Source organism: Coregonus lavaretus (assembly GCF_964263955.1).
Source record: "Coregonus lavaretus genome assembly, chromosome: 25".
NCBI classification, from domain to species: Eukaryota; Metazoa; Chordata; class Actinopteri; order Salmoniformes; family Salmonidae; genus Coregonus; species Coregonus lavaretus.
Genome location: NC_140012.1, coordinates 8599270 through 8671358, shown reverse-complemented (window position 1 = coordinate 8671358; position 72089 = coordinate 8599270). Strand labels below are relative to the sequence as shown.

At 44.9% G+C, this 72089-nt stretch overlaps 1 protein-coding gene across 1 annotated transcript; it reads left to right on the top strand.

Moving 5' to 3' along the window:
- Nucleotides 1-28058: 28058 nt before the first annotated feature.
- Nucleotides 28059-57607, top strand: LOC311100818 (very long chain fatty acid elongase 6-like). Its single transcript, XM_084141788.1, has 4 exons — nucleotides 28059-28438; nucleotides 32900-33031; nucleotides 35983-36134; nucleotides 53749-57607. Exons 1-4 carry the CDS (start codon nucleotides 28347-28349, stop codon nucleotides 54174-54176), a joined length of 804 nt encoding a protein of 267 aa, XP_083997914.1. The 5' UTR covers nucleotides 28059-28346; the 3' UTR covers nucleotides 54177-57607.
- Nucleotides 57608-72089: the final 14482 nt, after the last annotated feature.

Sequence of the window (72089 nt, the reverse complement as noted above, 5' to 3'; positions counted from 1 at the left end):
TATAATTTAACCTATAACAAACGACCTGCACAGGAACGTGACGTCCTGGTGATTAATCACATGCGAATGTGTAAAACGTGACACTTACCGGGACACTAGGTAGGCTAAACGTTGCAGAAGGACTGCACGGTTTCGGTGAGTTGGTCTGACCGCATATTACTATATAGCATAGCCCACGGAATGAGAGATGCATTGTCTATTACACTGGCGTACTGCAGGCAACACGCTGTTATTGGCACTGCAGTCCGCAGCTTCGAGTTCCATCAGCTATGGGGGTCGTCAAGTTGAAATAGACATTACGTGATCTAGATACGCAAAGGCGACCTTAGCCTATGTAGTGTTGAAATGGACAGCTCCTTACGTTGTTTTTTATGGGAAGGAAAGATGCCGGTGGAGCATCTACTGCAACATAACAGTAGGATAATATATCCTTCCAGACATCACAACACACACGAGCATGCTCACACCATCTCACACCCTCCCAACCGGTTCGAGCATGCTCATTCACTGCAGCCCAGACTCATTAGTTTGCAGGTGTGACAAGTTATTCAATTGTTGTGGGGAGGGATCAGTGAGCAGTAGTCTAGACTACAGTATGATGTCATTCGATGGCAATGCTGTTGGCAAAGACTTGTCTGGTGCTGAGAGACTGGGGATATTCTGAGGATATTCTGGGAGTCACAGGCGTTGTCCAGACCACTTATAAGGGGAGTACAGATAGATTTATGACATGATTTTGCTTATCGGTGTTACTCATATGTCTATACATTTACACAGCATAGCCTACGCCTGGATGAAAACCTGAGATAAGCAAAATACAGTATGTCTATGGATTTTGTGCCTAGGAAAAGTCAGGAGATGATAATGAACTCCCTATGGAAAGTTCCTTGTGCAAGTGTATTCACTAACTGTATTCACTAAAAAATATGTATTCACTAACTGTAAGTCGCTCTGGATAAGAGCGTCTGCTAAATGACTAAAATGTAATGTAAATGTAAGTGGAACCCCCTCAAACCTATAGCAGTACAGGGAAGAGCAGTCAATGGTTTAAGTGAGGTGCAAAAGTATTCATCCCCCTTGGCGTTTTTCCTATTTTGTTGCATTACAACCTGTCATTTAAATTGATTTTTATTTGGATTTCATGTAATGGACATACACAAAATAGTCAAAATTGGTGAAGTGAAATGAAAAAAATAACTTGTTTCAAAAAAAATGAATAACGGAAAAGTGGTACGTGCATATTTATTCACCCCCTTTGCTATGAAGCCCATAAATAAGATCTGGTGCAACCAATTACCTTCAGAAGTCACATAATTAGTTAAATAAAGTCCACCTGTGTGCAATCTAAGTGTCACATGATCTGTCACATGATCTCAGTATATATACACTTGTTCTGAAAGGCCACAGAGTCAGCAACACCACTAAGCAAGCGGCACCACCAAGCAAGCGGCACCATGAAGACCAAGGAGCGCTCTCTCTTGGTGTTCGCCAAAAGGCATGTGGGAGACTCCCCAGACATATGGAAGAAGGTACTCTGGTCAGATGAGACTAAAATGTAGCTTTTTGGCCATCAAGGAAAACGCAATGTCTGGTGAGAACACCATTCCCACAGTGAAGCATGGTGGTGGCAGCATCATGCTGTGTGGATGTTTGTCATCGGCAGGGACTGGGAAACTGGTCAGAATTGAAGGAATGATGGATGGGGCTAAATACAGATAAATTCTTGAGGGAAACCTGTTTCAGTCTTCCAGACCTCAATCCAATTGAGAATCTGTGGTATGACTTAAAGATTGCTGTACACCAGCGGAACCCATCCAACTTGAAGGAGCTGGAGCAGTTTTGCCTTGAAGAATGGGCAAAAATCCCAGTGGCTAGATGTGCCAAGCTTATAGGGACATACCCCAAGAGACTTGCAGCTGTAATTGCTGCAAAAGGTGGCTCTACAAAGTATTGACTTTGGAGGGGTGAATAGTTATGCACGCTCAAGTTTTCTGTTTTTTTGTCTTATTTCTTGTTTGTTTCACAATAACAAATATTTTGCTTCTTCAAAGTGGTAGGTATGTTGTGTAAATCAAATGATACAACCCCCCCCCCAAAATCCATTTTAATTCCAGGTTGAAAGGCATCAAAATAGGAAAAATGCCAAGGGGGGTGAATACTTTTGCAAGCCACTGTACATAACGGGTTTCATTGGAAAACTCAACAGAAAGGCAAGATACTGTAACAATTCCCAGGCTCCTGACACACGCACATACACACACACACAAATTTTAAATACTTTATTTGAACCCACAAATCACATTACAGTCAAGAAGGGTTAACACCTTCTTCTCCATACAGCTATCCTGCCCATGACCGCTGACACTGAGCAGTTCCTTACTAGCTGCTTTGCCTTTGTCCTATGCAGGCCTGCAATCTGAAGGCCACGTACATGATGGCCGCGATTCACAAAAATCAGCACCACATGTTTACACTGATAACCAAGCCTGTTCAGGCGTGACAGAAGGGGCTGGTTTTTTAGCAACTTGGCAGCAAAGGTCTGTTCCATGTAGGAGTCAAAAGAGCAACCCACTTCCAAAATGAGCACCTCCCTTCAGCTTTCCCAGCACAACAACAATATCTGGCATATTTGGTATTCAAGAAAAAACATCTTCATCAGTATCAAACCAGCCTCCTCTGACTAGAGAATGTTTGTGAATATCCACTGATGGTAGTACTGCCTGTCTCACCTCTCTCTCTCACACACACACACACACACACACACAAACACACACACAAACCTTGATACAGGTCTTTTTGAAATTATGGACATGACAGGCAACTAGAAAGCAGATAACCACTGCACAGAATGCTGCTCCACTGGTTTCCCTGTTGTAATGAGTGACCCATCTTTGAAAGGTGTTGCACTGAACAATGGACTCTTTTATACTGCATACTATACAGTAAAAATAACTGTACGTTATTTCAGGGGAGTTTGAAGATAAGGCATTGGTAAAACATGTGTATTTATTGTAATACATTTCACAGAAAAATGTACAGTAGTATAACCACTAAGTTGAAACTGTGTGTTAGTTCTGGGCTAGAGGGAAAATGTGCACCTCCTGGGTTGTCTGAGAAACACTGCACTGGGGGATTATCATGTCCAGGTAAACTGATCTGTAGCTCCCACTCTCTCTGTCAATGTATGGCACTGGTCTCTATCTTTTCAACTACAGTAGGCTACTGCTCTCTATATTTTCTCCTGCTCTCTCCCGCCACCTATTGGCTTCGAGGGAGGATGTAAGTAGACCAAAGGGCAGGTAGGTTGTTAGAGAGCAGAGATGAGACTCACTCCTGCAGCCCTGGCCTCATGCCGGGAAAAGGCAAATCTATGATGCCTTGTTCTTACTTTCACAGCCTGTTCTTGACTTTTTGCTCAAACAAACAATATTATTTATTTGCCATTGTGGTGAATTATTATTAATGAACTGTAGAGTTTAATGGACTATGAGGTAGAACTGGGTTAATCAAGAGCATAAAGTTAGAATTCTTTGTTACTGGGACAGGAATTGTATTGGGTCATTTAATTTCACTGTGTGGGTGAGTAGAGAGGGAATCTGCCCTAGGGTCAGATTGCTTGCACTTACTTAAATCCATGGCTGTCTTATCTGATGAGAGACTGAAACTAGCTTGTGGCCTTTTGTCTCTCTCTTCAAACACAGTGAAGGGAGCGGCACCAGGGTTGAATAGAGTTTGGGCTAGACCTTTGTCTCCTTGGTATCTTCTTGATTGATTACAGCATGAGGGGGTGAGGTTTGTGTATGATTCAAGAATTTAGGGCCTTGTCATGTTTAAACTAAACATGAGTGTGTGTGCAAGACAGGGGAGCGAGTGATTGGTTGGAGGAATAGTTCAGCCGTCCTCAGGGACAAAGGAAGTGGGTGTGGAGTGATAAAGAGCAGGAAACTGAAGAGGGAGGGATTTAGAGCTAGTGTCGTATAAATATTTGACTCAAAAGTAGTCAACTCAAAAATATCTCTTGAGACTGGAGCTTGTGAATCCAGAAATTAGACTTTATTAACGGCTGTCTCTCTTTGGCTCAGAGATCTCTTTTATACACACACAAATGCACAGTCATGTATACATAGCTTACAAAGCTACTCCCCTTAAGATCACTGATTAACATCTTTAACTGCCACGCCACTCTTATCTTTCAAAGTCCAATAACACATGTTGTTTACTCCAAACGGCCATGGGCGCTTTTCCTCTTTTCTCAGACACTTTAAAAAATAATATACATACATTCATTAAAGCATGTTTACACACTGTATTGGCTATATTCCTTATTTAGGCATCTGGATTATAAAATGTCAATCATGTTTACTATATTTTATCTTTGACATTTCCCAACATTTTCCTTAATGATACATAAAATATTACCATACTAGAAGAGTTTGGGATGATAGTATATCGTGAGGAAGGGAGAACAGGGTGCCACTCTGCAGACTGGTATCGGCTTTGTTGAAATTTTTATAAAGTAATTTCTTGATGCAACAAAAACTCTGTAAGACCTTATTTCTAATAAAGTATAGTGGTTATTTTCCACAACATATTTGGCACCCCAGATGGGACTGGTTATAGAGATCTTTGATTGCTTTACCGTCTGAGAAAGTTTGAGCGACTCACACAGACTCAGTGGCCGCTGTTTAAAAGGTAAGCTATGTTCTTACTTAAACTGTGTGTTTCGATCAAGCTGAATCTGAGGGTGGGGTACGGAAGGGTTCTCTCCAGAAATGTAAGGACCAGATTTAGCAGAAGAAGCAGAGTTTTTGTTGAAATGAGGAATAAGCATGCATGCAATTGATTGTTGACGAGTTAAATCCTACGGATACCGCTTTGGGGAGCTAAAATTAGCACCCCAGAGGACAGCTCGGGGGTAGGTGGCTAGCCAAACGTCCACTACGGATACCGCTCTAACGTGTTGATCATTGTTAGAGGCTGCTCGGGGGTAGGTTGGACATACATTACTAAAACGGCCTACGGTTACCGCTCTAACGCGTTTGTTATTGTTAGAGGCTGCTCAGGGATAGGTGACGCATCAGCCTGGGTGAGGTGATGCACAAATTAGACAGCGAATCGGGTAAAAATTAAGTCATCCTGAGAAGGTGACACCATAAATTGGATGTCCCGCTTTTCATCCCTAGTAGGTGAATGGTTGTGAACGCCGCCAGGGCTTCAAAGTATAGAGAAATAATAAGATAGAGTAGGTCTGCTCATCTTGTGTGGGGGAATGGTTCGTTTGAGCGGCTGTGGTTCATTCAATTGTGATTAAGTTGTCATTTGGTCAGCTTCGTTCAATCATCTGACACTATTGTTCGTCCTGCTTGTCATTCTGTCTGACTCATTTAAGCACGTGTGGCAGCTTATCTGTGTGGGTGATCGGACAACAAAAAGAAATCCTGTAAATAATAGCCTTGTCTTTGTGGAGAAAGTGTAAGGAAAGGGACTATATTTTAGGTCGTTTGAAGCTTCTAAGGCTGGTGGAGAAAGGGAAAGCCCAATCTTGCATTAGGGAGAGAAGAATTAATAGTAAGTGGATATTCATTTACTAACGTAAAGGAGAGAGAGAGAAATCCTGTTGAAGGAACAGGTCACGTGTACGGGGGTGATCATATGACGTCGACACAATGAATTTCAGTCAAGCTTTTAGGGGGTAATTAAAGTTGGGAAATTTAGAAGGGATATAGGATTATGGTAAAATTGACCATAGTAAAGGAATATTCCTGTAGGTTATGCAAATAGTGATGAAGCGTGTTTGAGAACAACGTTGTGTGAATGTGATATGATGAAGAGATAAAGAGTTGTGTATGATAATGTAATATAGGTGTGGATAATAAGCTTTTTATATAATAATATCTTGGGGGGTGTACAACGCGGCCTGGCATAGAATAGTGTAAGATCAGTGACCAGTCTATAGGATTCTGAGAGGATGCTATGACTGAGGGACGGGGGTCTAGGTTGTTAAGTTGATGTTCCGCTGGGACTAAATTAGGGGAAATTAACATGTGGCAATAAAGAATCATTAGAAATACGAATGCGGTGGATGATATGAATAATATTGACATATGATGTATGTTATGTGTGGGTAATTGATTAAAAGAGAGTGGATAAAAGTGGAATAATATATAAGTGCTGGCTTGCGCGCCCAAACACGGAGACAGTACATAGAGCGTGTGGTAGAAAAGGTGAATGTGGGTTTGACTCGTTGACTGCTAAGTTAAATGTTGAGCGTGTGAGATCTGTGTCCTTCAAAGCTATTTTGTGATAAATGTGGTATGTGCAAGATACTAGAAATACAGACCATTTAGAATTGGAATAACGGAGGATTTACTTGTCATTCCGATAAAGCATAGATTCTGCATTACTGACTAAAATCTAGATTTTCTGATTATAGTCCAATTATGGTTATGGGTTGCTTAGATCGATTGAACAGTCAGTGTTCATTTTGTGTTATAAGACTGGACGATTTAGCAGCTTGCTGATTTCAAATTGAACGACTCCCGTATTCAACCGGAATGGGGGGGGGGGGGGAGAAAGATAGTTATTTTATGTGGTGCCGAATTACATTTTTTAATTTTGATCATTTGGCAGACGCTCTTATCCAGAGTGACTTACAGGAGCGGTTAGGGTTGGGTGCCTTGCTCGGGGGCACATCGGCAGATTTTTCGCCTAGTCGGTTCGGGGATTGGAACCGGCGACCTTTCCGTTGCTGGCACAGCGCTCTTGACCACTAGACTACCTGCCGCCCGAATGAGTTGATAATTTGAAAACTACTGAGAATATAATTGGAATTTGGAATAGTGACTTGAATATGGATGTGAATTAAATGTATGCTTGTCAACGATAGCAAGTATTTGTTTTATTAATTAGAGCGGAATCAGAAAGGACAGTTACAGAAATTGAATAGCGGACTGGCAATTGCGATAGAGCTGAGGCCGTGATTTGAATTGATAACAAAGGAAAGCAATTTAATAAGGAAGTTAGAATTAAAAGGTGAATTGTATGGGTAGACAGAGGAAAGTAATGTATTTTAATAATATGAATGCAAAAATACTATTAGGTATTGGTGGGTTGGGAATAGACTTTACTAATGCCATGTTTTAGTTCGCGTGTAAAAGAGAGACACTAGCGAGTACAAATCTAGCTGTAAGGGAGATAGGATAATTTAGAATAGGGAGTAGGGAGTAGCAGTCCAGATATAAACAAGGAAAGGGGAGAGTTGAAAGCCAAGGTTTGGGAATAAATGCTGAGACAAAGATTAGAAAGAGAACCACGGAAAAATAGATACAAAAGTTCAGATACGGGGAAAATAGAGTACGTTAGTACAACGGGAGGGTTTTTGAAAAATAGAGTAACGAGGATATTGATCTGGGAAAGTAGGGTGTGGTCTAGCGACCTAGAACGAATAGGGTACTGGGAAAATAGCTAGGGACAGGAAAAGTCTCCAGAGCTATTTTATAGGTTTGGGATAAGATAAGGGAACAAAAAAATAAGAAGAATATTAGAAGAGAGAGAAAGAGAGAAAATGGAGAGAGGGAGTGAACCAAAAAAGACTGGTTCAACTACACCACCACCATACACAGAAGGGGGGCAGTATTATCAGGTTACAGGGTTAGTCTCAATAACAGGGAATGTAGAGATAGAAGAAGAACAAAGGAAGCAGCAGGTTTCCACACCAAGGAGAGGAGAACAATCACATTTAGGTATAAACTGTTATTTTGGACTAGGGGACAGGACTAACTTTTTGTAGGTTCTGGATTGATTACACAACAATTTATATTTTTACTAAAATCAAGGCAGCAAGTTGAAATGATTAGAATACTGGAAAGTGGTTATGGGTTGGTTATGTTATAGGTGTATATTCCACTTAATGAAACATTAAAATGTCTGATGTGTCTTGATTGGGAGTCTTTCTTCACGGATTGATGGAAATCCCCTACAGTATGAATGATGAGGGAGATGTAGGAGACCACGTCTCAAACAACATTTTAATAGATACTTGGGATCAAATATCACTGATTCCTTACACTGAGGAATTGACTGTATTTGTGAGAGGGAAAAGTATTACATTCAGTGGGGTTAAAGAATCCTTCCGAGGGTCAAAGATAATGAATTCTGAAAGGTGAAATGTAAATTGACAGTATGTATGGGTGACAGCGCGAATGAGGGTTACAAATGGTCAAATGGTGTATCATGCTGCATTTAAACAATTGCTAGAGGGGTTGAATTTGAGTGTTATGGATTGTAGTAAAGTGTTATGGGTGTCGAATGACGATGACGCTAATGGGCGAAACCATCATCACATTAGTAAACGATTTTATAGGAGGGGGGCCACAGGGCATGTGGGAAAGTGCAACCAACGAGGCAAGAGATAGCATATTTGAGTTTTCAACGTCACGAAGCATGTTGGGGGTGATTGAGTGGTAGCAGTGCGGCTAGGGAAAAGCCTAGGGGTTTAAATCTTATGGGATTTTATTTCGTTTTATGTGCGCTGGATTGTGGAATTCACCGGAGAAGGGAGCAGTCACAAGTGATGTTCTTGAGGGTTGTCTGAAAGGAGGGATCAAGAGATGTGGCAAGAGAGTGAGAATTTCAAATTTAGATTGTGTGGACTGATTAAGAGGTATCAAAATGGAAACTAACTAAATGTGTACTTTTTCTTCCAGGAAAAAGGGGGGAGTGATTCTCTTTTCTTTGAAATATTTTCTGAGACTATAAATAAGGCCTGGCCATTTTTTGTTTGTTTATTGTTTTACTATATGGTGTTCAAATATCCACAAACAAACCACTTAGTATGAAATGTTAGCTGTATAAGATTTTTATTTGTATTTTACACGGGATGGAAGTGAAATATCTTAAAGGGGCAAACACATGTAATTTGGGGCTTTTATTTACTGAGGAATAAGTAAATACGTGTGATTTATTTTGAAAAGAGCTGTACTAAAGACATACTGTACACTTGGGATACAACATTTATGAAATGTTTTGACGGTTGTTAATGAGTAGTATACTATTTGATGGAACAATTCATTGAATGATTTCAATGACCTCTGCAATCTGTCCTGGCTTTATAGTGTGGCCTGATCACCCGCACTGTAAATCCAGAGGCGTGCTGAATTGGGGGTTGATTATAATAAGGAATTGTAAAGAAGTATATAATTTGGCATTAATCCTATATATCATCCCAAACAGGACAAAGATGAAGTGAGAGAGTTAGTCTTGAAGGAGAGATATCCTTGAATAATGTAATCGAAAGGCAATTGGGTTAAGATATCATCAAGGGTTGTCATTTTTAAGTTCAGTTATAATTTTTGGTTTAACAAGCAATATTGTTGTTGTTTTGTTTTTTGAACACATGCATCACGATGTGATGCATGTGTCCAAAGGGGGGAAGGTGTTAACGATTTTGTTTTTTTGGGCTTACAGGAGTTTTACAGGTGTTTTAATGATTTTTGGGCTTACAGGAGTTTTAATGGTTTTTAATGGTTTTAATATTTTTAATGTTTTTGTGGTAAGATATGCACATTGTATTAAGGATATGAGCAGTAGTAATAATGTGTTATGGGTTAGGTTAAATCTTTTTTATTTTTGTGATAGGAGGCAGGGTGTAGAGGGGGTCTCTCTATGAAATGAGTGGACAACAACGAGCTGGAAGAAGGTGCGCTTCATAATCTCAAGGCTTCTCCTGACGGATGAGAGGACATAAGTAGCATACTGTGTCTCACCTAACCTAACAATGTTCTTAAGATTTTTTTTCCCATGGGTGAAGGGAACTCTGCCCAACGTAGTAGGAGAATCTGAGTATTTTATGCGCCCTGGAGACTATGTGATGGTAAAAGACTACGGAAGAAAGAGTTGGAAAGACCCTATGTGGAGGGGCCTGTACCAGGTGTTGTTGGCTACCTCAATGATGGTAAAAGTGGCGGAGACAGATACTTAGATCCATGTTTCCCACTATAGGAGTGTTCCAACCCCAGCCATTGGGTAGCATTGTTGTCTTTTGTGTGTGTCTGTGCTTGTGTGTCCTTGCAGCAGTAACTCCGAGCTTCCTTATGGGTAGGCTGATAGAAGGACACTCTTCGCAGACCGATGTCGATAGATTGAGAGGGACTCTGGCTGATCCGGAGACCCTAGTGACAGAAGAAGGTTAACAGCTAAAGTGACCATACATCATCGTCCAGGTTACACCAACGGCGGTACGGATAGAGGGGAGCGCGATCGGGTGAGGGAACTGAGGACTGAGAGCTGAGGATACTAGGGAGAATCAGATGGGGGAGGATGGCAATTACTGATGAGCTACGTGTTCTTGCTGATTCCCTCGGCGACGGGGCAGACCATCGAGACCTTCGAGACTTTCAAGATTTTCAAGACCTTCTAGATCTTCGAGATATTCAAGACATTCAAGACGCACCAGATATCCCCATCATTGATTTCTTTGCACTTGACTAGTTCCCTGAGAATAAGGGGAATGGGGTACTGATAATAGTAAAGAGCAGAAGAACAAGACATAGAAGGGATATAGACAGGATTAGAATGTATATTCCTGCACAGGCAGGAAACATAACTAAAATACAGAAAGGGATCACTATTAAAATACAAGGGTTAAATGGTTATTGGTGTGGGAGGAACCAGCACAAGGAGTATGGGGTAGCGGTGACCTTAAGATAATAAAAGAAAAAGACAGATGGATCATAGAGAACAGTTCAAGACTTAGATAAACAATTTGATGTAGTACTTAGTGTTAGAGTTCCAGGGGGAAGTGTTGTTCGAGTAGTTATTCCTTGGGAAAGTGCACTAAACCCTGTACATGTTAGAGCCATACCAAATACAGAAGAAAGGGAATGGAAGGAGCCGTTAAACAATGATTGGTATAGATGAGTATAATATATTACATTACAATTTAAAAAAAAGTAAATAGTCTAATATGCACCACATCTCCGTTTAAAGAATTAACAGTAGTTCAAAATCTTCACAGTTACCAGGACTGTGTGCTAGGATTCAATCACAACTTTTGTAATATTTAGGAAATTCTAACTATAAACAATTTTATGATCAACCAGGATGATGAGAGAAGTGTAAGCAATTGTTAGAATAGGAACAAGGAAAAGGGAAACACCAGAGTAATATCAAATAGACTATGAGGAAATATAGGAATGCTACAATAAAACAATTGTGTTATATAATTTGGGAGAATTCAAGGGAGAATGTGAAACTAGGTGGCATTTAAACAGATAGCCTTTGGAAGACAGGGACCCCTCAAAGAAAAATCTATCAGGCAGCAGGATCAAGTATTAGAAATGGGTATTAAGAATGAGTGGTGAAACATAATAATTTGTCATATAGTCAATGCTTATAGGGATGTTTTGGATTAGAAATGAACTGTTGTGATTTGTCCTTTCCTGAGGTTACTACGGATGGTGTCGTAATGCATAGCAGAGATCATTCGGTCCAGAACGGTGTAAACCTCAATAAAAACCAAAAACCCTCTACCCGGCTGAAGAGGAGCAACAAAGGCGTTGAAGACGTTCCTGTCCGACACCACCTCTGCCAGGAGACCTGAACCCAGCATCAAATCAAAGCAATCAATTGCCTTCTCTTTTGTGCCTTTTCTCTCAAGAATGTGACAGGAGTCCATGTGGAGTGAGCAGGAAGAGAGATCTATGCCAATACAACATTCTTCATAGTTTGGGTATACTGGTTGGCAAAATGGACAAAACAGAATGATGGTGGAGGTGGGGAGGCTCAGGTGTGACATTGGAATTGGGGCATTGCCATGGGCAATCCAAGATTAACTATGAAGCTATCTGAAGGACATACGGAGGATGCCAGAAGATTGAGTGCTGGTAGAGGAAGGGAGTGTTAGTTGAGGTAGTATGTTGAATTGAGGAGGTAGTATACACTGCTAAATTTATAGGAATTTAGACTAGGAATGCATTGGGATACTGATCTGTTGTAATTCTCGTTATGAGGAAGGTCATGTTAGAATTGTGATAATATAACTATACAGTATGCCAGTGTCAATATGTGCCAAGGTGAGAGTTTTAACTTTGAATGATGGAACCAAGGTGACTAACTAAGAATTGTCATTCTAAGTTTGTTTTGGGTAATTAATTTGAGTATGATTATGAATTGTAAGCTGACTGCTTGATCTGAATGAAGTTATGTGAGTTAAAGATATTGATATTATTCTTAAACATGTCCTAGGTAGTATGGCTAAAACAACGCTACGTTAGTTTTAATGTGTTAGGAAACTAACACTTATATAGGAATTGGTTTAGGTAGAAATATTAATATTGTTCATTATGAGTATAACTTTGAATGCAAGGATGGTGATTGATAGCATAAACATAATATACTTTTGTAAGGTTATGGGATTAGTAATCCCTTGAGGAGGGATATGTGGTGAATTATTATTAATGAACTGTAGAGTTTAATGGACTATGAGGTAGAACTGGGTTAATCAAGAGCATAAAGTTAGAATTCTTTGTTACTGGGCCAGGAATTGTATTGGGTCATTTAATTTCACTGTGTGGGTGAGTAGAGAGGGAATCTGCCCTAGGGTCAGATTGCTTGCACTTACTTATATCCATGGCTGTTTTATCTGATGAGAGACTGAAACTAGCTTGTGGCCTTTTGTCTCTCTCTTCAAACACAGTGAAGGGAGCGGCACCAGGGTTGAATAGAGTTTGGGCTAGACCTTTGTCTCCTTGGTATCTTCTTGATTGATTACAGCATGAGGGGGTGAGGTTTGTGTATGATTCAAGAATTTAGGGCCTTGTCATGTTTAAACTAAACATGAGTGTGTGTGCAAGACAGGGGAGCGAATGATTGGTTGGAGTAATAGTTCAGCCGTCCTCAGGGACAAAGGAAGTTGGTGTGGAGTGATAAAGAGCGGGAAACTGAAGAGGGAGGGATTTAGAGCTAGAAGAGTTTGGGATGATGGTATATAATGTGACGTGAGGAAGGGAGAACGGGGTGCCACTCTGCAGACTGGTATCGGCTTTGTTGAAATTTTAATAAAGTCATTTCTTGATGCAACAAAAACTCTGTAAGACCTTATTTGTAATAAAATATAGTGGTTATTTTCCACAACACCATGAGAACTCCTCCGTGGAATGTGACATCATTCTCATACCAATAAGTTCTTAGCCAGGCTTCCAAAGTCATGGGCTGGTGAATGAGACTGAGTTTAAATTCCAACAGCATTATCTGATAAACTGTTGGCCACATCTGCTGGCTACATCATTCTAGGCAAACCTGTATTATTTCAAATGTGTAGAAATGCTTGAATGCTTGTATTAAATGGTTTATTTGTCTGTGATTAGGTTTTAACAGAATTTTACATGCAACAGAATTTCAAATGGTGCATCGGTGCAAATTGTTAACAAATGGCATGGCAACAGACTCCACATTTGAATGTTTATTTCTGTTATATTATGCAGTGATCAAATTAATGTGTATTTCTGTTATATTATGCAATGATAAAATGACAGGCCTGGGCATATTGATTTTGTAATAATTGATCAGTAATCCCTATGCTGATTCTAGCTGCCTACTAATATTTAAAAAATGACTCGCCACCCTTTTACTCAGATTTGGCTAAGTTAAATCAGGGAGTAAGTACAGCTTGGGATATGTGGGACATAGTTTGACCACACAAAGCCTGCAGGTGTACAAGTGTGTAACAAGTGAGTAATAGGACAAATATAACCACCCACCAATGTATTAATATTATGTCAGGTTCTGCTGATAAGACACCATTGGAATGCATTGGTCTCTGTGGGCAATTAGTAGGCATTAGTGTATTTTCTATAGGACTACCTTTGACCATAGTTGGAAAGTGTATGCTACAGTTGTCAAAAGTTAATTCATTGTTTAATAATAGTGCATAACTGATCATATAACTATTCCCTGTCTGACTGGCCACAGCATCCCTAGAGGGGACTCAAAATGTTTGGCATAGGCTACTCTCAGGTGTTTTTGTGTGTTGAATTAGTCAAATTGAATGAAAAATGCTAAATCCGTCATTGAGCACCATCCAGTTGAAAGCAACATGAGTGCACAACTAGACCGATTCAAGCTCCGCCTTCTCTCCCTCCATCACTTTGGCTTTCAGTCCATAAGAGCAAGGGGACGTTGTCTGATGACTCAAACTGAATTATTCAGCTGCTTTATCATTCGCTACGTACTTCAGTCTGGACTGCCATCATTGAAGTTGACCGTGGTGACGTCTAAATGAGGGGTGTTGTACAAAACAAAGTCATCAGCAATTGGATAATCTCTAACCAATCAAAGTATCAAAGCCAATGACGAATTTTCTAAATGAGTGTTCTGGCTCTGGCCCAACCAGTGGTGTTGTGATGCCTGGAGAAGTGGGTACTCTAATTTTGCCCAAGATTTCCCAAATGCCCTGCCCGGCGAAGGAAAGGTGTGAAAGATTATATGAGAAACAGTGACATACACTCTGAATGACCTAAAATTATAAATCCTATATTGGTCTTTCACAGTCAGGCCAACCCAAGATGTACTGTGCAAGTAGGCCAATAGTAGGCCTACTATTGAAACAGATCAGTTAGGCTGTCAACTGAGTCAGAAATTCATCTTCGCTCTCAAAGTCACACTTTTTTAATAGAAAAACTACTAAATTGGATGTTTTAAGTCCATAAGAATGCTTAAAACTGTTACAGGAGGGGTTCGCCGTTCCGGAGCGACCCACTAGGTGTCATCCCCCGACAACCTTAGGCACCTCCTCACTCACAGTCGGGACTAATCATCTTCCTATTGGTGTCACCTGTGTCTATGTGATTCAACTGTGTATTTATACCCTCACTTCCCTGTGTTCCCTTGCTAAATCTTCTCTGCTAATTTCACTATGCCAAGCAGTACTAATCACTGTCGGATTGCGGGACGTATGGACAGGTACGTGAGAAGTGTTCTCCCTGTTTATTTATTACATAGTTAGCATTTCGTATTTTGGGCTGTCTGCCTGTTTTTTGGAGTCTTATTTGCTCCGCCTTTCTTTTCTGTGTAAAGTCCATTATTTTGTATCCTGGCTTCGGGACCATCAGTAAAGTTCCTTGTTTCACCATCTCTGCCTACTGCCTACTGTCTAACCTGCACCGCACCTGGGTCACACCAACCCTTACAGAAAACTGAGCCACTATGGACCCAGCGGAGGCAGCACAGTATCACAGCGCATTGGCAACGCAGGGATCCATCCTGAACCAGCACGACCGCAGCCTGCAGCAGATCACCGAGAATCTCCGCCAGCTGAGATGGACACCCGACCAGCACCGGCAGCCGGCGGAGCGGAAGCCGCGTCAGCGGCATCTCCAGTCTCGCCTGCGACATCGCGGGAACCCCGCCTACCACCTGCGGAGATGTACGACGGACGTTCAGAGGGCTGCAGGGAATTCCTCACCCAGTGTTCCCTGATATTCAGCCTCCAACCCTCCTCCTTCCCAACGGAGCAGGGCTATCACTCTGTTGATGGGTCGGGCCCTTTCCTGAGCTACCGCGGAGTGGGAGAGCCAAACTCTGGCGGGCTCCGATTCCTACCTATTCACCCGGGAACTACACAAGGTGTTCGACACCTCTCGGGTGGTGTTGGGGCACGAGGCTGGGATGCGGCTCATGGCCTGTCGGCAGGGTGACCGTTCGGTGGCGGACTGCTCCGTGGAGTTCCGGACCCGGGCTCGAGAGGCAGAATGGGAGGAGGCCGCCCTGGTCGTCCTTTACGCTCAGGGGCTATCGGAGGGGATGAAGGACGAACTCTTCTTCAGGAAGCTGCCTGAGCGACTGGACGGCCTCGTCAACCTCTCAGTGTGGGTAGACAATTGGCGTCGTGAGAAGGCACACGAGAGACGCATAACGCAAGGCATGCCTCCGTGTCCCCCTATCAGCCCGGAGGCTTTCCGCCGATTCCGGGAGAAGACGCCTCAGGAGGAGGCTATGCAGCTGGGTGCGGCGCACTTGTCCAGGATGGAGAGGCAGAGGCGTCTGCGCCATGGACGTTGCCTGTACTGCTGCCAGACAGGTCACCACAGCGAATCATGCCCGGAGAAGCTGGGAAATGGGAGGGCACCCCTCCCGATACTAGCGAGCCGGAACCGAAACCCCAACTCCAGAGACTCCCAGACTTTTCTCCCCGTCAGGGTTCAGTGGGCCCACGCTGCGCGTCGGGTGCATGCACTGGTGGATTCTGGGGCCGCGGGAAACCTGATGGACTCGTCGCTGGCCCAAGGGTGGAGCGTTCCGTTACACTCCATCTCCGATCCGGTTCCGGTCATGGACCTGGACGGCCGGCCGTTGGGGTCGGGCTTCATCACCCGGCGCACTGTCCCCGTGCGTGTCCAGGTGGCGGGGGGGGCTATGGGAGGAGATCCAGTTTTTCATTGTGGACTGTCCGGAGTATCCCCTCATCCTCGGGCACCCCTGGTTGGTCGCCCACAAACCCCAGATAGACTGGTCCACGGGGCGGCTCATCCTGGAGGGAGGCGGAGCGGAATTACGACGTGGGGAACCGTGAGCTGCTAGCGGTCAAGCTCGCCCAGGGGGAGTGGAGACATTGGCTAGAGGGGGCCGCCCATCCATTTGTCGTATGGACTGACCACAAGAACTTAGCCTACATTCAGAGGGGCCAAGAGGCTCAACTCGCGCCAGGCCAGGTGGGCGTTGTTCTTCACCAGGTTCCGGTTCACCATCTCATACCGTCCGGGGTCGAAGAACACCAAGCCTGACGCGCTCTCCCGACAGTTCGACCCCATGGACCTGGTGGAGCGGGCCGACCCCATTGTCCCCAACGCCCTGATTGCTGCCCCAGTTTCGTGGGGAATCGATAGGCTGGTCAGAGCAGCGCTATGGCGGGAGCCCGATCCGGGCGGAGGTCCATCGGGGAGGATGTACGTACCCAAAGCAGCGCGCTCACGACTGCTTCAGTGGGCGCACGCATCCTACCTCACCAGGCATCCGGGGGGCGCCAGGACGTTGGAGTTCCTGCGTAGGAGGTTCTGGTGGCCATCTGCTGAGGGGGATACGCGCGCCTTCGTGGCTGCTTGCCCGGTGTGCGCGCACACGAAGAGCTCACGTCAGCCCGCGGCAGGGTCCATTGCCTTCCCCAAGATGTGGTGTCGGATCGGGGCCCTCAGTTCGCCTCCAGGTTCTGGAAGGTGGTCGCCACCTGCCTCGGCGCCTCCGTCAGCTTGTCTTCCAGCTTCCATCCCCAGTCGAACGGGCAGACGGAGCGCTACGCCTCCAGCAATCCAGCTACATGGAGTCAGCGACTGGCGTGGGCGGAGCACCCCCACAACACCCTTCTCTGCTTGTCCACCGGCCTGTCCCCCTTCCAGTGCCAATACGGGTACCAACCCCCCCTATTCCCCGAGCAAGAGGAGGAGGCGGCGGTCCCCTCGGTCCAGGCCCACATCAGTCACTGTCGCCGCACCTGGAGGCAGGTACGGGCGGCACTTAAGCGGGCCTTGGTCAGGTCTCAACATCAGGCCAACTGCAGGCGTTGCCCGGGACAGAGGATCTTCCCCTCCGCGTGGAGTCCAGGAAGCTGTCCCCCCGGTTCGTCGGGCCATTCAGAGTAGTCCGGCGAGTCAACCCAGTGGCATACAGCCTGCAACTTCCCCCCCACCATACGGGTGCATTCCACATTCAATGTGTCCCTCCTCAAGCCTGTTGCCACCTGTCCCCTAGCTCCCCCTCCTTGTCCTGTTCCCTCACTGCGCCTCGTCGGAGGGCAGCCGGCTTTTACTATGGACCGGATCCTGGACTGCCGGCGGGTGGGGAGGGGTCTCCAATTTCTGGTGGACTGGGAGGGTTATGGGCCGGAGGAGCGGTCCTTGGCACCCAGGAGGGAAATTCTGGACCCAGGGCTGATAACAACATTCCGTCGCCTCCACCCGGAGGTGCCGAGGTGAACGGCTGGGGCCGTTAGTCGGGGGAGGGGGGCACTGTTACAGGAGGGGTTCGCAGTTCTGGAGCGACCCACTAGGTGTCATCCTCCGACAACCTTAGGCACCTCCTCACTCACAGTCGGGACTAATCATCTTCCTATTGGTGTCACCTGTGTCTATCTGATTCACCTGTGTATTTATGCCCTCACTTCCCTGTGTACCCTTGCTCAGTTTTCTCTGCTAGTTTCACTATGCCAAGCAGTACTAATCAGTGTCTGATCGCGGTACATATGGACAGGTACGTGAGAAGTGTTCTCCCTGTTTATTTACTTTCTCAGTCATAGTTAGCATTTTGTATTTTTGGCTGTCTGCCTATTTTTTGGAGTCTTATTTGCTCCGCCTTTCTTTTCTGTGTAAAGTCCGTTATTTTGTATCCTGGCTTCGGGACCATCAGTAAAGTTCCTGTTAGGTCTACTGCTGCTAGGTAGCTCTCTCTCTGCTCTCCTCCTCCCCTCTGTCTGTCCTTGATTGCAGGAGTGAAGTCTGGTGTGCGGGAGTCAGGGTTCCAGCTGCAGCTCATTCACCATAATCACCTCAGCCTTTAAGACCCGGTCAAACTTGCCACTCATCGTCAGATCATAGTCAAGACGACCATGTTAGTCTCGCTGCCAACTCAACCTGTTAGTTTTCGCTCTTTGTGTTTTTGGCCTGTTCTATTTACTTTTCTCCTGTCTCACAGATTATGGGAACCTGACTTCTGCCTCCGCTTCACTCCTGCCACCACCATCCTGCTCTCCACTACCGGACCTCCCTTTTGGACTCACCACGGACACTAGGACATTACGGTACCACACCTGCTCTGACCTGGATCTGTTACCCTCCCTGTAACCTGGACTTGCTCTTCCCCTATTGTTGGAAACCTGGACTTATTGAACATTGTAAATACACCTGTTAAACCTTCTCTGGCTTGGTGTACTTGTCTGCATTTGGGTTCTAATCCAGTTAAATCATGACAGTATGATCTGACCAACATGAACCCAGCAGACAGTAGCTCGGATACCACCCCAGAGTGCACTCAAATTCGGACTGCCATAGCCAATCAGGACATTTTACTTGGCCAACATGATACCCTGTTTAAGACTATTGCTGAGAACAGTCAGGTGCTGTTTAATCAGGTTCAATTACTCACCAATCAGGTGTCTGCCCTTACTACCCAAGTTAATAATGCAACCCTCGGGCATGGCATACAAACTGCCCCTTCTCCTGCTCCACCTGTTTTTCCTGGCCCTCCAGCCCAGATCAGAGAGCCTTTTGTTCCTGCTCCAGAGCGCTATGATGGGAACATGGGAACCTGTGGTGAATTTTTGACTCAATGCTCGTTAGTGTTTGAACAACAGCCCCTCACCTACGCCTCAGAAAGAGCCCGTATTGCCTACCTTATCAACTCTACTAGCGGTTCCGCTCGTGCCTGGGGATCCGCAGTCTGGGAGAGTCAGTCGGACATTTGCAACGCTTACGTGGCCTTCTCCACGGAGATGAGGAAGGTTTTTGACCACCCCGTACGGGGCAAGGAGGCTGCGAAACGGTTGTTGTCTCTTCGGCAGGGGGTTCGCAGTGTGGCGGAGATGGCAGTGGAGTTTCGGACTTTAGCGGCAGTGAGCGGTTGGAATGACGAGGCATTACAAGGAGTGTTCATCAATGCTTTGTCTGAGACTTTAAAAGATGAGTTGGTGTCATATGATGTATCGCCTACGCTGGATAATCTTATTTCACTCACCATCAGGTTGGATAATCGGATTCGGGAGCGCCGCCGGGAGAGGAGTGTTAGTTCCAAGCAACTGGTCTGTTGTCAACAAACTCCTCCCCGCATCTTCCCTACGGAGAAAGCCGAGTCTTCCCGAGTCGATACGAGGAGCACTGAACCCGAAGCCATGGAGATGGGTCGTGCACGGTTGTCCTCAGAGGAGCGTGCACGTCGTATTCAGGCTCGGGTCTGCCTGTATTGTGGAGAAGCTGGTCATTTCGTTCCTTCCTGCCCAGTTCGTCCGGGAAAAGGGCCGGCTCATCATTATTGGGAGAAGTTTTGGTGAGCCGAGCAGCGGATTCTTCCTCTTCTCCCCGCATTCTGCTCCAGGCATCCCTCCAGTGGCAGTTCCAGAATTTCTCTGTTAGTGCGCTGGTTGACTCTGGTGCCGATGAAAGCTTTTTGGATCGAGAGTTGGCTCAACAAATGGATTTGGAGACTGTTCCTATGGACAGTCCGCTGCAGGCTAAGGGTCTAAATGGACAATTGTTGACCCGTATTACTCATCAGACTGTTCCTGTTTGTCTCAGAGTGTCGGGTAATCATCAGGAGAACATTCAATTCCATATAATTGACTGCCCACAGACCCCCCTGGTCCTTGGTATCCCCTGGCTCATAAGACACAATCCACACATTGATTGGGTGACCGGAAGAATTGTTTCATGGAGCACATTTTGTCATGTGAATTGTTTGTGTTCTGCTCAGACCCCTGCCAGCACTGTGCCTCAACCTCCACTGGAGTCCATGGATCTTTCTGCTGTCCCTGACGTGTATCATGACCTGGCATCCGTTTTCTGCAAACACAGAGCTACTTCTCTTCCTCCTCACCGGCCTTACGACTGCGCCATTGACCTCCAGCCAGGAGCCCCTCTCCCCAGCAGTCGCCTGTACAATCTCTCCCGCCCGGAGACGGAGGCTATGGAGAACTACATTCGGGACTCCTTGGCGGCAGGTATTATTCGTCCTTCCTCGTCACCTGTAGGAGCGGGATTCTTTTTTGTTGCTAAGAAGGATAAGACCCTCAGACCCTGTATTGATTTCCGTGGACTTAACAACATCACCATTAAGAACAAATATTATCTGCCTTGTGATGTCACGAGAGGCTGTGTCCTGGAGGGACGTTACATCCCCCTGAGATGGCTGCAAACCCAGACAGCTATGGCTCCATCTGCTGGTATGGTCGGGAACTCCACCCCTCTATGGCCAATCTTCCCACGCAGCTGAAACAAATCAGGAGCTGATGAGCTGAAGGGTTTTTGAAGGGAAGAGACACACTGAGAGGGAGTGTGGGGGTTGTGAAGAAACACAGTCTCCAACCGGGGCTCTCTGGAGGACAAGAGTGCTGCACGTCCCCTTCCATGAGGAATATAAGGATAAGGATTTGGAGATACTTACCTTTGGGAAATACACACCTTTGGATATATTCGCCTGTGGAAATACGGGAGAGACATTTGGAAGGACTTTGTGCTGGGTTGGCCACTAGCTGCAACGTGGACTACAGTAAGGCTGGGGAAAAGTTATCTGAGCGAGTGAGAATTATGATTTTGGATGTGGAAGAGACATCCCTGAACTGTTAACCCTTAAAGAGCCACAAGAGAACAGAATTTTGTTATATTTTCGTTAATTTCCCAAGACCTTTAATAAAATCCTTGTTTTGTTTGAACCTTGTCTCCTTGCACTACTTGAGCAATCCCGCTGAAAGCTGTGTAGCCTCTCATGACGTCACAGATGGTGGAGAATACAGGCACGCTCAAGCGTTAATAGTGCATGTCAGAGGAGGATACCGAAGGTTTGATCACCCAGTTTTCCAAGTTGGCCGTAGGCTCCCCGCCGACTGAAATGGAGGACATATTTAAAGCCCTTGTTGCTGGCCAGCAAGCCCAGATGCAAGCAAACGTGGCTCTCGTGGAGTAGCAAAAGAAAGCCAACCTTCTGAAGGCAGAGGAATTGCAGTTGCAGAGACAGATGGTTGTCCAAAATACCCGCCCAATAAAGGCAAGTGACTTTATATCTAAGATGGGAGCTACCGATGACATTGAGGCATACCTGCATGCATTTGAGGCCACGGCCACTAGGGAAGCCTGGCCCAAGCAACAGTGGGTTGGTCTGTTAGCCCCCTTCCTAACCGGGGAATCGCTGAATGCTGTCCGGGACCTGGGCCCTGACCAGGTTACTGACTATGATGCCCTGAAGTCTGAGATCCTCAGCAGATATGGACTCACAAAGTTTGGTATGGCCCAGCGCTTTCACAGCTGGACCTTCCAACCAGACCAACCTCCTCGGGCGCAGATGCATGAACTTGTCCGAATCGCAAGGAAATGGCTGGATCCGCAGAGGAATACAGCAGCGGCGGTGGTGGAGGCCGTTGTGGTGGATCGTTACCTACGCGCCCTGCCTTATGAGGCAAAACGGTTCATCAGTCAACAGGCCTTGACCACGGCTGATCTGACCGTGGAAGCTGTGGAAAAGTACCAGGCCACAGCGGAGATGCTGAATGCTTCCCGAAAAGACCCCAGGAGTGCGCCCCCACCACAAATGGGAAGAACCCGTCCAAAGGACCCCAAGGTCTCGAACCCAGCCACGTCAGGACTTATCCCGGCTCCAGGGGGAGCCAGAAACCAGGCGGGTCCAAGAAGAGTACACCAGGAGGGGGAAACTCGACAGTGTTACCGGTGTGGGGAGATGGGACATATCTCCTGGCAGTGTGGGAAACCAGCCGATGAACCTATGCCCACTGCGGAGTCCTCCAGCTCAGCACCCACACACCGTTTTGCCTCGCTCTTGGGAGTCGTAGATGGCGGCCCAGATCGACCCCCCACCTGCCCGGTAACTGTGAATCACCATGATGTGGAGGCCTTACTAGATTCTGGTAGCCGGGCCACCCTGGTGCGTAAGGATTTGGTGGGCCCAACGTGTCTGACCCCGGGGAAAGTCCTCCCAGTTTCCTGTGTCCATGGAGACACCAGAGAATACCCCATTACTAAACTTACAATGACCAGCACACGGGGAACCATACACACGACGGCGGGGGTGGTTGATTCCCTCCCCGTCCCTGTCCTAATTGGACGAGACTGCCCAGCCTTTTACCCACTCTGGAGAGAGTCTCAGGAGAGGATAACCCGAGTACCTCGGAAACGGAGAGGCAAGACTCATCCTGGGAAGGCTCCGGTGCAATCCTCCGAAGTACTCACTCCCGCCCGGGCTCTGATAGGGATGGCAGGTGCCCAGACCGACACAGAGACTGGTCCGGATACGGGAGAAGAGAACGCAGCCCAGGAAAGTGCTCCGTTCTCCAGTGAAGAAGACGTCCCAGGCACCCAAGAGCTTCCCCCTCTCACAGGCCAGTATGGTACGGCTCAATTACAAGATCCTACTCTTGCAAATGCCTTAAGAAATGTGCAGGTATTAGAAGGTGTAGTGTTAGGTGATAAGACAAACCCTACTTACCCCCATTTCGCAGTAAACCGGGGGTTAGTATATCAGATAGTCAAGAAAAATGATGAAGTGCATGAACAGCTCCTCGTGCCACAGCCCTATCGGGCCACAGTACTCAACCTAGCACACACACACCCGCTAGGGGCCCACTTGGGGGTAGAGAAGACTAAGGAAAGAATCATGCAACGTTTCTTTTGGCCAGGAGTACACAAAGAGATAGAGAACTACTGCCGTAGTTGCCCTGAGTGTCAGCAGGTTGCGCCAAAGCCCACATATAGAAACCCGCTCATTCCCTTGCCCATTATCGAAACTCCTTTTGAGAGGATTGGATTAGACATAGTCGGGCCCTTACCGAAAAGTTCCAGGGGACATCAATACATTCTGGTCATTCTGGACTATGCATCCCGGTACCCGGAGGCCATTCCGCTGAGGAAGGCTACATCCAGACAAATCGCCAAGGAGCTGTTCCTTCTCTCGACTAGTCTGGGAATCCCAAAAGAGATATTGACGGACCAAGGGACTCCGTTCATGTCCAGGGTGATGAAAGAACTCTGTGCTTTACTGAAAATCAAACAGCTGAGAACCTCGGTCTACCACCCCCAGACAGATGGCCTAGTCGAACGTTTTAACAAAACACTAAAATCCATGCTGCGGAAAGCGGTAGGGGAAGATGGGCGCAACTGGGATCAGCTGTTACCATACATATTATTTGCGGTGAGAGAGGTCCCTCAGTCTTCTACTGGTTTTTCACCCTTTGAGCTCTTGCTTTCCTACAGACCCAGAGGACTGCTCGACATCGCCAAGGAGGCCTGGGAGGAGCAGCCATGCCAACAGCGGACACTGATCGACCATGTCGGGGCTATGAGGGAGAGAATGAAGGCCATCTATCCCATGATGCGGGAACACCTGGAGGCCAGTCAGCGGCAACAGCAAGCCTCCTACAACAGATCTGCTCAACCCAGGGAGTTTAAGCCGGGGGACAGAGTGCTGGTCCTGGTGCCAACCGTTGAGTGTAAATTCCTGGCAACCTGGCAAGGACCATATGAGGTCATTGAACGCATGGGAGAAGTAAACTACAAGGTGAGGCAACCAGATAAAAGAAAAACTGAGCAGATTTATCATGTTAACCTTTTAAAGAAGTGGCACGCCAGAGAGGCGATGTTCAGCTGTCTACCCCCCACAGAGACCAAGGAACCGGCGCGAGAAGAGGTTCAGCTGGGTCCAAATCTGTCCCCACATCAACGACAGATGGCCCTGGAACTCGTGGAGCAGAACCAGGATGTCTTCTCCTCCCTTCCCGGTCACACAGAGGTGGTCCAACATGAGATCCGCACCATGCCTGGCCGAACGGTAAACCAGCGCCCGTACCGCGTGCCAGAGGCTCGTAAAGTGGCTATACAGAAGGAGGTAAGGAAGATGCTGGAGTTGGGAGTAATCGAAGAGTCCCACAGTGCCTGGGCAAGTCCCATCGTACTAGTTCCCAAGCCAGACGGTTCAGTACGATTTTGTAATGACTATCGAAAGTTGAATGAAGTGTCTGAATTTGATGCATACCCAATGCCTCGTATCGATGATTTAATAGACTCCTTGCGGCATGCTCGTTTCCTAACCACTCTTGATCTCACAAAAGGCTACTGGCAGGTGCCCCTGACCCCGGCGTCCAAGGAGAAGACAGCCTTTGCCACCCCGGAGGGGCTCTACCAGTATACCCGACTTCCGTTCGGTCTCCACGGGGCACCTGCCACGTTCCAACGCCTGATGGATCGAGTCCTTGCGCCCCACAAGAGGTACGCAGCGGCTTATTTGGATGATGTTGTTATACAAAGTCCGGATTGGGCCAGCCACATACCCCGGGTACAAGCGGTGCTGGATTCGCTCAGGGAAGCAGGGCTCACGGCAAACCCGAAGAAGTGCAAGCTGGCCTTCAGTGAGACAAACTACCTGGGGTACACCATTGGGCGGGGGTTGGTCAAACCACAGGAAGCCAAACTGCGGGCCATACAGGACTGGCCGCAGCCCATCACCAAGAAGCAAGTAAGGTCATTTTTGGGCCTCGCTGGCTACTATAGACGCTTTATTGCAGATTTTGCTACCATAGCTGCACCGTTGACGGAGCTGACGACCAAACGCCACTCACGAATGGTGAAGTGGAACCCTGCGGCGGAGGCGGCTTTCCTCAACCTGAAGCGAGCACTCTGCTCCAGTCCGATCCTGGTGACACCAGACTTCAAGAAGGAATTCATTGTCCAAGCGGATGCTTCGGAGGTGGGTCTGGGTGCTGTCCTCACCCAGGCACATGACGGTGAAGAACATCCCATTCTCTACCTAAGCAGAAAGTGACTTCCAAGAGAGAAGAACTATTCAACGGTGGAGAAAGAATGTCTGGCTGTAGTCTGGGCCCTGGAGTCCCTTCGGTTCTATCTCCTGGGCCGACGTTTCATGGTGGTATCTGATCACGCCCCTCTGCAGTGGATGGCCAAGAACAAGGAATCAAACAGTAGAGTAACCAGATGGTTTTTGAGCTTGCAACCGTTTAACTTTTCTGTTGTCCACAGGGCTGGCAAGCACCACGGCAATGCGGACGCCCTCTCCCGGCGTGATGCCTTCTTCGCTGCCTTTACCCCGACGAGGACGTCGGTCCCGAGGAGGGGGATGTGTGATGTCACGAGAGGCTGTGTCCTGGAGGAAGGCCAGGGTAGCTCTGTCCCGAGCTTCGGCGTACATGCAGAGGCAAGCCAACCGTCACCGGTCCCAGGCTCCCGGTTACTCTCCTGGTCAAGAGGTATGGCTTAAGTCACGTGACCTTCCATTGAAAGTGGAGTCTAAGAAGATGGCGCCTCGTTTTATAGGACCGTTCAAGATACTGTCTATTGTTAACCCCTGCGCGGTTAAGCTACAGCTTCCTGCCTCCCTACGGGTTCATTCCACCTTTCATGTTTCCCAGATTAAGCCTGTGTCGGTTAGCCCTCTGTGCCCGCCCTCTCGTCCCCCTCCTCCGCCCAGGATCGTGGGTGGGGGTCCGGTCTACACTGTCCGGCGACTTCTGGATGTTCGCCGCCGGGGTCGTGGTTTCCAGTACCTGGTGGATTGGGAGGGTTATGGTCCTGAGGAACGTTCCTGGGTGCCCAGGAGCTTCATTGTGGATCCTGCTCTGGTCCGTGAGTTTCATAGGTTACATCCTGATAAACCCTGTCGGTCGCCAGGTGGTGTCCGTAGAGGGGGGGGGGGGGGGGGGTACTGTTAGGTCTACTGCTGCTAGGTAGCTCTCTCTCTGCTCTCCTCCTCCCCTCTGTCTGTCCTTGATTGCAGGAGTGAAGTCTGGTGTGCGGGAGTCAGGGTTCCAGCTGCAGCTCATTCACCATAATCACCTCAGCCTTTAAGACCCGGTCAAACTTGCCACTCATCGTCAGATCATAGTCAAGACGACCATGTTAGTCTCGCTGCCAACTCAACCTGTTAGTTTTCGCTCTTTGTGTTTTTGGCCTGTTCTATTTACTTTTCTCCTGTGTCACAGATTATGGGAACCTGACTTCTGCCTCCACCATCCTGCTCTCCACTACCGGACCTCCCTTTTGGACTCACCACGGACACTAGGACATTACGGTACCACACCTGCTCTGACCTGGATCTGTTACCCTCCCTGTAACCTGGACTTGCTCTTCCCCTATTGTTGGAAACCTGGACTTATTGAACATTGTAAATAAACCTGTTAAACCTTCTCTGGCTTGGTGTACTTGTCTGCATTTGGGTTCTAATCCAGTTAAATCATGACAGTTCCTTGTTTCACCATCTCTGCCTACTGCCTACTGTCTAACTTGCACCGCACCTGGGTCACACCTCATACCAACCCTTACATAAAACACATCAGGTTTTCACATTTTGATTTTTTTTGTGTAGTTACCATTTAACATTGAATTAAGAAGGTTTTTGGGGAAGCCTTTCCATCTACCAGAAAATGTTAGGCGTATAATAGCATCACTATATTTTTCCTGTTCCTTAATTGTTTGAAACCTGGACGTTTTACTTCATATTATGAGTCATGTCTTACATTGCTTCAAAGTAGCCTATAGCCAAAATCCCACCAGAGAAACGTGGAGGCAAATATTTTATAAAGACTTACTCATATGCGTTCTCCTGTTCTATTGTTTCTTTCAACTTTCTTTCATTGTCTAGCAACCAAAGCCATTATCGGAGTCATATTAGCAACCCATGATAGTTGTTGCATTTTTAGATCTCCCCTCTTTCTACATTTCTAACCGATATTTCCATCTCTGTCCATGAAACCTCTTGCATTTTAGAACGGTGTTTACATTCACGTGTAGACCTACTGCCTTGTGCACATCGCTGCACCTAAAATGTGAAGAAATAATAGTTTATCAACATTTTAAGCTAAACATTCTGATCTGTTCCATCAGCCTTATTATTTGATATGCGGTGAAGACACTAATGTCCATGGGCTTGGCGCAGCGTTTGGCCGGAGCTAGCCTCTGGTCATCACTAGTTACCACAGCCACAAAGTCATAAACACTGCCTATTTCTACCCAAAATGTGTTTTTAACTTAACCTTAACCACATGCCTAAACCTAACAGTATGCCTTTTGCCTAACCATAACCTTAAATTAAGACCAATAAGTTAATTTGAGTTTTCATGAATTTTTACGATAGACCTATTGCCAATTTTTACTTTGTGGCTGTGGTAACTAGTGGTATCAACCAGATGTTACGGTTTTCAAAGGGTAATGGTAAGAGAGCCTGTGACGCGACTTCCGCGTTAGGACCATAATAAAGCGAAACTCCATCTTAACTCCTCCTCCACATTTACTGGATTGGTTGAACAGTGCACAGAAGACCATCTCCCCCGACCGTTTTTTTTTCTTCTCGTCAAGACCAGTCTGTAGGTGATCAAGTTTCAGGCGTTTCTTTTTATGCTTGATACGTTAGGTTAGGCCGGAGCAAGGAGTTTGGGGTAGCCAGGCAAGAGGGGAAGTGATTGCGCTCGGCCACTGTGCGTGAGTTACAGCCGGGAAGTGCATCTCTACTCTCTACTGCATACTCCCATTTGCTCCTAAACCTAGAGAATTCACTTGATATCTGTTGGGTTGACAGTTGATTTGACAGGGTGAAAACATAGACCTGGATTTCTACTTGGGGAAACTGAAATAACGAAAATGAACGAGACAGAGCACATCCCGCTTGCAGAATACGATTTTGAGAGAAAATTTGATGAAAAGGGCGCTCTCGAATGGATGCAAGAAAACTGGTGAGTAGGCTACCAATCCATCCCTGGATAAAAGAATAGCCTAGCCTACGTGGTCTAAAGCCGGTGAATTCCCTCCCTTCGCCGCCAATTTTGGATGGATTGAGCTCTCATCCATACACTATGTCATGTAGGCTACACGGCTTGCTTCGCACCGCAAAGAGCCATCGTTTACAGATTTACATGTGTATCGAAGAGCGGATACAATTTGTTGTGTTAGTTTTGACTATGCTACAAAGTAACGTTTAGTCAGTCGTTGATACATAATGCTACTGTAAATTGAAATACTTTTTATAGTTCTCCGGCCTCTTTTGAAATGTCCTTGACGATGCTACCAACTTAACTTCAGTTTTCATGTGCATGGTTATAACCGGTTATCTTTTATTAACGTTAATGACCTTTGATCCATCGCATGATGCAGAAGCCATCCCCTCTGCTGCTTGTTACATTGTTACTACAATATGACGTCAAACTCGATGTATAGCCTATCTGCTGCTCACTTCAGTTTGTGTAACATGCACGTGCAGTCACATGCAATGAATGATTACTAAATATCTAATGTGATGATTACTGTATTAAATACATAGGCATAGATACAATATAGGATATCAATAGGCCTACATTTAATAACTTTTAATATCAACTCAAAGGCTCTCCCCATTAAATTAGTATGGGCTACTCAGCACACAAACCAAAAATGGTCTCAAGTGCTTCTCTTTGTGTCCAATCAAATGTGTGAAGACCAAGACAGACCACGTTTCTGCACAGACTTACTTGGGATTTTCTAAACTTAAGAGACAGTCTCAGAGGCAAGAAAGCTGTCAATGTGGATTGAAAAATTCCTGGAAATGTGCAGTGTTGGCCAAATAAATTCACCCTGTTTCACCCTGCCCATGCATTCCTCAGATCGAGCTCATTTGTGTAGGCTACAGCAAAGCATCAAAGTGGAGGATAGCCGGAGTAGTCTAAAAGCACATCTAGTGAGGCACACAAAACACCAATGCTTTGCTTGCATGTGACATCCAGGCCTACCATGCTGTGATTAATGGGCGAGACCTGCTTCAGCATGCATTCTGCTGATAAGCCAAACAAGCTAGCTAGTTGAATAGGCAGAAATGTCTGCTTTCTGAGAACATTTGCTCCCACAGGACCCTCCATCCCTCTCTTGGCTCTCAGGCCCTCATTTTCTCTCTTTCAAGGAGCAAAATAAGGCCCACACATTGTATTTGACCTCCACCTCCAAAGGATACAATTACTACCGATTCTCTCCATTCTCCTTTTCCCTCTCTGTAATGCCCATCACACATTCCCTGTATCCCAATGCATAGCTAGTTATGATAAGGCAGTCTACTCTGCATTGTTTGACACTCAGAAATAGGGAGTGCACTACATTGAGCCACTCCAGTTTACACAAGTGGCGCAGCGGTCTAAGGCACTGCATCTCAGTGCTTGAGGCGTCACTACAGACTCCCTGGTTCGATTCCAGGCTGTATCACAACCGACGTGATTGGGAGTCCCATAGGGCGGCGAACAATTGGCCCAGCGTCGTCCGGGTTTGGCCAGTGTAGGCCATTTAGAATTTGTTCTTAACTGACTTGCCTAGTTAAATAAAGGTAATATAAAAAAACACAAATGGAGGGGTTCACTGGAATACTTGAGCGATCCTCGCTATATGAGCCACGTTACAATTCCCAACAAGTGTGTTAACCCTAATGGCGCGATACATAGGTTGTTTGTCTTTCACGACAGTGACCCGGGTTCACTTCCCTGTGGCAAAATGCATGAATAAATCAACTTAGCTGTATAATAGTTTTACATTTGTTTTTGACTATCCGTAGACACAGTGATGGTATTGCACTTAATGCTTCCCTATAGAATCCTTCATCAGTTTAGTGATGTTTGGGACAGAGAATGACCACTGAAGCCTTACTGCCCTGTATATAGTCCTACTAAACTGGGTCATCTGGTCTGTCATCAAAAGAAACCCCCTCTGCAGTACACACATCATTGCTTTTTACTATTCAGCCTTATTCGCCTGAGTGCCTCAACTGACCTTTTGGTTTAAAAAATTGTCCAGTCAGTGATCTATCTAGTATTCTCATTGCAACCCGCTTCCAGCTGTTTTCACATTGCATCACAGTTGATTTTAGACGGGAGCGATATATACTCAATCTAATTGCCTGATTACCCACGGGCTGCAGTAGTAGATGTTCTGGTTAGTATGTCAACATCTAAGTTTGGTTAATCATTGGTTCCATGATTACGAATAGCGATGGGGACTGTAAAATAGAGGGGATAGAGGGGGGAACAGCTCATAATAATGTCTGGAATGGAGTAAATGAAATGTTTGATACCATTCCATTAACTCCATTCCATCCATTGCACTGCATTCCAGCCATTATTATGAGCCGTCCTCCCCTCAGCAGCCTCCACTGTTAATAGCCTTATGTAACATCATCTGTATAATGACAGTAAGGTATCAGTCTGTGGGAATTTAGATGATCGGGTTTAGCTTAGCTCGCCTCGTGGCTTGCTGTGTGTGTACATTCAGAGGACTGCCACCAAGTAGAAAGGAACTAGAAATGTGAACTGCAGTGTCAATCCTAAAAGTCGGCTAAGGACTGGTTCATCCATTCAGAATGATCATTGATCACATAAATGCATGGTTGGAGTCTAAAATACACTACCGGTCAAAGGTTTTAGAACACCTACTCATTCAAGGGTTTTTCTTTATTTTTGTACTATTTTCTACATTGTAGAATAATAGTGAAGACATCAAAACTATGAAATAACACATGGAATCATGTAGTAACCAAAAAAGTATATTTTATGTTTGAGATTCTTCAAATAGCCACCATTTGCCTTGTTGACGGCTTTGCACACTCTTGGCATTCTCTCAACCAGCTTCACCTAGAATGCTTTTCCAACAGTTTTGAAGGAGTTCCCACATATGCTGAGCACTTGTTGGCTGCTTTTCCTTCACTCTGCGGTCCGACTCATCCCAAACCATCTCAATTTGGTTGAGGTCGGGGAATTGTGGAGGCCAGGTCATCTGATGCAGCACTCCATCACTCTCCTTCTTGGTCAAATAGCCCTAACACAGCCTGGAGGTGTGTTGGGTAATTGTCCTGTTGAAAAACAAATGATAGTCCCACTAAGCCCAAACCAGATGGGATGGCATATTGCTGCAGAATGCTGTGGTAGCCATGCTGGTTAAGTGTGCCTTGAATTCTAAATAAATCACAGACAGTGTCACCAACAAAGCACCCCCACACCATAACACCTCGTCCTGCTTTACGGTGGGAAATGCACAGTCTCCTCTGAACAGTTGATGTTGAGATGTGTCTGTTACTTGAACTCTGTGAAGCATTTATTTGGGATGCAATTTCTGAGGCTGGTAACTCTAATGAACATATCCTCTGCAGCAGAGGTAACTCTGGTCCTTTCCTGTGGCGGTCCTCATGAGAGTCAGTTTCATCATAGCGCTTGATGGTTTTTGCGACTGCACTTGAAGAAACGTTCAAAGTTCTTGAAATGTTCCGGATTGACTGACCTTCATGTCTTAAAGTAATGATGGACTGTCGTTTCTCTTTGCTTATTTGAGCTTGCCAAAATATGGACTTGGTCTTTTACCAAATAGGGCTATCTTCTCTATACCCCTCCTACCTTGTCACAACACAACTGAATGGCTGAAACGCATTAAGAAGGAAATAAATTCCACAAATTAACTTTTAAGAAGGCACACCTGTTAATTTAAATGCATTCCAGGTGACTACCTAATGAAGCTGGTTGAGAGAATGCCAAGAGCGTGCAAAGCTGTCATCAAGGCAAAGGGTGGCTATTTGAAGAATCTCAAAAATAAAATATATTTTGATTTGTTTAACACTTTTTGGGTTACTACATGATTCCATAGGTGTTATTTCATAGTTTTGATGTCTTCACTATTATTTTACGGAGAAAATAGTAAAAATAAAGAAAAAACCTTGAATGAGTAGGTGTTCTAAAACTTTTGACCGGTAGTGTAGAATAAAGACAGCCTCCAGCTATTTTTGTTTTTTTCCTGTTGAAAAGCAATATCCCAAGTATAAATACAGTAAAATACACTCACTAAAGGGGGGGGGGGGATGTTTTGAGCAAAATAGTGTTTTTTAGACAACTGCAAACTTCAAGGAGTAGGGCATTCAAGGAGTTGGTCTGATGGTGCCCACTGATGTCATCGACCTCCCCCTTTGCTTGAGGGAAAATAGTAATAGAGAATAAAAGAGGTAAGCCCCTCCACTTGTGCCACATCATGAGGCACCTGGTGTTAAATAAGGTGAAAAGGCGACTGGAGTAGGACTTTAAAGCTTGTCTCCATTTCCACCCTGCTCTCATCTAAATCATGGCCTAGGGCACAGGTAAGTACACTAATCACTTAAGAACATGTTTGATTATGTGTTTTTGTGTTAATTTTTTCCTCAATAGGAGCAAGTCCTTTATGTTCTGTGGACTGTATGCTGCGATCATCTTCGGGGTCCAACACTTCATGAGAGAGAGGCCCAAGCTGAACCTGCGCCGACCACTTGTCCTCTGGTCACTCAGTCTGGCTATTTTCAGGTGAATGACACACACTGACCACTGTGTTGCAGTACTATAGCTTTATGTGTATTCCTAAACAACATCAAACTATAATCAATCATTCAATAAATTACTCAACCAATCAGTGTGAGTGAAGCTCTAACTGAACAGTGGTGGTGGTTAGCCTCGTTATCCTCCCTCATCCTTGCTAACCTCAGCATGGGAACTGTTGGCCACAAAGATGTTTGTAGATAGAGCTAGTTCTCTCTCAGAATTAACAGGAAGTGGCCTTATCACAGTGTTTAAATGGACTATTGATTTAGGGGGTGACATTTTCCTCTTCTAAACACACACATGGAGTACGTAAAAACAGGGATTTCTAGAGCGATATCTGAAAACTTCTCCTTTATAACTCCTCTTCTTTAAGGACATCCATGAGCACTTTGGAGCAGGTTTTCATCAAGGATCTCTCTGTACTTTGCTCCGTTCATCTTTCCCTCGATCCTGACTAGTCTCCCAGTCCCTGCTGCTGAAAAACATCCCCACAGCATGATGCTGCCACCACCATGCCTCACCATAGGGATGGTGCCAGGTTTCCTCCAGACGTGACGCTTGGCATTCAGGCTAAAGAGTTCAATCTTGGTTTCATCAGACCAGAGAATCTTGTCCTTTATGTGCCTTTTGGCAAACTCCAAGCGGGCTGTCATGTGCCTTTTACTGAGGAGTTGTTCTGTCTGGTCAATCTACCATAAAGGCCGGATTGGTGGAGTGCTGCAGAGATGGTTGTCCTTCTAGAAGGTTCTCCCATCTCCACAGAGGAACTCTAGAGCTCTGTCAGAGTGACCATCGGGTTCTTGGTCACCTCCCTGACCAAGGCCCTTCTCCCCCGATTGCTCAGTTTGGCCGGGTGGCCAGCTCTAGGAAGAGTCTTGGTGGTTCCAGATTTCTTCCGTTTAAGAATGATGGAGGCCACTGTGTTCTTGGGGACCTTGAATGCTGCAGAAATGTTTTGGTACACTTCCCCAGATCTGTTCCTCGACACAATTCCTTTGACCTCATGGCTTGGTTTTTGCTTGGTCTGTCTTTCCAAATCATGTCCAATCAATCTACCACAGGTGCACTTCAATGAAGTTGTAGAAACATCTCAAGGATGATCAATGGAAACAGGATGCACCTGAGCACAGTTTCGAGTTTCATAGCAAAGGGTCTGAATACTTATGTAAATAAGGTATTTAAGTTTTTTATTTTTAATACATTTGCAAACATTTCTACAAACCTGTTTTCGCTTTGTCATTATGGGGTATTGTGTGTAGATTGATGAGGGAAAAAAATAATTGTATCCATTTTAGAATAAGGCTGTAATGTAACAAAATGTGGAAAAGGTCAAGGGGTCTGAATACTTTCCGAACTCACTGTATAATTGGCTGTGAACCAGGGTTGGGGTCAATTTCATTTAATATCCAGTTTATTCAGGAAGTACACTAACATTTAAAAATGATCTTCAATGTTTTTCCATGAAGAAAATGTGGAATTGGAATTTGGTAAACTTTCTGAATTGACTGGAACTGAAATGGAATTGACCCCAACCCTGCTGTGAACTCAGATATATACCCAACAACCATATGTAATCCAGGTGAAGTCCCTATACAATGTACTATATAACGCTGTAAAAGTGCTATAGAAATCCAATCTGTTATCGTTATTATTAAGGAGGAGTCAAGGAGTACACATAACCTCATTTTACAGCCCACAATAGGGAGAGTTGTTTTGATGTGCCACAGAGGTACATCATCATCATCTGCCCCCTGCTGTGCCAAACTTAATCCTAATCCCAGAGCCGTGGGCATAACCTGCCCACTCAATCCCACTTCCGGTGCACTTTATAATCCATATATTCATTACTGCACAATAACGGCAACATTCTACCACATAGGTTTTTGAAGAGTAGACTACTGGCCTTTGTAATAGATAGGTAGTTACCAATGATGAGGTTGGTGTTAGGTTGTTACCATATACTGTATAATATATAGATAGATAGTTACCATTGATAATGTGGAGAAGGTTGGTGGTAACTATAGATAATGTTGTTACAGATAGTTAACGTTGATAATGGTGTTATTGATAGGTAGTTACCATTGATAACATAGTTATAGATAATTAGTTACCATAGATAACATAGATAGGTAGTTACCATTGATAACGTTATGTTAATCGCCCATGACTGTGCATTTTTCAGAGCAGCTTCAATATTTCCCTCATTCTCAAAATGTCAACTGTGTCTCAAGGCTCTCTTCTTGTGTTGTTCCCACTGCTGTTTGACTGGTGTTTAGTTACATGAGTTTGGGGATGTCTTCCTGGAATATCACTGGATCATTTTTACATGACATTTTTACATTATTTTCATAGGGTGTCCAAACTGAAATGACCTCACGCTGTAAGTAGCCACAGTGTGTTTCAGATGAGAAGGAAAGCTACAAATCTATACAGTGTTTACTAAGCATACGCATCCTGTTTACAAAGTAAGAGCATGTGTGTCTAAGTCTTAATGGAGGTCTAAAATGGTTGGAGACAGGGGAAGGACAGCCAACTGGAGATGTGACCCACTGATATGTCTTATCTCTTATCTTGGTTTCAGGTTTAGAGCGTCATGGCAACTGTGACAGTTCATATAGTTGAGAGGTATATCACATTGCATCATGGCACCGCAAAGCTGACAGTATATAATATAGTTGAGAGATGTATATCGCATTACGTTATGACAACCACAAAGCTTACAGTTCAGGTGTATAAAAATATGAGCTGAATTTGGACGTTTACAAAACACCTACTTACAGTCCACTCTGATCGACCATGGGCATTATACTTGTGTTAAAAAGGTTTCGTATACCGATAACGTGTGTAATTGTGAATTCCCTATAGTTAGACTAAGCAGATTCACGTAACACTATACATTATCTCTTTAGTAAATCTATATGTGTTCCATTCCACAGTATCATCGGAGCTGTCAGGACCGGTTGTTACATGTTCCATGTCCTCAACAAAAGTGGCTTTAAGCAGTCGGTGTGTGACACCAGCTTCTACAGCGCCCCTGTCAGCAAGTTCTGGGCCTACGCCTTTGTCCTGAGCAAGGCCCCTGAGCTGGGTAAGGAATGTCCCAAATAGGGTCCCGTTCTGAATGCTTCAGATAGAAATACACTGATTGTTCTAAACATTATGAACACCTTCTCTTTCCATGACATAGACTGACCAGGTGAATTCAGGTGAACGCTATGCTCTCTTATTGATGTCACCTGTTAAATCCACTTCAATCAGTGTAGATTAATTGGAGGAGACGGGTTACAGAACGATTTTTAAGCCTTGAGACAATTGAGACATGGATTGTGTGTGTGCCATTCAGAGGGTGAATGGGCAAGACAAAATATTTAAGTGCCTTTGAACGGGGTATAGTAGTAGGTGCCAGGCGCACCGGTTTGAGTTTGTCAAGAACTGCAACGCTGCAGGGTTTTTCACACTCAACAGTTTCCTGTGTGTATCAAGAATGTTCCACCACCCAAAGGACATCTAGCCAACTTGACACAACTGTGAGAAGCATTGGAGTCAACATGGGCCAGCATCCCTGTGGAACGCTTTCGACACCTTGTAGAGTCCATGCCCCGACGAATTGAGGCTGTTCTGAGGGCAAAAGGGGGTGCAACTCAATATTAGGAAAGTGTTCCTGATGTTTTGTACACTCAGTGTATGTCATGTAGAACAGACATGCATTTACTTCTCTGTCATGCAGTGTAAGATAGTAAGCTTGCCTCGAGCTGATGTATACAATACATTTCTGACCCTGGCCAACGAGTGGGAGCGATGGAGTGGATTGTAATTGGTCAATTAGGTCAGAGGGCCAATCAAAGAGAAGGAGGCTGGTAGCAGGACAAAAAACAACCTTGAAACAATTTTGTCTATTTATGTAATTCCGGAAGCATTTGAAGTTTCTAGTGCACTTATATTGATCAGTGGAGGCCTATTAGCTCAAGACCTGTGTGGCTGCATCTTGATGCCGTCTCCTCTCCCAGAGCAGTAATCTAGTCACTTCTGCCTATCTGTCAGTCAGACAGGGATGCAATAGCACTGATAAATGGACAGAGATGCTGAGGTGGCGAAAAAATCCCATTAGGAAATGATTGACTACAGTATGTCTCCTCCTGAGCAAGAGACACGAAGGGCATCAAATCAAACTTTATTTGTCACGTGCCGAATACAACAGGTGTAGACCTTACCGTGAAATGCTTACTTACAAGCCCTTAACCAACAATGCACATATATGGTGAATGTACCAATTTGTAAGTCGCTCTGGATAAGAGCGTCTGCTAAATGACGTAAATGTAAATGTAAGAAAGAGTTAAGAAAATGTTTACCAAATAAACTAAAGTAAAAAATAATAAAGAGTAACACAATAAAATAATGAGGCTATATACAGTGGGTACTGGTACCAAGTCAATGTGCGGGGGTACAGTTTAGTCAAGGTCATTTGTACATGTAGGTAGGGGTAAAGTGACTATGCATAGATAATAAACAGCGGGTAGCAGCACTGTAAAAACAAATGGAGGGGGGGGTGTCAATGTAAATAGTCCGGGTGGCCATTTGATTAATTGTTCAGCAGTCTTATGGCTTGGGGATAGAAGCTTGGGGCCCCGTGTAGCTCAGTTGGTAGAGCATGGCGCTTGCAATGCCAGGGTTGTGGGTTCGATTCCCACGGGGGGCCAGTATGAAAAAATTAATAAAATAAAAATGTATGCACTCACTAACTGTAAGTCGCTCTGGATAAGAGCGTCTGCTAAATGACTAATAATAATAATAAGCTGTTAAGGAGCCTTTTGGTCCTAGACTTGGCACTCCAGTACCGCTTGCCGTGCGGTAGCAGAGAGAACAGTCTATGACCTGGGTGACTGGAGTCTTTGACAATTTATTTGACTTTCCTCTGACACCACCTAGTATATAGGTCCTGGATGGCAGGAAGCTTGGCCCCAGTGATGTACTGGGCCGTACGCACTACCCTCTGTAGCGCCTTACGGTCAGATGCCGAGCAGTTGCCATACCAGGCGGTGATGCAACCAGTCAGGATGCTCTCGATGGTGCAGCTGTATAACTTTTTGAGGATCTGGGGACCTATGCCAAATCTTTTCAGTCTCCTGAGGGGGAAAAGGTGTTGTCGTGCACTCTTCATGACTGTCTTGGTGTGTTTGGACCATGATAGTTTGTTGGTGATGTGGACACCAAGGAACTTGAAACTCTCATCCCGCTCCACTACAGCCCCGTCGTTAATGGGGGCCTGTTCGGCCCGCCTTTTCCTGTAGTCCACGATCAGCTCCTTTTTAAAAAACCTTTAATATTGCAGATAGATTGTAACTTCCATCAATGTAATTGTCTGCATCACTTCCAATCCCCCATGTTTTTTTTTCTCGCAAATATATACAGTGGGGAGAAGAAGTATTTGATACACTGCCGATTTTGCAGGTTTTCCTACTTACAAAGCATGTAGACGTCTGTAATTTTTATCATAGGTACACTTCAAATTTGTATGATTTGTAAGGAATTAATTTGCATTTTGCACACAGGGACAAAGATCTTACTTTTTGAAGAAATGTCCTCTGGTCTGATGAAACAAAAATAGAACTGTTTGGCCATAATGACCATCGTTATGTTTGGAGGAAAAAGGCCGTAGCTTGCAAGCCAAAGAACACCATCCCAACCGTGAAGCACAGGGATGGCAGCATCATTCTGTGGGGGTGCTTTGCTGCAGGAGGGACTGGTGCACTTCACAAAATAGATGGCATCATGAGGAAGGAAAATTATGTGGATATATTGAAGCATCATCTCAAGACATCAGTCAGGAAGTTAAAGCTTGGTCGCAAATGGGTCTTCCAAATGGACAATGACCCCAAGCATACTTCCAAAGTTGTGGCAAAATGGCTTAAGGACAACAAAGTCAAGGAATTGGAATGACCATCACAAAGCTCTGACCTCAATCCTATAGAAAATGTGTGGGCAGAACTGAAAAGGCGTGTGCGAGCAAGGAGGCCTACAAACCTGACTCAGTTACACCAGCTCTGTCAGTAGGAATGGGCCAAAATTCACCCAACTTATTGTGGGAAGCTTGTGGAAGGCTACCCAAAACATTTGACCCAAGTTAAACAATTTTAAAGGCAATGCTACCATATACGAATTGAGTGTATGTAAACGTCTGACCCACTGGGAATGTGATGAAAGAAATAAAAGCTGAAATAAATCATTCTCTCTACTATCATTCTGACATTTCACATTGTTAAAATAAAGTGGTGATCCTAACTGACCTAAAACAGGGAATTTCTACTAGGATTAAATGTCAGGAATTGTAAAAAACTGAGTTTAAATGTATTTGGCTAAGGTGTATGTAAATTGCCGACTTCAACTGTACATATATATATATATACATATCCTATTTTCAAATATATTTCCCTTTATTACTTTCCAACCCCACCACCCCTTCCCTAATTGGAGTAAACTAGTGAACAACAACGCTTAGGCCTCTACTTCCAGCTTATACATACTATATACATTTTATGGACACAGTCAATTTTACAATAATTATATTTTGTTTGTTTTTACTCCTGAAGTTCCTCTACCCTCAACCTCTCCGATCATTTTCATGATGTCCATCCGGTTTGCTTCTATATGCCATATCTTTCTAACTGTGCTCTTTCACAAAAGCTCTCAACCTATAACCTATACACTTATTATGGACACAGTATGCTTTACATTAGTTATCTTGTTGTTATTAGTTGTTGTTAGTTGTTATTAGTCCCATCCTTCAGCTCCATTCAACAACTCCCATCTATCTTTTAACACCATCCATATTGGATTTCTATTTGCCATGTATTTTTCAACTGTACTGTGATGTTTCACAAAAGTTCTGAACCCTTCTATTCTCATTGTTTCTACAGATTGTAAATTGAAAATAAACATTTTTGCTAAAAGTATTATTATATTATTGATCGATTGACTATGACTTTTCAGATCACCAAGTAGTGCTATTTGCAGGGTTAGCTCCAGGTAAATATTACAATCCTTCAGCCATTCCTGGACCTGTGTCCAAAAACAAGCTATAATTGGACAATACCAAAACAAATGACTAAAACAAATGATCTCTTCGCAGCAAAATCTGCACAGCTGGGATGGGAAGATTGTATCCCCCATATAAATAACAATCTATTGGTAGCAATAATTGTATATAATAATTTAAATTGAACAATTCTAAGTTTTGAATCCGGCGTCGTTTTGCGTATCAGTTCATAAACACTATGCCATGGGATCGGTACACCAAAAATCTCTTCCCAACTATTTTGCAATATATATGGGACGGCTGTCAATCCTTTGGTCCTTAAATTTAACTGGTATACTTTTTTATTTATCACAGTTTTCTTTAACCAATTATGTTCTTTAATGCAAGGCCGACAGACAAGTTCCTTACTTTTTCCCCCTTCCACTTTCCTCTTCCATTTTTGCGGTAATGATGCAATTATTTGGTTGTAATTTTGGGTAGAGCAGACATTTCCATATGTTTTTGTAAGCTGCATGTGCGACATAACTCCACCAGTCCTACCAATGATATAATTGACCAAGATTATACCTTTTCTTTTTTATCAATTAGTATTATTGAGTTTAACCACAATATTTGTTGCATTATTTGTTCTGTAGTTTCTGGAGGATTAAATTGAAATTGCAACCAACTTTCTATGGCTTGTTTTAGTAATGGTGATATGTGGGATATGATTTCCTTTGTCTCTCCCGAGTGGCGCAGTGGTCTAAGGCACTGCATCGCAGTGCTAGCTGTGCCACTAGAGATCCTGGTTCGAATCCAGGCTCTGTCGTAGCCGGCCGCGACCGGGAGACCCATGGGGCGGCGCACAATTGGCCCAGCGTCGTCCAGGGTAGGGGAGGGAATGGCCGGCAGGGGATGTAGCTCAGTTGGTAGAGCATGGCGTTTGCAACGCCAGGGTTGTGGGTTCGATAAAATAATGTATGTGCTAACTGTAAATTGCTCTGGATAAGAGCGTCTGCTAAATGACTGAAATGTAAAAATTTAAATGTTTTAAAATAACTGAAAGTGAGAGGTTGTAATCTGAATAAAGGGAAAAAGGCCATTCTTGAACATGGGGTGAGACAATCTTACTAATTTGCTAGAGAACCAGTTCGGATTTAAGTATAACTTTTGTATGACTGAAGCTTTTAGTAATAGGTCTAATGCGTTATTAATATTCATTATATAAATAGGCCCGTTTAATTTTGTTTGGCTTGCCGTTCCAAATAAAATTGAATATGTTTTTCTCATATAATTTAAAAAACTGTTCGCTAGGCGTAGGCAAGACCATAAGCAAATAGGTAAACTGGGATAATACTAAAGTGTTAATCAGGGTGATTTTTACACAAATAGACAGGTACCGTGAGGGAAAAAAGTATTTGATCCCCTGCTGATTTTGTACGTTTGCCCAAGCAGCTTGGTGAGAAGGTGACAACAGTTGGTGCGATTATTCGCAAATGGAAGAAACACAAAAGAACTGTCAATCTCCCTTGGCCTGGGGCTCATTGCAAGATCTCACCTGGTGGAGTTGCAATGATCATGAGAATGGTGAGGAATCAGCCCAGAACTTCAAGGGAGGATCTTGTCAATGATCTCAAGGCAGCTGGGACCATAGTCACCAAGAAAACAATTGGTAACACACTACACCGTGAAGGACTGAAATCCTGCAGCGCCCGCAAGTTCCCCCTGCTCAAGAAAGCACATATACAGGCCCGTCTGAAGTTTGCCTATTAACATCTGAATGATTCAGAGGAGAACTGGGTGAAAGTGTTGTGGTCAGATGAGACCAAAATCGAGCTCTTTGGCATCAACTCAACTCGCCGTGTTTGGAGGAGGAGGAATGCTGCCTATGACCCCAAGAACACCATCCCCACCGTCAAACATGGAGGTGGAAACATTATGCTTTGTAGGTGTTTTTCTGCTAAGGGGACAGGACAACTTCACCACATCAAAGGTACGATGGACGGGGCCATGTACCGTCAAATCTTGAGTGAGAACCTCCTTCCCTCAGCCAGGGCATTGAAAATGGGTCGTGGATGGGTATTCCAGTATGACAATGACCCAAGACACATGGCCAAGGCAAAAAGGAGTGGCTCAAGAAGAAGCACATTAAGGTCCTGGAGTGGCCTAGCCAGTCTCCAGACCTTAATTCCATAGAAAATCTGTGGAGGGAGCTAAAGGTTCGAGTTGCCAAACGTCAGCCTCGAAACCTTAATGACTTGGAGAAGATCTGCAAAGAGGAGTGGGACAAAATCCCTCCTGAGATGTGTGCAAACCTGGTGGCCAACTACAAGAAATGTCTAACCTCTGTGATTGCCAACAAGGGGTCAAATACTTATTTCCCTCATTAAAATGAAATCAATTCATAACATTTTTGACATGCGTTTTTTTCTGGATTTTTTTGTTGTTATTCTGTCTCTCACTGTTCAAATAAACCTACCATTAAAATTATAGACTGATCATGTCTTTGTCAGTGGGCAAAATACAAAATCAGCAGGGGATCAAATACTTTTTTCCCTCACTGTATATACCTTTCCATGGTAGCATGATCTTATCTATTTCTGCTAACTTTCTATTAGATTTTTTTGGAGTGAGATCATTTATTTCATTTGGGATATGTATTCCGAGTATATCCACATCACCATCAGACCATTTTATTGGTAAACTACCTGGTAATGTAAACATTTTGTTTTTTGTTATCCAATACGTAATATAGTACATTTATCATAAATTGGTTGTAATCCAGAGAGGTTAGAAAATGTATCTAGATCCTCAATGAGGCTGGGGAGGGATTCAAGTTGTGGATTTAAAAGAAAACATGAATCATCAGCGTATAATGACACTTTTGTTTTTAAGCCCTGGATTTCTAATCCCTTGATATTATTGTTGGATCTGATTTTAATAGTCAACATTTCGATGGCCATAATAAATAGATATGCCGATAGTGGACAACCTTGTTTTACTCCAGTTTAAAACTTTCGGAGAAATAGCCATTATTTACTATTTTACACCTAGGGTTACTATACATGATTTTAACCCATTTTATAAGAGATTTTCCCAAATTGAAATGCTCCAGGCATTTATATATAAACTCCAGTCGTACTTTATCAAATGCCTTTTTTAAGTCTGCTATGAATAGCAGGCCAGGTTTCCCAGATTTTTCATGGTGTTCTTGTGATGAGGTGATTTCGAAGGAGTCAGGCGCAGGAGGGTAATTCACAGAATAACAGGCTTTATTCTGCAACACAGAGTTACGCAGAAATGCGTCAAAAACACTACAGTGTGCAAAACAGGCGGACTGGAAAATACAAGGTACACGGGGAAATATCCCGGCGATACAAAATAGACGGAGCTCCACCGAGCTTCTCTATCCTCCACAATAAACAATCACACACAAAGACAAGGGGGCAGAGGGAACACTTATACAGGTACTGATGAGGAGATATGAACCAGGTGTGTGTAATAAACAAGACAAAACAAGTGGAATGATGAGATGAGGAGCGGCAGTGGCTAGAAGGCCGGTGACGACGAACACAGAAGCCTGCCTGAACAAGGAGAGGTGGCAGCTTCGGAGGAAGTCGCGAACGCCGAAGCCTGCCCGAACAAGGAGAGGTGGCAGCTTTGGAGGAAGGCGTGACAGTACCCCCCCCCCCCCCCCTTGATGCGCAGCTCCAGAAGAGTGCCGACACCGGCCTCTGGGACGGCCAGGAAGACGCGGAGCAATAGGGAGGGATTGAGGATATCCCTCACTGGAACCCAGCACCGCTCCTCCGGACCGTACCCCTCCCACTCCACGAGGTACTGAAGGCCCCCCACCCGACACCTCGAAATCCAGGATGGAACAGATGGAGTACGCCGGGGTCCCCTCGATGTCCAGAGGGCGCGGAGGAACCTCCCGCACCTCAGACTCCTGGAGCGGACCAGCCACCACCGGCCTGAGGAGAGACACATGGAACGAGGGGTTAATACGGTAATCTGGAGGGAGTAATAACCTATATGTAACCTCATTGATCCTCCTCAGGACTTTGAACGGCCCCACAAACTGCGGGCTCAGCTTCCAGCAGGGCAGGCGGAGGGGCAGATTCCGGGTCGAGAGCCAGACCCGATCACCTGTTACCAAGACCGGGGCCTCATTGCGGTGGCGGTCAGCATTGGCCTTCTGGCGACATACAGCGTGCTGGAGGTGGATGTGAGAAGCATCCACCGCAGGAGCTTTGGTCTGGCTCTGATGCCATTGTGCCAGAACCGGCTGATAACCTAAAACACATTGAAAGGGCAATAGGTTAGTGGAGAATTGGCGGAGAGAGTTCTTGGCATATTCTGCCCATGGCAAGAACACTGACCACTCCCCCAGGCGGTCCTGGCAGTAGGACCGCAGGAACCTACCCACATCCTGATTCACCCGTTCCACCTGCCCATCACTCTCGGGGTGAAAACCAGAGGTCAGGCTGATCGAGACCCCCAGACGTTCCATGAATGCCTTCCAGACCCTGGATGTAAACTGGGGACCCCGGTCAGACACTATGTCCTCTGGCACCCCGTAGTGCCGGAAAACGTGAGTAAACAGGGCCTCCGCAGTCTGCAGGGCCATGGGGAGACCGGGCAGAGGAAGGAGGCGGCAGGCTTTTGAAAAGCGGTCCACAACGACCAGGATGGTGGTGTTACCCTGAGAGAGGGGAAGATCAGTGAGAAAGTCAATACACAGGTGGGACCATGGCCGTTGTGGAACTGGTAAGGGCTGTAACTTACCCGCTGGGAGGTGCCTAAGTGCCTTACTCTAGGCGCACACTGAGCAGGAGGAGACATACACCCTCACGTCCTTAGCCAAGGTAGGCCACCAGTACTTTCCGGTCAGGCAGAGCACTGTACGACCGATACCTGGGTGACCAGAGGAGGGGGACGTGTGTGTCCAATAGATCAGACGGTCACGGACAAGAGACGGCACATACTGCAGCCCAGCTGGACACTGAGGTGGAGATGGCTCTGTGCGTAACGCCCGCTCTATGTCCACGTCCATCGCCCACACTACCGGCGCCAAAATGCAGGAGGCCGGGAGTATGGGGGTGTTGTCTATGGGCCTCTCCGCTGTGTCGTACAGCCGTGACAGTGCGTCTGCCTCCATGTTCTTGGTAAGATAGTGTAAAAATAAACTGGGTGAAGAATATGGCCCACCTGGCCTGGCGAGGGTTCAGCCTCCTCGCTGCCCGGGTGTACTCCAGGTTACGGTGGTTCGTCCAGACGAGGAAAGGGTGTTTCGCCCCCTTGAGCCAGTACCTCCACACGGTCAGGGCTCGGACAACAGTCAACAGCTCCCGATCACCAACGTCATAGTTCTGCTCCACCGGGCTGAGCTTCTTGTAGAAGAAGGCACAGGGGGCGAAGCTTGGTGGCGTTCCCGAGCATTGAGATAGGACAGCGCCTATCCCTACTACGAACGGTAGTGATGGATCGAGATGGGCCAGTACCGGGGCTGAGGTCAACAGAATCCTCAGGTTACTGAAGGCCCTGTAAGCCTCAGCAGAGCAGCCCACCCAGGACGGCCCACCCTTGAACAGAGATGTGATGGGAGCTGCGACCTTGCCAAAGCCCCGGATAAACCTCCAATAGTAGTTGGAAAAGCCAATAAAGCGCTGCACATCCTTGACCGTGGTTGGAGTCGGCCAATTACGCACGGCTGAAATGCGATCTCCCTCCATCTCCACACCTGAGGTGGTAATGCGGTATCCAAGGAAGGAGACAGACTGTTGGAAAAACAGACACTTTTCTGTCTTGGCATAAAGGTCATGTTCCAACAGTCGGCCCAGCACTTTGCGAACCAGGTACACATGCTTGGCGCGTGTAGCGGAATACACCATAATATCATTGATGTACACCACTACACCGCGACCAAGCATGTCCCGAAACACCTCGTTCACAAAGGACTGGAAGACGGATGGAGCATTCATCAAACTGTATGGCATCACCAGGTATTCGTAATGCCCCGTGGTTGTGCTGAATGCTGTCTTCCACTCGTCCCCCTCTCAGACACGCACCAGGTTGTACGCACTCTGGAGATCTAATTTTGTGAAGAAGCGCGCCCCATGCATTGACTCGATCACAGATGGAATGAGGGGTAGAGGATAACTATAACATATTGTCCGCTTGTTCAGTGCTCGGTAATCAATGCAAGGGCGCAGACCTCCCTCTTTCTTCTTCACAAAAAAGAAACTTGAGGAGGCGGGCAATGTGGAGGGACGTATGAACCCCTGGCGCAGGGACTCGGAGACGTATGTCTCCATCGCCTCCATTTCAGCCTGCGAGAGGGGATACACATGTCCCCTGGTAGGCACAGCGTCTACCCGGAGGTTTATCGCGCAATCCCCCGCCCGATGAGGTGGTAATTCGGTCGCCTGCGTATTGGAAAACGCGTGCGCCAAATCGAGGTATTCGGGGGGAATGCGCACGGTGGATGTAGTGTCTGGACTTTCCACCGTGGTTGCACCAATGGAAACACCTAGACGCCTACCCTGACACTCTCGCGACCACCCCGTGAGAACCCTTTGTGGCCATGAAAAGGTGGGGTTGTGTCGTGCTAACCGGGTAAGACCTAACACAAAAGGGAAATCAGGAGACTCAATAATAAAAAAAAAGGTAACTTGCTCTCTATGAGTCTCGTGCGTAACCATCGTGACTGGTGCTGTAACTTCCCTATCGAATCGGACCTTAATGGTCGACTGTCAAGTGCTCTGATGGGGAGTGGAATGGATAGGGGAACCAATGTAATTTCTATGCTATGTGCAAATGACCTGTCCATAAAGGTCCCAGCTGCGCCTGAATCGACCAGCGCCTTACACTGGGGAACTACCGTGTAATCAGGAAAGTGGATGTGTAGGGTACAGTGCGCAGCAGAGGGCTCTGAACGAGTGTGGGTGTTCGATACCTGGGGTGACGCGAGAATGCCCTGCCTGCCGCCTCCAGACCCAAAAGAACGCAGACGACAACGTGCAGGAGAATGTCCTTGTGCCACAAGAGTGACACTGGCGCTGTCGTCCTCCGCTCTCCCGGATCGCGGCTCCACCCAGCTCCATCCTCTCGTGATCCGGGTTGGGGGTGGGGTGGAACGGGCAGGCCCCTTCCAGGACGTCCTCTAGAAGCCAGCAGGTTGTCCAACCGTGTCCACCAGTTAGCCATGTCCACCAGTTGATTGAAGGACAACGTGGTGTCCTGGCAGGCTAGCTCCCTTCGGTGGCACCTGAGGTGGTCGATGAGGGCCCGCTCGTTCCACCCGGACCCAGCTGCTAGAGTACGAAACTCCAGGGCGAAGTCCTGCGCGGTCCTCGTCCCCTGCCTCAGGTGGACCAGCCACTCGCCCGCCTCTCTACCTTCGGGCAGGTGATTGAAGACGGCCCGAAAGAGGAGAGCGAACTCTCCGTAGTTGTCCAACGCGGCTCCTCCTTCACTCCAGACCGCGTTGGCCCACTCCAGGACTTTTCCCGAGAGGCAGGAGACGAGGGCAGACACCTTCTCCCGCTCCGATGGAGCCGGGCTGATGTTCGAGAAGTATAAATCCAGTTGTAGGAGGAATCCCGGGCAGACGGCAGCTGTCCCGTCAAAATCCCGTGGTCGGGATATATGAATCCCTCTGGGTGCTGGGGTGTGGGTGGCTGGATCCGGTAGCTCAGCTGGTCCCGAAAGATCGGGTCCTCTCCTCTCCAAGCGTTGGATGACCTGGATAACCCGATGCATCGCTTCTCCCAAGCTGGCTAGCATCGTGGAATGCTCCCGGACCCATGCCACGACTCCAGGCAGGTGTTCCTCTCCTGCTGACTCCATGTCCTTGTGTGTGATTCTGTGATGAGTTGATTTCGAAGGAGTCAGGCGCAGGAGGGTAAATCACAGAATAACCGGCTTTATTTTGCAACACAGAGTTACGCAGAAATGCGTCAAAAACACTCCAGTGCGCAAAACAGGCGCACTGGAAAATACAAGGGGAAATATCCCAGCGATACAAAATACACAGAGCTCCACCGAGCTTCTCTATCCTCCACAATAAACAATCACACACAAAGACAAGGGGGCAGAGGGAACACTTATACAGGTACTGATGAGGGGATATGAACCAGGTGTGTGTAATAAACAAGACAAAACAAATGGAATGATGAGATGAGGAGCGGCAGTGGCTAGAAGGCCAGTGACGACGAACGCCGAAGCCTGCCCGAGCAAGGAGAGGTGGCAGCTTCGGAGGAAGTCGTGACAGTTCTATTGTTTCCAGTACTTGCCTTATATTATCTCCAATGTATCGTCCATGTAAAAACCTGTCTGATTAGAATGAATAATGTCTGACAATACCTTTTTAGTTCTATGCGCTATACATTTTGCTAGAATTTTAGCATCACAACACTGAAGTGTAAGGGGCCTCCAATTTTTTTAATGGACTGGATCTTTATATTTCCCACTTAATAATAATAATGTAATAATGAAATCAGACCTTCTTCTTGAGTGTCTGATAATCTACCATTTACATAGGAGTGGTTAAAACATGCTAATAACGGTCCTCTGAGTATATCAAAAAAGGTTTGGTATAACTTGACTGGTATGCCATCCAACCCTGGAGTTTTCCCGGACTTAAAGTCTTTAATTGCATCCAGAAGTTCCTCCTCTGTAATTTCACCTTCACATGAGTCTTTCTGTATGGCTGTTAATTTTACATTATCAATAGAAAAAAATCCCTACAATTAGCTTCAGTTAGAGGAGATGGAGGCGACTGAAATGAAAACATATGCTTAAAGTACTTTGCTACCTCCTTCGAAATACCATTTGGTGAATCATGGTTGACTCCGTCATTTGTAACCAGTTTCAGTAAATTATTTTTGGTAGCATTTCTATGTTGAAGATTAAAAAAGAATTTGGTGGATTTTTCCCCATATTCCATCCAGTTTGCTTTATTTTTTATAATATATTACACTTGATCTTTCTTGAATAAGTTTCTCCATTTCTTTTTGTTTTTCCTCTAATTTATTCTGAGCCTCTATGTTACAGTTTTTATTGCTATCTATCTGTTTTGTTAGACCTTCTATTTCCTTTGTTAGTATGGACTCTTTTGACCTAAATTGCTTTTGTTTTTGAGATGAGTACTGAATTGCATGGCCTCTAAAGGCACATTTAAAAGTGTCCCATACAATAAGGGGATTTGCTGTACCTATGTTATGTCGGAAAAAATCAGTTATAAATTCCTCTGTCGTAGTTAAAAACAAGTTATCATCCAATAGGCTTTGATTACATTTCCAATATCCTCGCCCACGTGGAAATTCAGTAAGAGTAATGTATATGCCAATTATATGATGGTCCGACCGCATTCTGTCCCCTATCAACACTTTAAAAACGTTTGGTGCCAACAAGAATGACATAAGAAAGAAGTCAAGACGACTAGCTTGATTGAGTCTCCGCCATTTATATCTCACTAGGTCGGGATATTTAAGCCTCCATATATCTACTAGTTCTAATGTATCCATGACATTCATGATTTCCTTAAGAGCATGAGGGTGATAGTTTGTAGTGTGATTTCCTTTATGGTCCATTGAGCTATTTAAAACAGTATTATAATCTCCCACCATAATAATAGAATCTTGTATTGTTTGCAGGATCAGCTCCTTTGTCTTGCTCACATTGAGGGAGAGGTTGTTGTCCTGGCACCACACTGCCAAGTCTCTGACCTCCTCCCTATAGGCTGTCTCATCATTGCCAGTGATCAGGCCTACCACTGTTGTGTCGTCAGCAAACCTAATGATGGTGTTGGAGTCGTGTTTGGCCACGTAGTCGTGGGTGAACAGGGAGTACAGGAGGGGACTGAGCACGCACCCCTGAGGGGCCCCAGTGTTGAGGATCAGCGTGGCAGACATGTTGTTGCCTACCCTTACCACCTGGGGTATCCAGTTGCAGAGGGAGGTGTTTAGTCCCAGGGCCCTTAGCTTAGTGATGAGATTTGTGGGCACTATGGTGTTGAACGCTGAGCTGTAGTTAATGAACAGCATTCTCACATACAGTGGGGAGAACAAGTATTTGATACACTGCAGACTTTGCAGGTTTTCCAACTTACAAAGCATGTAGAGGTCTGTAATTTTTATCATAGGTACACTTCAACTGTGAGAGACGGAATCTAAAACAAAAATCCAGAAAATCACATTGTATGATTTTTAAGTAATTAATTTGCATTTTATTGCATGACATAAGTATTTGATCACCTACCAACCAGTAAGAATTCCGGCTCTCACAGACCTGTTAGTTTTTCTTTAAGAAGCCCTCCTGTTCTCCACTCATTACCTGTATTAACTGCACCTGTTTGAACTCGTTACCTGTATAAAAGACACCTGTCCACACACTCAATCAAACAGACTCCAACCTCTCCACAATGGCCAAGACCAGAGAGCTGTGTAAGGACATCAGGGATAAAATTGTAGACCTGCACAAGGCTGGGATGGGCTACAGGACAATAGGCAAGCAGCTTGGTGAGAAGGCAACAACTGTTGGCGCAATTATTCGAAAATGGAAGAAGTTCCAAGATGACGGTCAATCACCCTCGGTCTGGGGCTCCATGCAAGATCTCACCTCGTGGGGCATCAATGATCATGAGGAAGGTGAGGGATCAGCCCAGAACTACACGGCAGGACCTGGTCAATGACCTGAAGAGAGCTGGGACCACAGTCTCAAAGAAAACCATTAGTAACACACTACGCCGTCATGGATTAAAATCCTGCAGCGCACGCAAGGTCCCCCTGCTCAAGCCAGCGCATGTCCAGGCCCGTCTGAAGTTTGCCAATGACCATCTGGATGATCCAGAGGAGGAATGGGAGAAGGTCATGTGGTCTGATGAGACAAAAATATAGCTTTTTGGTCTAAACTCCACTCGCCGTGTTTGGAGGAAGAAGAAGGATGAGTACAACCCCAAGAACACCATCCCAACCGTGAAGCATGGAGGTGTAAACATCATTCTTTGGGGATGCTTTTCTGCAAAGGGGACAGGACGACTGCACCGTATTGAGGGGAGGATGGATGGGGCCATGTATCGCGAGATCTTGGCCAACAACCTCCTTCCCTCAGTAAGAGCATTGAAGATGGGTCGTGACTGGGTCTTCCAGCATGACAACGACCTGAAACACACAGCCAGGGCAACTAAGGAGTGACTCCGTAAGAAGCATCTCAAGGTCCTGGAGTGGCCTAGCCAGTCTACAGACCTGAACCCAATAGAACATCTTTGGAGGGAGCTGAAAGTCCGTATTGCCCAGCGACAGCCCCGAAACCTGAAGGATCTGGAGAAGGTCTGTATGGAGGAGTGGGCCAAAATCCCTGCTGCAGTGTGTGCAAACCTGGTCAAGACCTACAGGAAACGTATGATCTCTGTAATTGCAAACAAAGGTTTCTGTTCCAAATATTAAGTTCTGCTTTTCTGATGTATCAAATACTTATGTCATGCAATAAAATGCAAATTAATTACTTAAAAATCATACAATGTGATTTTCTGGATTTTTGAGATTCCGTCTCTCACAGTTGAAGTGTACCTATGATAAAAATTACAGACCTCTACATGCTTTGTAAGTAGGAAAAGCTGCAAAATCGGCAGTGTATCAAATACTTGTTCTCCCCACTGTAGGTGTTCCTTTTGTCCTGGTGGGAAAGGGCAGTGTGGAGTGCGATTGAGATTGCGTCATCTGTGGATCTGTTGGGGTGATATGCGAATTGGAGGGGGTCTAGAGTATCCGGGATGATGCTGTTGATGTGAGACATGACCAGCCTTTCAAAGCACTTCATGGCTACCGACGTAAGTGCTACGGGGCGGTAATCATTTAGGCAGGTTACCTTCGCTTCCTTGGACACAGGGACTATGGTGGTCTGCTTGAAACATTGAGGTATTACAGACTCAGGGAGAGGTTGAAAATGTCAGTAAAGACACTTGCCAGTTGGTCCGCGCATGCTTTGCGTACACGTCTGGCCCCGCGGCTTTGTGAATGTTTACCTTGCTCACATCAGTTACGGAGAGCGTGATCACACAGTCGTCCAGAACAGCTGGTGCTCTCATGCATGCTTCGGTGTTGCTTGCCTCAAAGCGAGCATAAAATACATTTAGCTCATCCTGTAGGCTCTGGGCAGCTCGCGTCATTGGGCAGCTCGCGGCTGGGTATCACTTTGTAGTCCGTAATAGTTTTCAAGCCCTGCCACATCCGAAGAGCATCAGAGCCGGTGTAGGGGTGATTCAATCTTAATCCTGTATTGACGCTTTGCCTGTTTGATGGTTTGTCTGATGGCGTAGCGGGATTTCTTATAAGCGTCCGGATTAGTGTCCCGCTCCTTGAAGGCAGCAGCTCTAGCCTTTAGCTTGATATGGATGTTGTCTGTAATCCATGGCTTCTGGTTGGGATATGTACGTATGGTCACTGTAGGGACGACGTCGTCAATGCACTTATTGATGAAGCCGATGACTAAGGTGGTATACTCCTCAATGCCATTGGATGAATCCCGGAACATATTCCAGTCTGTGCTAGCAAAACAGTCCTGTAGCGTAGCATCCGCGTCATCTGACCACTTTCGTATTGAGTGAGTCACTGGTACTTCCTGCTTCAGTTTTTGCTTGTAAGCAGGAATCAGGAGGATATAATTATGGTCAGATGTGTGTTCTAGAATGGGACAGATGTTTAATATACAGTATTAGACCAGTTTAGTTTGTACTGTATACAGAGACACCTTCGAAGTTCAGATGGGTTAAATGGAATGAAGTCTGGGCACTGACTGTAGGCCTATAACCTCTCACATGTAGCCTAATATAATATTAACTCCTGCAGAATTAAATGTTTTTTGGAGTAAAATGCTACATCAAATGGTATCTTTTAGCATCTTGAGAGAATGCGAATGTGCGGTTAAGGAACGTGTAAACGTGCTATCTTTGTCAGCGACATAAAAGTTGACCGTTTTTCAACAGCATAAAATATGCATCCAAGACAAACTGAAATCTTATTCTAAACATGTTGGGTCGTTGTTTTAGAGTTAGGCTATTGTATTTTCTCCCCGGTCCCTAAATGTCCTCACTCCGGCGAGAGAAGCAGAAGTGAAAGAGAACTTTACCGATGTCAACTAGATTATTATTGATGTATTCATTCTATCGATTTGTGACATTATTCTTGTGAGCAAGGCTTTAGTTAGTATTCTATATTCTAGGGCAACAAGTAATGACAGAAGAGAAGCTGCATGTATCTAATTGTAGACAAGTTCACTAACAAATAGACTACCAAATGTCAGAAATTATAAGCAGAAAAATATAAACAAAATAAATGTTTGCCCCCCCTGTCAAAAAATCGTTACGCCGTCCCTGACTGTAGAGTACAGTATGTTTAGTTTGAGTTTATTGGAGTATGTTAGTATGTTGTTGTATGCTTCCTAATATGGTGTGTGTGTGTGTGTGTGTGTGTGTGTGCAAGTGTGTTTGTGTCTAGTGCTTTACTGTACTTTTGAGGACCACAACTTGACATACCATATTTCCAACTCTGGTTCCAAGTGAGGTCCAAAAAGCCAGTCCTCACAACTTTTTGCTTCTACTATGTGTGTTCACCATTGTTTGAGAGAGAGTGAAAGTGATCAAACATCAGAGTATAACTAAGTGATTTCCCCCTCCCTCCCTCCTCAGGCGACACGGTGTTCATCGTGCTCCGTAAGCAGCGCCTCATCTTCCTGCACTGGTACCATCACATTACCGTGCTTGTCTACTCCTGGTACTCCTACAAGGACCAGGTGGCCGGCGGCGGCTGGTTCATGACCATGAACTACCTGGTCCACTCCTTCATGTACACCTACTACGCTGCCCGGGCGGCAGGTTACCGGGTGCCCCGACCCTGCGCTATGGTCATCACGGCCACCCAGATCATGCAGATGGTGATGGGGCTTGCTGTCTTAGGCTTGGTCTACCACTGGATGCACGAAGTGCGCTGCCCCTCCTACGTGCCCAACATCGCCTGGGGCTCACTCATGTACCTCAGTTACCTGGTCCTGTTCGCCTCCTTTTTCTACAAGTCCTACCTCAAGGTTGCCGCTGACAAGGAGTCCAAGGCCAAGTAGGGGCTGGATTCGTCAGAGGCAAGTTGTACACTGGGCAAGTCATATTAAGAGTGTGCCTAGTTGAGAAGAATATTGCGTTGTGCCATAATGTGTGAGTCACAACTGTTTTTTGGTGGTTGCTGGGTCCACATCAATTGTGACAAGCCAATTTCTTCCCACCACAACTTTGTATAACTGTAGCTCATCAAACTAACTAGAACCATGGATTACACGATAATAGAACGGTTGTTGAGAGTGGACAGGGTCAGGACACTTTAATATAATATCCCATGAGTTTTTAAAAAAGGACATAGAGAGAGCAGCTCAGTTTGTGTTTGACTAATGTACTACTCACTTCATTTTGATTTCTTGGCTTTGTTAATCAATATTTTTGACCAGCTGCTTCAGTCAGAGTCCAGTGAAGAACACAGCCATATGAGTCCTGAGGCTTCTCCAAGGGCAGTTTACAACTGCGTTTGCAGTCTGCACATTCAATGAATTCGACAGTCACTTACAGGACATTATTCATGCAGAAAGGCTCTAACTTGTAGTGAAATCTGGTACTGAGAATTGTCTCACTGTATTAGACATCACAAACCTATAGTATAATGAAGTGATGGTCAAAAGGGACTAATGGACTGATTAATGAAGGTTAGTTTTTCTGTTTTAGTTGTAGGCAATTGTCTGGGAATAGGTGGGAGGAGAGAAGCGCACTGGAAGGAGTGACACTTAGAAAATATGTGTCCATTGTAAATAATATATCTTAAGAATGTATTTATTTTCTTAAAATCGAAAGTCTCTGGTGGTCCTTAAAGTGTACCAGGAAATAGTGGGACTCACTACGTTTCTGCCTTTCTTAAATTGTGCAGTATGAGTTGTGCACTTTTATATTTTCAATATTTTTCTTTACGTCACAACAATGCACTATATTGTTTTGTTTTTTAAGTCTTAACTCTATCTGGATGTTCATTAAAGAATTGGAAGTCCCATAAGATTATTTTTATTTGTCAAACGGTAGCCATGCATCGATCATGTCACCAGAATAAGACCCTCAATATTTATTGGAAAGGATCATCAAACTCATCCCCGTGCACTTTCACCACCCTGTGAAGTTCATCATAACTTCCCACTGGGCACAGACGTCAATTCAACATCTGTTCCATGTTGGTTCAACATCATTTCATTGAAATGACCAGGGTGTGCCCGGTGGGTTATTTCATTTGTAGCCTAATAAACTGAATGCTTTCCCGAGTCGTAGTGGGAGAACCACACACCATATCATCGTGTGAATTCGAGTTTACTTCGATATGACAGTTATTATATCAATATTTGTGAATAAAGGCGTTTTCACCGCCATTTCTCCCATAATACATTTTACAGACACAAAAACATCCCACCTAGTGTATTTTGTTTTGTCGACATTTGGAAAGTTTAGCAACAAATTTGCTGTTTCCATTAGGCCTGTAATGACATTTTCTATCCAACATTGACTTTACTCGCATTAAAAGGTTGGATGGAATCCTGGTTACAGCAAAGCCCTAGTTATTTTGTTGCTTTGACAAAGTCATTTCTGATGATGATTATTTATTTCATGTGATTAGTGATTAATCTAATCCGGGGATGGGCAAATGGCGGCCCGCGGCCCCTCTTTTGTAGGCCCGCAGATCAATTTACCCCCTCTGGGATGTGGGTACACAGACCCGCAAGCCACTGCGGCCCCTCATGATGTATTCAAAGTTGCCCATCCCTGATCTAATCACATGAAATGTATGTCAACCCTGTTACGTTTAAGGTCAACCCTGTAACGTGAGCTGAACTCTCATTTTAAAATGGTGAAACTATTCCTTTTTAAATCATTTTTTCAAAAGAAACATTGAACATCTAATAGTCAAATCATAGTGTAAAAGCAGGTGAGCTGATTCTACTCTCTTTGGCAATTTTCTGGTGTTTTGTGGTGGAAAACGGAGTGGGTCGAGCATAACACGTCAACCCTGTTACCCATAGATAGACAGGCTTGAAATGTTTTAACAATAAAACATTTTTGGGGAAGCTTGCATTCAATTGCCCCTACCTGTTTAACACAACAGGCTTCCATTCTCCCTGTCACAAGGGGATTTATGGCTGATTTAAGATGAAATCGTCAACCCTGTTACTATATTTGGCACTTAATAGGCACTTACTATAGTATTTTTAAAAGAATGTATCCTCTTGAGATGGGAAAAAGTGTTTTTTTTATTAAGTTGAACATGTGCTCTTTATGACAAAATGTTAAAATTAGGTTAAATAAAATGTTTTAATTGTGATGTTACAATACCCAAAAGGTACCCATTTGGTGGAATGACCCAGATACTTTTACACAAAGACGCATATTCCTTTTTGTTTCCTCCTATTTTAAATATGACCACCAGTGTTGATTGGATACATTGTGTAAGTAGAGGCTTAGGTCAAGACAGCGACATAGTTATGTTGTTGTCTAGAAATCTAGTAGATGCAGAAAGTCGTGTCTTGTAAGCACACCTAACCTCTAGTGAGTTTTAACCCTTGGCAGCTTATGTGTGTCTTCCTTTATGTTAGTACAGTGCAGCTTTATGTACAATCTCCTTCTTACCCATCCTTCCATAGCCATACTGGTGTGAGCACATTTACTTTAATGTACTGTATGTATCAGCTGAGAGTAGTTATGGCTTAAAGTATACAGACTCTTTTTGTTGGCCAATGCTGTGTGTGTGACACTTGCCTTCATAAGCACTACTAGACATTTGTAAAAAAAAAAATAAAAAAAATAATCAGTCATGTTTTATAACCCCCCTGTGACGCCAAGTGTGTCATGGAGCTCATAGTCCTATGTTTATTAGCTTCCAACACAAAGTGAGACAGTCTAGCCTGTACATGACTGGTAGTCGCCAAATGTCTTAAGTAGTGCTTATAATCTTATTATAATGTTGTGTTTATGAAGTAGTTACACTGCCCTTATGTAATACCCTTCATATTACTTACATGTAACCCCTGGTGCTGCAGCAGGCACATTACTGTATTACCATTGTTATAGAATAGTCCAATGAGCTTAGCAGTGTGAATAATTTGTAAGACTGCACTAGAAGTGTGTATCTGCAAGAAATGTTGATTTCACTTGCCTGGTGTTGTTTCAATAACGATGATATTATGATCATGATGTGACATTATACATGTTGTCCACCCTCCACCTTGAAACCGCATTTTAGTTGTAAAATATCGTAACGATAATACGCAGGGAATATACTCAGTTTATAATACATTCATTTGTGTGCTAAATGATGCTTCTGCAGTTTTCTACTCTGTTAGGTAAATGTGAACACAGTTAGTGTTTGTATATTATCTTTGCTGATGTAGAGTGTAAGAACACATGCTTATGCATCCCTGTGAGTCTGCTATCTAGTCCGTTACTGAAACTGTCAAGAGCTTTGATGTTTAAATGTTCGGATTTAAAATGTCAAAACAATAAATTCATATCTGTTTTGAAAGACATTTGCATTGTTTCGTTCTTGCTGAAATCCGAGGGGTATACTACAAGGTAGGATCAAGGAGTTAGCCAGCTAACTTGCCTAAATATTCTGAAATAACTTAAAAATGTTTAGGAAGATAAGCTTGAAATTGGCATGGTCTAATTATCTCAAAAACTAAAAAAACATATATAACTTTAGCTTTCTTATTGAATCAGACAATCAACACTTATTTCTGGTTGTTTATCGAAGTTAGATGGCTAACTCATTGATACTGCTTTGTAGTAAACCCCTCTGAAATAACTCTGTGCCTCCTTGTTAGATGCACATGTACATGCCAATGCCAATATACAACATACTAATGGTTAGTCACATTATGAAATATCTCATAGCGTTTAGATCTATTCTCCTCCTACATGAAAAGCTACAGTCAAACATCCTCTCTTTTGATACTTATTCTCTCGTTACATCACTGAACAAAACTCTCTAATTCTCTAATGTGTCAGCTCACCGTTGAATCATTGTTGGATCCTGGGATCCTAAAGATTTGTAAACGCACGTCTCTTGTGGATTCTCCACTCCATCAGAGCGGTCTGTATCAGGTGATCCTCACCCCCTCACCAACTCACTTCCCACAGGACAGCTAGTAAACATCTGTGTGAGCTATGGGCTGCTGGGCAATTTAGTTTGATACAGGGGTGTAGGCCTTGGTGGACACAGGCCCACCCAATCAGATTGAGCAAAAACAAAAAATAATACATTAGCACTGCCAGCTCAGGCTCAGCAGCACTTTAAAGACCATGATACAATTTTGCTGGCAACAGAGTGGGGTATGAGACACTGGAGCAATGAGCAACATGGATATGAATAATACATTTTTATGTTTTAGTCATTTAGCAGACGCTCTTATCCAGAGCGACTTACAGATAGTGCAATCATCTTAAGATAGCTAGGTGGGACAACCACATTTCACAGTCATAGTAAGTACATTTTTCCTTGATAAAGTAGCTATCAGCAAGGTCAGAGCTATTAAGGGGTGAGGAGGTGGTGCGAGGGTGGGGGGTGCTGTGGGATACTCTTTGAAGAGGTAGGGTTTCAGATGTTTTCAGAAGATGAGCATATGAAGCATATATCAACTTAAAACTCGATTTCCCCATTTATTTACTCCTATAGCTTGTTGTTGCCTGTTGACTGCCACATCTGTAGGCTACTGGAATTTATCAGCTAACAAACAAGCAACAAAGCCCTGGGCATTCACTCAACCTACTGCCAGTCAAGTCAATGGCAATGCAGACATAAGGATAACTACATTTTTCTAACTTTTTACTTCACAATTCTAAGTTAGGAAGTGTAAATGGTATTCATCCAGCTAGCCAGCTAGTTAAGCGTACAAAAAAACGATCTAAAACAAAAAACAAAATATAAAATCTACATGGCTAGCTAGCTAGCGAATTAACCTGATTGTCCCATTGACTTTCGGTTGGCATGCTAATTGATTAGCATGCTCACTACTATGGATATTTTCGGCAGTTAAACATAATAAAATAATTAGCTTAATTTATAAAGCGCTTTTCTCACACCCAAGGCGCAAATATTTTGACATTATAATAATAATAATAAAAACAATCCAAAACACAGAATATAGAACACAGAAAACAATCAAAGCTATATAGCTACAGGTGTCGTCAGATCCGGAGGACATGTGAACAGAATTAGCAGAGGTCCTTGAAAGCTTTTCTGAACAGCATGGTCTTGAGCTGTGCCTTAAAGTAGTACAGAGACTTTGCAGCCCTAACAGTATCTGGAAGTGCGTTCCACAGCCGCGGAGCAGCACAACTGAAAGCCCTGTCACCCATAGTTTTTAGTCTGCTGCGGGGCTGCTGAAGGGAGACGGACCTGGAGGAGCGAATGGTGCGTGTGGGACAGGAGGGTAGAATAAGGTCAGACAGGTACTTGGGTCCAGAGTTGTGGATAGCTTGGTAGGTGTGAACCAGGATTTTGTAGTCGATGCATGAGCATATGGGGAGCACTGGAGTGGTGTGCTCGTGGGGGGAGGTGTGGGTGAGGACACGTGCAGCACAGTTCTGGACATATGACAAACATGACAAACTGAACACAGTATGTATGTATTAAAGTATCATGATCAAATATTGTAGTGAAGCAACATATGAGACGTGAATGTCCAACATTTCACTCCAATATTGGAGTTGATTTTCTCTCGCTTCACCTCAAAAACGGTCGCCATGTTTTCCAAAATATTTTGAGCAATAGCTGCTCTCTGATTGGAGGATTCCTAGAAATGCCCACTAGGTGGGGCTGCCAATCAAGATTCCCCAGAACATTGCTCGCCAATATTGCCTAAAAGAATGGCCATTGTATCATGGCCATTGTCTTGTCACCAACGGCGTCCTAGTGTCGTGGAAGGACACTGACGATGTTTTCTGTGAGAACCTGCTACACCAGAGTTTGGAGACAGGTAATATTATACATCTTATGAAGGACCATGGCCATGGCTCGCTTGTGTGTTATTACATTGATTGATTCGTTTACTGTTTGTCATATATCACAATGGGATACTGTTTGCACAAGCAGGGTTGAATGTAAGGCTATTGTAGCCTGGAGACACTTTTCTCCCTCACTATCTTTAAGCATCAGTTGTCAGAGCAGCTTACCGATCACTGCACCTGTACACAGCCCATCTGTAATTAGCCCACCCAACTACCTCATCCCCACATTGTTATTTACATTGTTATTTATTTTGCTCATTTGCACCCCAGTATCTCTATTTGCACATCATCTTCTGCACATCTATCACTCCAGTGTTAATACTAAATTGTAATTATTTTGCACTATAGCCTATTTATTGCCTTACCTCAATAACTTACTACATTTGCACACACTGTATATAGATGTTCTATTGTGTTATTGACTGTACGTTTTTGTTTATTCCATATGTAACTGTGTTGTTGTTTTTATCTCACTGCTTTGCTTTATCTTGTCAGGTCGCAGTTGTAAATGAGAACTTGTTCTCAACTGGCTTACCTGGTTAAATAAAGTTGAAATAAAATAAAAATAAATAAAAATGAAAGTGGTTACACACAATAATGACTGGTTATTTATGTATGTACAGAAGTAGGATCTTAATTTGATCACCCTGTTGCAGGAGAAAATAATAATAATAATAATAATATGCCATTTAGCAGACGCTTTTATCCAAAGCGACTTACAGTCATGCGTGTATACATTTTTTGTGTATGGGTGGTCCCGGGGATCGAACCCACTACCTTGGCGTTACAAGCGCCATGCTCTACCAGCTGAGCTAGAATGGACATGTTCCTGTTCATCCCTGGCTGCACCGGGGTCCTCCCGGGGTTGCTGATATCTGATTTGTCCACTGCTTGTGGACCCACATGGCTCCTCTGTTGGTGTCTCACTCTCAGCCTCTACCTCCCCCTCAGCTGCTCCATCTGTCTCACTTTCCTGCTCTACTGGAAAAGGCTTCTGAAGTTTGTCATTTCCACTTTGAAATTTCAGACTTGATTTCCCTTATGAAAAATGTATCAACCCCTACCAAAATGTCTATTAATTATAATCCACATAATAATTCACATTTCCTGTTGCTATAGGATTATTTTCCTGTTGTAGCAAACTGGCTCAAATTAAGATCCTACATCTGTATGACTTATCTCTTGCAGATGTCACTACTGATACTGATGATGCCGACGGCAGGAGTGAGAAACCTCTCAGAGGACAGACATTCTGCACCATCCCTGAGACTTTGCAAAGATGTCCAACAGTGTTTTTGACAGAAGCAATTAAATTAGAAAGAATAAAATGTACTTGACCTGAGTTATGTTGGTTATAAAATACCACAGCGTTCTATGTTCACAGGGATTTTAGGAGGCCCTGTTCCAAAGTGAGAACATTTTTATATTCAGGTATACACAAAGAGTAATGTTGAATTACTTATTTTGTACCTTCGTCATTACCCTCGAGCGTCCTACATACCACATTGGCTATGTGAGAAGTGTTAAGCATCAATGTGAGAGAAGAAAATATATGCTCATTATGCTGTGAACTTTTTACACACGTAGCCAGGGTAGTCGAAGTCTAGACTAGAGGAAGTCCATTTTATTGGAGATAGTTTTGTCCAAATTATGAGGTGACACCATACATCAGGATAAACATCGGTCTCTGTGTCTATGTCAAAGATTAATGTAGGTCTGCGTATGTCTAGCGGAGAGCATTCTCAGCAAGCTGATCAGAGAATTATACATATGCCAATCAGAAGAGTGTAAGAAAAGGGCCTACCGTAGCTCATGAAGCCCCCTCGGGAGTGAATTAGGTAGTGGCCTAGCTTAAGGATTCTGACATCTGCTGCTATCAAAACAGAAAATGAAAAGTAAGTCTGTCCAAATCTCTGACACAGAAGGAACAGATCACTCAGATACATTTCCTGAGAGTGACAGGTCCGGTGGCTTCTAACTGCGGAATTATCATGGCTTACTAACAACATTCCTTATGGCACCTCAAAACTCTACACATAGCACAAAACTACACGGGCTACTCCTCAAATAAACTTCTGAGAAGCTTGTGTGTGTGAGTGTGAGTGTGTGTGTGCTTGTGTGTACTGTGATTTTTCCTACCGCATTTTTTGTCTGTTACCTTCTGGCTTCTCCTTCCATGTAATCAAAACCCATCTGTAATTCTTCATCCTTAAATTGTAGTTGCTTTACAGGGAGATGTGATTCATGATGCCAGTAAAGTCCAGCTGAGTAGTTACTGCCCTCCTGTGGAAACAATGTGATTAGTTTTCCGACATAATATTCTGGACAATGCTGGGCCCAAGGTGACTTAGAATGTGTGGGATGAATCGGATGATACTATACGATATGCGATTATATGAGATTATATATATACTGTATGAGGTTCAGAACGAACAATAACAGCTTTTCATTTCAGTCATTACATTTCGGTCCACAAAAGCTTATTGAGGATTGAAAGAATCCTTAGGGTATCTTGGGATAAAACCCCTCCTCAATGCAAGTCAATGGTACCCCTATTAGGATTTTCCAAATCTTTATCGAAAACATACATATATTTGCACAATGAGCACTCAAATACATTGTTACATTTGTTAGGCTTATAGTTGCCCAGAGTCAGAGTGACATACTCTATTGTAGGCCTACTGTACATATAACAACAGTGATAATCATGTATTTCCTTAGGTTAATATTAATCATCATTTAGGTCTACATTACCGAGCAGCACACAAAAAAGTATTAAATCAAAATGTACCAATTTTAATCTAAATAAAACATGGATGCCTATGTTGTGTTTTCGCATCGTGGGCCCACGCTCCTTTTAGGTCCTGTCTGTGGCAGCACTCTGCGTGCGTTCTCTTTGCTGGGCTCGTTAGCTAATGAAAAACAGGTGTCAACCACAGACGGGTGTGCGTGCAAAGCGAGAACACAACATTGGCAACCATGTTTGATTTTGATTTAGAGAGAGGGAGGTAGTATCTGAAAACTGGATTTAGACCAATAGGCCTACATTTTTCTTGGGCACTGCTCGGAACCGTCCACCGATTGTGGATAGCCTAGGGCTAGAGCCTTCCGACATGGGATAGTATGCTACAGGTAGGTCTAGCCAGTAAATTCAGCATGACTTATCTCTCGAACGACTACAAGGTCTCAAGTTTGGGTAAGAGATAGCTTCTGGACCACAACTAAGGGATTCTGTTGGGACGTTGGGCAGATACAAATATAGCAGATAGATTGTTAACTTCCATCAATGTAATTGTCTGCATCACTTCCAACCCCCATGTTTTTTTAAATATATATATAAATATATATATATATATATATATATATATATATATATATACACACATACATATATATATATATATATATATATATACACATATATATATATACACATACACATACACACATACATACACATATACATATACATATACACACATACACACCCACATACATACATACATATCCTTTAAAAATATATATATTCCCCTTTATTACTTTCCAACCCCGCCACCCTTTCCCCACTTGGAGTAAACTAGTGAACAACAATGCCTAGGCCTTTACTTCCAGCCCATACCCACTATCTACATTTTATGGACACAGTCAATTTTACAATAATTACATTTTGTTTGTTCTTTCTCCTGAACTTCTTCTACTCTCAACCTCTCCGATCATTTTCATGATGTCCATCCGGTTTGCTTCTATATGCCATATCTTTCTAACTGTGCTCCTTCACAAAAGCTCCCAACCTACAACCCATACACTTATTATGGACACAGCGTGCCTACATTATTAGTTATCTTGTTATTGTTTGTTGTTAGCTGTTATTAGTCCCATCCTTCAATTCCATTCAACACCTCCCATCTATCTTTTAACACCATCCATATATGATTTCTATTTGCCATATATATTTCAACTGTACTGTGATGTCTTACAAAAGTTCTGAACCTTTCTATTCTCATTGTTTCTACAGATTGTGAATTGAAAATAAACATTTTTGCTAATAGTATTATTATGTTATTGATCGATTGACTATGACTTTTCAGATCACCCAGTAGTGCTATCTGCAGGGTTAGCTCCAGGTAAATATTGCAATCCTTTAGCCATTCCTGGACCTGTGTCCAAAAACAAGCTACAAATGGACAGTACCAAAACAAATTATCTAATGATTCTGTCCCTTCGCAGCAAAATCTGCAGAGCTGGGAAGATTGTATCCCCCATATAAATAACATTCTATTGGTAGCAAGAATTTTATATAATAATTTAAATTGAAAGATTCTAAATGTTGAATCCGGTGTCGTTTTGTGTATCAGTTCATAAACACTATGCCATGGGATCGGTACGTCAAAAATCTCTTCCCAACTATTTTGCTATCTATATGGGACGGCTGTCAATCCTTTGGTCCTTAAATGAAACTGACATACTTTTTTATTTATCACAGTTTTCCTTAACCAATTATGTTCTTTAATGCAAGGCCGACAGACAAGTTCCTTACTTTCTCCCCCTTCCACTTTCCTCTTCCATTTTTGCGGTAAGGCTGCAATTATTTGGTTGTAATTTTGGATAGAGCAGACATTTCCATATGTTTTTGTTAGCTGCATGTGCGACATAACTCCACCAGTCCTACCGATGATATCATTTACAAAGATTATACCTTTTTTAAACATTTTGTCAAAAAAAAAGAAGGTTTTTTGTCAATTAGTATATTTGAGTTTAACCACAATATTTGTTGCATTATTTGTTCTGTCGTTTCTGGAGGATTAAATTGAAATTGCAACCAACTTTCTATGGCTTGTTTTAGAAATAGTGATATCTGGGAGATGATTTCCTTTTCAAATAACTGAAAGTGAGTGGTTGTAATCTGAATAAAGGGAAAAAGGCCATTCTTGAACATTGGGTGAGACAATCTTACTAATTTGCTAAAGAACCAGTTCAGATTTAAGTATAACTTTTGTATGACTGAAGCTTTTAGTGATAGGTCTAATGCTTTAATATTTATTAATTTCTGTCCTCCGAATTCAAATTCATTATATAAATAGGCCCGTTTAATTTTGTCTGGCTTGCCGTTCCGAATAAAATGGAATATTTTTTCTCATATAATTTAAAAAACTGTTCGCTAGGCGTAGGCAAGACCATAAGCAAATAGGTAAACTGGGATAATACTAAAGAGTTAATCTGGGTGATTTTTCCACAAATTGACAGTCACCCACCTTTCCATGGTAGTAAGATCTTATCTATTTTTGCTAACTTTCTGTTATAATTTATTGAAGTGAGATCATTTATTTCCTTTGGGATATGTATTCCGAGTATATCCACATCACCATCAGACCAGTTGCGGTCCCGAAGCTAAGTAAGGGAGGGACACATGGACCCAAAGGGAGGGACACATGGACCCTAAGACATGTATAAAACATGTCTTAGGCCTACCTACACAAAACGTTCTGCAAGATTTCTAACCTTCTTCAGACTATTGTCAGTCATCTCTCTTTCATGGCTCCATAGACTAGGTCAAGGCTAGCCTACTCTGAATGTATGAGTGTTCTGTCTTCTGTTCTTGTAAAAGCCTACTCACACACAGTTTGCATTTTTCCAGCCAATGTAAATAAATACATTTGAGTGTGCGCAGCTCTGGGGCCACGCGGCCACATTCAGGCAAGCTTGTTAACCACAGGGCACGTGAGGTACCGCCGCTGTCGTGTGAGCCCCCACGGACCCGCTGCATTTTATTTTCCTGAAAAAGTCCACTGCTCCGAGCTCGTTCAAGAAAAATGTATTGAAAAGAAAACGTTGGGTTACGGATGTAACCTTGATTCTCTGAGTAGAGTAACGGGTCGCCAAACGACCTGTGGGAACTCCTTCCCCTTCACACGATGTGACTGAAATGCTTAATATCAAAGATGTTTACAGTTACGCCACACCCTTACTTTACCCACGTGACTTGTCACTATAAAAGGCAGTGTGGCATGACATACTCTCTATTTGTCACGATCGTCTACCAATGAGGAAGCGGACCAAAGCGCAGCGTTGCGAGTGAACATAATTTATTAATAAACGTACTCACGAAAACAAAACAAAAAACGATACGTGAAGTTCTCAAGTTACAAATCACTGACATACGGAACATGTAACCAAGAAACAAAAACCCACAAACCCCACAGGAAAACATACAGAATAAATATGGCTCCCAATCAGAGATAACGAGCCGAACAGCTGACACTCGTTACCTCCGATTGGGAGTCATTGAACAAACCTAGAAAAACAACAACCTAGACACCCAACCTAGAACATAAACACATAGACTGCACACACCCTGGATAAACAATAATGAGTCCCAGCACCAGGGTGTGACAGTACCCCCCCCTAAAGGCGCGGACTGCGACCGCGCCTCAAAACCCCCAAACAGGGGAGGGCTGGGCGGGCATACCTCCTCGGTGGCGGTTCTGGCTCCGGCCTAGACCACCACCCCACCATAGTCACTTCCCGCTTATGTAGCCTCCTCCAAATGACCCCCACCGGTTTAAGGGGCAGCACCTGACTAAGGGGCAGTACCGGACTAAGGGGCAGTACCGGACTAAGGGGCAGTACCAGGCTGAATGGCGAATCCTGGCTGGTCGGCTCTGGCGGATCCCGGCTGGACGGCTCTGGCGGATCCCGGCTGGACGGCTCTGGCGGATCCCGGCTGGACGGCTCTGGCGGATCCCGGCTGGACGGCTCTGGCGGATCCCGGCTGGACGGCTCTGGCGGATCCTGTCTGGCGGAAGGCTCTGGCTGATCCTGTCTGGCGGAAGGCTCTGGCTGCTCCTGTCTGGCGGAGAGCTCTAGCGGCTCCGGTCTGGCGGACGGCTCTGTAGGCTCATGGCAGACGGGCGGCTTTGCAGGCTCATGGCAGACGGGCAGCTCCTGCGGCGCTTGGCAGACGGACAGTTCAGACGGCGTTGGGCAGACGGGCAGTTCAGGCGCCGTTGGGCAGACGGGCAGTTCAGACGGCGTTGGGCAGACGGACAGTTCAGGCCCCGTTGGGCAGACGGCAGACTCTGGCCGTCTGAGGCGCATCGTAGGCCTGGTGCGTGGTGCCGGAACAGGAGGTACCGGGCTGAGGATACGCATCTCAGGGCTAGTGCGGGGAGAAGCAACAGGGCATGCAGGACCCTGGGGACGCACATAAGTCCTAGTGCGTGGTGCCGGAACTGGTGGTCCCGGGCTGAGGACACGCATCTCAGGGCTAGTGCGGGGAGCAGCAACAGGACGCACAGGACTCTGGGAACACACAGGAGGCTCGGTGCGTGGTGTAGGCACTGGTGGTACTGGGCTGGAGCGGGGAGGTGGCGCCGGAAATACCGGACCGTGCAGGCGTACTGGCTCCCTTGAGCACTGAGCCTGCCCAACCCTACCTGGTTGTATGCTCCCCGTCGCCCGACCAGTACGGGAAGGAGGAATAACCCGCACCGGGCTATGTGGGCGAACCGGGGAAACCATACGTAGGGCTGGTGCCATGTAAGCCGGCCCGAGGAGACGCATTGGTGGCCTGCTGCGTGGGGCCGGCCTCATGACATCCGGCTCAACACTCAATCTAGCCCGGCCGATACGAGGAGCTGGAATGTACCGCACCGGGCTATGCCTGCGTACAGGAGACACCATGCGCTCTACTGCGTAACATGGTGTCTGCCCGTACTCCCGCTCTCCACGGTCAGTCCAGGGAGTAGGCGCAGGTCTCCTACCTGCCTTCGCCACACTCCCTTTTAGCCCCCCCCCAAGAAATTTTTGGGGAGTAACCACGGGCTTCCAGCCTCGACTCCGCGCTGCCTCCTCATACCACCTCCTCTCGGCTGCAGCTGCCTCCAGCTCTTCACGAGGGCGGTGGTACTCCTCTGGTTGTGCCCAAGGACCCTTTCCAGCCCGTATCTCCTCCCATGTCCAAAAGTCCTTAGGAGGCTCCCATAAATCCTGCGTAGGTAGGTCCTGTTGCCGCTTGTTACGCCGCTTGGTCCTCTTGTGGTGGGTTTTTCTGTCACGATCGTCTACCAATGAGGAAGCGGACCAAAGCGCAGCGTTGCGAGTGAACATAATTTATTAATAAACGTACTCACGAAAACAAAACAAAAAACGATACGTGAAGTTCTCAAGTTACAAATCACTGACATACGGAACATGTAACCAAGAAACAAAAACCCACAAACCCCACAGGAAAACATACAGAATAAATATGGCTCCCAATCAGAGATAACGAGCCGAACAGCTGACACTCGTTACCTCCGATTGGGAGTCATTGAACAAACCTAGAAAAACAACAACCTAGACACCCAACCTAGAACATAAACACATAGACTGCACACACCCTGGATAAACAATAATGAGTCCCAGCACCAGGGTGTGACACTATTACTTCACTCGAACCCCACGGAGGTGGAGGAACGACAACCAAGGTTACATCCCTAACCCAACGTTCTCTTTCGTTTTTGTAAAGGGTTCGCCAAACGACCTATGGGAGAGACTGTACCAAAGAAGTCTTTCAGACAACAGAGTGAGATAACTCTCCATCGAACTTAGTCCAGATGAGTCCCTGGGACGTCCTTGTATCCACCACAGGATGCAACAGAATATAATTACCCAACAGGGTAACATAATTTCAACTGTGGAATACAACCGTATACACAAGCAAGCTAAAAGCTATAACTTAAAACATGAGGCTTCAATCGGATGTAAGGCCTCTGTATAGAACGTCCATCTCACTGATGGTTGATAAGTAAGTAAAATATGAACAAGGTTCACGGTACGCTCGCTTACCTGGGTCGAGAGAGCGTGCCGTGTCCAGAACCACAGTCCGCACTGATGGTGTGGACATAACATTGAGTCTGTACTACCTCATGAAAGTCATGGGTGTTACCCAACTTGCAGCAGCACAGATAGAGTCCAGGGAGGGCCTTCTGAACGGGCCCATGAAGTGGTCATAACCCTGGTGGAGTGTGCTACCACGCCGTCTGCTGCAGCGTATGATTTTGACACTGCATTGGTATTCCAATGTGCTAGTCTCTGCTTCAAGACAGTGCAACCTTTGGTGTTTTCCCCATAACACACACAAAGCTGTTCTGTTTGATTAAGCAAGCAAGATAGGCACTCAATGCCCTAATCGGGCAAAGTGTATGCAACTCACGACTCTCCTGTGAGGAATGGGGAGGCCGATGAAATGCCACTATGAATAAGGGCTGGTTAGTATGTGATGATGAAAGCACTTTAGGTAAGAATGCTGGATTTGGCCGAAGCACTGCCTTAGATCCATCTTCTGCTAAAGTGAGGCATGAAGGATGGTTAGAAAGCGCATGTAATTCTCCAACACGCTTGGCTGAAACATAGCCAAGAGAAAGGCAGTCTTGACTGAGAGCTCACATAGCTCAAGTGAAGACAGTGGCTCAATTGATGGACTAAAAAGTGATCGTAGGGAAACATCTAACACCCATGAGGGTACTGAAGGAGCCTTGGAGGGCCGTAGCCTGCACCTTTCATGAATTACGATACTAGAGGGTGTGCCCCTGGTGATGCACCTGCAATCTGGTCATGACCCATAGAGATGGCTGCCATATACACTTTCAATGTAGATGGGGACTTCCCTGCAGCCATAAGCTCCTGGAGGAAAATCAAAACGACAGAAATTGAGCAGGAAGATGGCGATTCTGCATGGTTGACACACCACTACAGCATTCGTGCAGAGGATGCCCTGGCTGACTGAATTGTATCAATTACCAAGGAGGGCAACCCTGCCGCTACAAGGTGGTCACGTTCAGGGGCCACACCCACAAATTCAGTGTGCTGGGTTTGGGGTGCCAAAGTTTGCCGTTCACTTATGACAGGAGGTCCACTCGAAGATGGAGTTCCCATGGTTGGGAGGTTGTCAGCTGTACAAGGTGTGAAAACCAGTGATGCTGTGGCCAATGCGGAGAAACAAGTAGAACTGACACTCTCTCAAGTCTGATCTTCCTCAAGACCTGAGGTCACAAGGGAATTTGTGGAATTTGTGGAAATGCATTCAGCAGGGCCCTTGGCCATCTGTCTGATAGGGAGTCGAACCCAAGTGGGCCTGCTAGACCCTTTATGGAGACCCTCATTGGACAATGAATTGAGTCTTGCGATGCGAACAAATCGGTGATGGCCATTCTGAATCACGCCCTGAAGGAAGAAGGCCTCCTCTTGACAGAAGGTCTGCTGCCTGATTCTCCACCCCCGGCAGGTGTATTGCTCTGAGGGACGTAATGTGTCTGTGTAATGATGTCATTTCATAGTGTTGTGTGACCCAGGGGAGAGTTGGTAGATAAGTGACTTGGTGCCACAGAGTCTGCATTCCTTATGTCAAATGAGATTACTGAGGTTTATCTTAGAATAATTGATGGACAGGATATATGACTTGGGGTAAAGGGTAATAACATCAAAGAAGGTAATGCCCACTGAGGGGTAACAGATGTTCGTGAAGAAACTTGTAACAGAGTGTATATATAGAGAGAGTGGCTCTTTGTTCTGGAGTTCGGAGATGGTAGAGGCAGGGCTTTGTCCTTCTTCTGTTATAACGAACCATGGTACCATGTTGAATATTAAATGAACTCCCCATCAAAAGTGTCAAAGTATATTCTTACATTCTTAATTACTTGATACCCTAGAAACTCATCATAACAGTCTGTTTGCCCAAACAGTAGCTCCCTTGCTACCTGGTGCAGTGTCATTGACCTCAGTGCGCCCTGGCGGTTGATGTGTACAACCACGGTTTTGTTGTCTGTCCGTATCAGTATATGTTGTCCTCTCTGTACTGGGAGGAAATGAACCGCCTTGAGCTCCAGTACGTTGATGTGAGCTGTTGTCCATTGTGCTGACCATACACCATGGACCCTGACTGGTTCAAGACTGCTACCCATCTCTGTAGGGAGGCGTCTGTAGTCAAAGTCTAGGAGAACTCCACTGGGAGTTTGAAGTGCTAGGCGCCACCATTGTATTGCTCTCCCAGCAACTCATTGAAATTGTCTGATTTTTGTGTTTGTCCCTTCTGGGACATAGATTGTGTCTGTTGTACCAGCGCTTTATTGGCCGCATGTGGAGCAACCCCAATGGTACAACATGGACGGCAGCAGCTAGGAGGCCTAGGGGCCTCTGACTCTCTAGCGCTGTCACCTGTTTTCTCAGTTTGAATGTTGGAAGACAATTTGTCAACGATACCACTCTTTCTGGAGAGAGTGTTGCACGCATGATTTGAGTGTCCAGTGTCAGGCCCAAGAAGTGCACACACTGAGAAAGGATCAGATAACCATTTTCCAAGTTCAATGTTCGTCCCAACTCAAACTTGTTTGTTCGTTTTTTGCTTTTTATGCACATTATTTTCTGTAATGAAAAGCGCTATACAAGTTAAATACAAATACATTATTATCATTAACTCTGAGAGATGATGTGAGAGTATGGATGTGCGTGCCAAAGCTTGGCTTTGAGACTCTGCACATATTAGCCAATCGTTTAACATTTACATTTACGTCATTTAGCAGACGCTCTTATCCAGAGCGACTTACAAATAGGTGCATTCACCTTATAGCCAGCACTTTATTTTTTTAGGGGGGGGAGGGGGGGGGGGGGGGGGGGGGGGGGGGTAGAAGGATTACTTTATCCTATCCCAGGTATTCCTTAAAGAGGTGGGGTTTCAAATGTCTCCGGAAGGTGGTGAGTGACTCCGCTGTCCTGGCGTCGTGAGGGAGCTTGTTCCACCATTGGGGTGCCAGAGCAGCGAACAGTTTTGACTGGGCTGAGCGGGAACTATGCTTCCGCAGAGATAGGGGAGCCAGCAGGCCAGAGGTGGATGAACGCAGTGCCCTCGTTTGGGTGTAGGGACTGATCAGAGCCTGAAGGTACGGAGGTGCCGTTCCCCTCACAGCTCCGTA

Excerpts from the sequence above, each read along its gene's own strand:
- LOC311100818 (XM_084141788.1), top strand. The coding sequence starts at position 28,347 with ATGAACGAGACAGAGCACATCCCGCTTGCAGAATACGATTTTGAGAGA. Across the intron at positions 33,032-35,982 it reads CTCAGTCTGGCTATTTTCAG|TATCATCGGAGCTGTCAGGA; the intron begins GTGAATGACACA and ends TCCATTCCACAG. Across the intron at positions 36,135-53,748 it reads GAGCAAGGCCCCTGAGCTGG|GCGACACGGTGTTCATCGTG; the intron begins GTAAGGAATGTC and ends CTCCCTCCTCAG.